Source organism: Martes martes (genome assembly GCF_963455335.1).
Source record: "Martes martes genome assembly, chromosome: 3".
NCBI classification, from domain to species: domain Eukaryota; kingdom Metazoa; phylum Chordata; class Mammalia; order Carnivora; family Mustelidae; genus Martes; species Martes martes.
In genome coordinates this window covers 177959704-178031792 of record NC_137890.1, presented here as the reverse complement: position 1 = coordinate 178031792, position 72089 = coordinate 177959704, and the positions used below count along the sequence as shown (strand labels likewise).

Genomic DNA, 72089 nt, shown 5'->3' with positions numbered 1-72089 from the left:
ATCCAGCTATCATATGACTGGGTATTTACCCCAAAACTACAAAAACACAAATGCTTATAGCAGCGTTATTTATAATAGTCACATTATGGAAACAGCCCAAGTATCCATTGATAGATGAAAGGATAAAGAAATGGTATGTATGTACAAGTGAATATTATTCAGTCATAAAAAGTATGAAATATTGCCATTTGCAACAACATGGATGGAGCCAGACAGTACAGTGTTAAGCCAAATAAGTCAGTCAGAGAAAGACAAATACCAAATGATTTCATTCATATATGGAATTTAAGAAACAAAACAAATGAAAAAGGAAGAAAGAGAGGGAGAGAGAGGGACACAGAGAAACCAAGAAACAGAACCTTAACTATAGAAAACAAACTGATGGTTACCAGAGTGAGGGATGGGTGAAATAGGTGATGGGGATTAAAGAGCACACTTACCATGATGAGCACTGAGTAATGTGTAGAACTGATGAATCTCTATATTGTACACCTGAAACTAATATAACACTGTATGTTAACTATACTGGAAGTAAAATTTAAAAGTTCATAAAAAATGATGAATGTCATGCTGTTTTCTTTTTTAAATAATATTTTCTCCCATTTTATTATTTATTTTCTTAGTATTTTCAGTGTTCCAAGATTCATTGTTTATGCACCACACCCAGTGCTCCATGAAATACATGCTCTCCTTGATACCTAACTTTTGTATCATATGTTTCTCCCCCTTTGTATTTTCTTTAATTTCTCTCAGCAATGTTTTGTAATTTACTATGTATAGTCTTGCATATCTCTCATTAGCTTAATTTTCAGATATTTGATTTTTTAGATAATATTACAAATAACATTTTAAACTTAATGTAATTTTCCAATTGTTTATGGCTAGAACGTAGAAATATGATGGATTTACAAATTGTGTATCATGCTAACTCTAGTTCTAGCAGTTTTTGGCAAATTTTGAAGAGTGTTGTAGTTGTAAATCATGCTTATAAACAGTGACAATTTTATTTTTTCCTCTTCAATATTTATGCTTTTTATTTCTTTTGTTTTCTTATTGCTCTAGACTAGACTTCAGTACAATGTTTAATAGAAGTGGTAACAGTATATATCCTTGCCTTGTTCTGGATCAGAGGGAAAAAAAGGTGTTTGTGGTTTCATGATATATGATATTACCTATAGGTTTTCCATATATAACCTTTGTCACATTGAAAAAGTTCACTTCATTCCTTTGTTGAGAATTTCTATTTTAAATAGGCATTGAATTTTGCAAATGTTTTTGTATTTATTAAGATAATTGTGTTTTTTATTCTTTTTTCTGTTAGTATCAATCATTGATTTTTCAAATAATAAACTACTTTATATTCCTGGAATAAAATCCACTTTGGCATGTTTTTATGTATTGCTAGATTGAATCTGCTAATATTTTCTTAAGTTTATTCAAATCTATGTTCATGAGAGATATTGGTCTGTAACTTTAAAAAACATTTTTATCAAATATTGTTGGGGTTATGTTAGCATCATAAAAATGGTAAGTGCTCACTTCTATTTTCTGAAAGAGTTTCTCTCTTAAAATCTTCAATAGAAAAACTGATAAAACTTGGAATTTCTTTGTGGAAACATTTCGGTTGTAACTTCTATTTATTAGATATGGAGTTATTTAATATTGTATGTCTTTTTGTATCAGTTTTTGCAAGTTGTAATTTTCAAGGACTTTTTCCAAGTTCATCTAGTTGGTGTTGGGAGATAATTCTCCATGGATTTGTCAAATTTCTGTATGTTTTGTGAGCTGAAGCACTGACAGCATTTGTCCCGGACTGTCTTTTGAAGATATTTGTATGGCAAGTCACCTTGGAAGATAGAAATGATTTCTCTGTCTGGAATAGAGGGCGGGTTTGTTGGTTGTCTGGTATAATAAAGATAATGTCTTTCTCTGGGGCAAATGTCCGGTGGGTTTGCTTGCAGTTCCTTTTCAAAGACTGGAGTTTTTCAACCTCAGGGTTCCTCAGCCATGACACAAAACAAATGCGTGTGCACCATGCTCGAGAATTACTGTGTCTCCTGATGGAACTTAGGATCGAGGGAGAATCTGCTCAAACATGAAGCTCATGAGACTTGCTGTGAGTAATAAAACCCTTTGTCTCTGATCCAGGAGTCTTGTGTCTTCTGCTGGCATACACAAAACTGGCAGGCTAGTTCATTAGCTTGCAAATATACTGATGTCTTTACAGTTCTTGACAATTCAGTATATTTTGTATTTCTTGAAAACTGGCATAAATTACTTATAGTACCCCTTCATTATCATTTGAGTGTAGATTAGTAAAAAAAAAACAAACTCTGCCTTTTTCATTTAATTTAATGTTCTTTCTCTCTGTGTGTGTGTGTGTGTGTGTGTGTGTGTGTGTGTGTATGGTGTTTAATCAATTTTGCTAGGGGTTTATCAATGTTATTAATTTTTAATGACAACTTCTGACTTCATTTATTTGCTCAATTTTGTCTTTTTTATATCATTAATTTCTGCTTTAATATATTACCTTTATTGTACTTATTTTGGGTTTAATTTTCTCTTCTTTTGTTAGTTTCTTATGAGGAAACTTAGATAATCAATTCTTATATCATTTTTATTTTCTAATAAAGGCATTTAATGTAACAAATTGCCTTCTAAGATTGCTTTAATGTACCTCACAAATTTTAATATGTGGTATTTTCATTACCATTCATTTTAAAGTACTTTCTAATTTCTCTTGTGATTTCTTCTTTGACCCATGGGTTATTTAGATGTGTGTAGCTAACTTTCCAAATATTTGAAGATTTTCTAGATATCTTATTATGATCAATTTCTAATTTAATATTATAGTGGTCAGAGAGCATACTCTGTATGTCTACCTTGGTGAATGCTCCATGTGCATTTGAAAAGAATATTGCAATTATTGGGTATTGTTCTAAAATATCAATTAGTTTTGGGACTGACGGCAGTTTTCACACTTCCTATATCATTACTGATTTTGTCTATTTGTTTTATCAATTGGATGTTAACATTTCCTATTTCTACCTTTTTATTTTTTATTATTTATTTTGTAAAGACTTTTAAATTTTATTTATTTGACAGAGATCACAAGTAAGCAGAGAGGCAGGCAGGGCGTGGGGGTGGGGGGAGCAGGCTCCCTGCTGAGCAGAAAACCCAATGCGGGGCTTGATCCCAGGACTCTGAGATCATGACCTGAGCTGAAGGCAGAGGCTTAACCCACTGAGCCACCCAGGCACCCCTATTTCTACCTTTTTGAAAAAAGGTAAATTTACACATTTTGCCTTTCATTCTCTTGGATTTTTGTCCATGCATTTTGAAATGTTTTTATTAGGAACACGAATATTTAGAGGATTATTATGTTTCCTTGATGACTTAACTTTTTAAAATCATTAAGTATTGTCCCTTTTAAACCCTGGTAATACCCTTGATCTTGACATTGACTTTGTCTGTATTATTATAGCTATTATTATAGCTATTATTATTATAGCTGCACAACCCCTCTTAGAGATGGTGCTTGTTTGTTTTGTCTTATAACACACATTTACTTTTCACCTATCTGTGTCTTTGTATTTAAAGTAGGTTTCTTGCATGGCACCTGGCTGGCTCAGTTGGTAAAGTATGCAACTGTTGATCTCTGGGTTGTGAGTTTGAGCCCCATGTTGGGTGTAGAGATTACTTAAGGAAATTTTTTTAAAAAAGTTATTAAAGTGGGTTTCTTATAAACAGCATAGAGTTGTGTCTTGTATTTTTAATCCAGTCTGACAATGTGGGAGTATTTAGTTAATTTAAAATTAATATAATATTTGGTATGGTTGGATCTGAGTCTATCATACTGCTATTTGTTCTGAAAGTTCCATTTACTTTTGGTTTCTCTGTCATTTTTTGATGACTTCTCTTGGGTAAATTGAATATGATTTTTTACTTATACAAATCTCCTCGATTGACTTTTTAGCTGTACTTTTTTTAGTGTTTGCTCTAGATATTAACACATGCATCTTTAACTAAACATAGTGTACCTTCAAAAAATATGTAATTATATCACGCAGTGGAAAGAATCCTACAATGGTATAAAGAAGCTTATCCCCTTCCTCAATCCTTTGTGTTCTTGTGGTTTTAAGTTTTACTTATACGAATGCTATAAATCAAAGTATACATTGCTATTATTTTTGTTTTAGACAATAAATAATTATCTCAACATACCATTTCTGCAGCTCCTCATTCCTCCTTGCAGATACTCAGAGGTGAATTCTCTCAATTCTCCTGCCATGCCTCTAGTCTTCTGAGTACTAGCCCCATGAACTTAGTGAAGGACTGTGGGAAAGAGCTGTTGAATACATACTTGCTCTGTGACTGGGGAAACTTGGGGTTCCCCAAGTTTGAAACCAACTTGGGGTTCAAATCTGCTGTGCCAGTATACATGTATGAAACCTCCACAAAACCCCAAAAGGACAGTGTTCAGAGAACTTCTGGGTTGATAAACATGTGAAGATGTGGAAAGGTGGCACATCTGGAGAGGGCATGTAAGCTCTGTGCCCTTTTCCCACACCTTGCCCTAGGCATTGCTTCCATCTGGTTGTTCCTGAGCTACATCTCATTGTATCCTTATGGTAATCTAGTAATTAAAATGTTCCTCTGAGTTCCATGAGCTGCTCTAGAAAATTAGCTGAACCCAAGGAGGGAGTTACTGAGACAGGAGCATAACATCTTGACATTGCAGCTTCTAAGACTTTGAGGATGACAGATCAAGAGCCCCAAGTGCAGGTGCAGAGCATGCACTCTCCTCTTCCCTCTCTGCCCCAGGGTATGCCCAGACTTATTATAATACTTTTGCATTGTGGGTACAGCCCTCCATGGAGAAAGGCTGCCAGGACTATTCAGGTACAAACCTTGTAGGGTCAAAAACTGCCCACCCAACCTGTGGGAGGAGTTCCCCAAATAATTGGAAGCAGCCTCCTTTAGAGACCACCCCACTGGGAGTCACAACACTTCCCAGCCCAGACTGCTGCCACAAATATCCAATCCCAAAACAATCAGGGCTTGTTCCATCTCATGAAACCTGCCTCTCCCCACCTTGAGCCCCTCCCCCACCTTGAGAGTGTACTTCTGCTATAATAAACTGCTTTGGACTTGCTACTTTCCTTCTGGCTATCTTCACTCTGAGAGTAGATCCTCATGTAAATCTTCTCATGGGAATCCAAGGACCAGCACCTCCCACACAGCACAGATTGTCCTACTGATAACAAGGTCTCCAATCTATATCCTATCAGTCAGAAGCACAGGTGGTCACCTGGGCTTGCAGTTGGCATCTGCAGTGGCAGAGGAGGCAGTCTTTTAGGATTGAACACTTAACCTGTAGAATTTGATTCCATCTCCAGGTAGAGAGTGTGAGAATTGAGTTGAATTGTAGGACACCCAGAGAGTGCGCAGAAAATTGTTGGATATATGGGGAAGAACACCATTCATTAGAAATTGGTCTCAGAACATCCCTTGTAGGCCAATAAACGTACATTTCGATTTTGCCTTTTTTTTTCCTTCACCCTATCAGATAATATATCAGATTTTCCACTCTGCCAGGGATAAAGGTGACCGTGGGTCTTTTCTCCCCAAGAATGTCTGGTCACTTTATGGAACGTAGTTCATTTAGATATCTTTGGGTTCTTATCTTTCTGACAGATGAAGACAAAAACGCCCACAGCTATGATTTAGTAACTTCTCTGGAGTGCCCTTGCTGCTAGAATGAAAGCAACAGTTTCTCGTGACTTTTTACATCCTTACAGGAAGTGGCAGTCACCCGCTGTCACTTCAAATTTATTTGTGGAACTCAATCCCTCAGTGAAAATTGGTATAAGTCTATGACTTCTGTGATCACTTTCAGTTAATAAAAAGGCCTTACTTACAGTCAGCAATTCAAACATTTAGTCCAAATAAATAATAAATACTTAAAATTTCATTTACATTTCCCCTTTCTTGGGTCCAGCTTACTGCAAGCTGGATATGAGTAGTGGAAGAGGGGACATCATTGGCTTTCTCTTACCTGCCCTGTGCTTCTGCCCTTCCTCCTGTCTTTCTAATCTGCTTTCAGACCCCTGCCAGGTGGAGTCAGTGGGAAGAGTGAAGAGTGAGGAAGCAGAAATGCCTCACTTTACCAGCACCAATTTCTGGCTGTAGTGGATTTTTTTTTTTAAACTCAGCTCTTCGTTGAGGTCTTTCATGGATTCTTGGAGCCCTGTGTCTGTCTTCCTCATTCTCAGGGAATCTCCCACCTGACTTATCCTCCATGAAGGCAGATCCTTCTCTATTGCAATGGGTCTTTAACACTTTTCCTCAGTGCTTAGCACTCTGGCTTCAGTTTGGCTGTGACTTTTGCTTCTGGGTGTTCCTGGTGAACAAAACTTGAGCTTTCCATGCTGTCCTTGCCCTGAGGAAACACATTCCTTGACCAGCTTTAGGAGAGCAGCTTCCCCTGTAGCTGTCTTTGTTTGTTTCCTAAGCAGCGAATCACACAACTCTTACCTTTAGGTTTTCTAGATGGACTGTATGGCCATGTATCAAACTCCCTCAGCAACCATCTTGAAACATCTTTCTTTGTCACAATGTGTAGTAAGGATCCCCAGCACTCCCCCCTTGGGGACTAGGATTCACAACCCAAGACTACAGTCTCCAAAATACTCGCTAATCTCCAAATCCCAACCTCTTTGTAACCTTTCTGTGGGTGAGAAGCTTAAGAGTTACAAGCCTGATTTTTCACCTCCCTTAGAAATTATATGATCTTCTAACTCACTTTGGGATTGTGAAAAACTAGATAATAAGCCAACATAGAGTTGCTTATGCTAAGCCCCTTGTTACCAAACCAAGACTTTACTTAATTACAGTCTTGGCTCTCCCACAAATGGAATCTTAAGCCAGCCAGTCAGGAATTGCCTGGTCAGCACTAGCTAGGTAATCTGCCTGATGGACACCAGCTATCCCCTAAAGGAAAGTAACCTTGTGATAACCAACCTACTTTTGTCTAGTATAACTTCCTTATTCCTGTTCCCTTCTGCCTATAAAAGTATTTCATTTTGTACAGCTTTTTGGAGCTTCTTTCTGTCTGCTAGATTAGAGGCTGCGTGATTCACAAATCATTAAATAAAGCCAATAAGATCTTCAAAATTTATTCCACTGGATTTTGTTTTTTAACAAAATATAATGTCGTGGTGCCTCAGTGGAAACTTGCATTTTTTAAAAAAGATCCTGTTCTACTTGAAGTCATGATAAATTGAAAACAACCACAGTCTGGCAATTAAAGGATAGTAGGGTATAACTATTCAAAATAATATTCTGTAGCACCCTCTAAAAAAGAATGAGGACATTCTTTATTTGTTGATTTGAAATGATCCCTAAAATATAGTGTTAAGCAAAAAAAAAAAAAAAGGAACAGTGTGTAGATACAGGATGCAATTGCTATTTTTAAAAAAGTGGAAATAGATATGTTTTTGCTTGTGTTTAATAAAATATCTCTGATAGGATACACAGGAAACTGGTTGCCTCTAGGGAGGGATATTTGGTAGCCAGGGATAGCTTTTTTTGTTGTTGTTCTTTTTGAAATTTAAGCCAAGTGAATATATAATTATGTTTAAAAAGAAGATAATGTTAAATTGAAAAAAATGCATGTACAATGAGGAAGTGAAGATTACAACTGATTTATTTCCAGAGCTTGGGTGTGAAGGAAAGAAAAGAGCAGGAGCCAGAACTGGGTGCAGGGTTAAGGAGTGATGTTTTATTTTTATTTATTTATTTTTAAAGATTTTATTTATTTACTTGAGAGAGAGAGAGAGAGAATGAGAGGGGGTGAAGGTCAGGGGGAGAAGCAGACTCCCCGTGGAGCTGGGAGCCCGATGCGGGACTCGATCCTGGACTCCAGGATCATGACCTGAGCCGAAGGCAGTCGCTTAACCAACTGAGCCACCCAGGTGCCCCGATGTTTTATTTTTTGTAGCAGAGTCATGGCTATTCCATGACTTGTGTAAGACTGTGACAAGATTTTGGAAACGACACTCTAAATTATGGCTTCTTGGAATATTGAATATTTTAGGCTAAAAGAGTTTGAGAAAACAGTAGAAGCAGGAAGGTCACTCTGACCTTCCCCCCACTGGTCTCCCCTGCTAGAGGTCATAAGATCCCATATGAGAGGTGCCCTCTCTATGCCTGGAGGGAGGGAACATCCTTATCTGCAAAGACAAAGAGATGCCAAGAAGAATCCTAACAAACAGGTCTTAGTAATTCTCCCCAGTTTATTGCACTTTCTTCAAACTCTCTGACCTATCATAGTTCTACATGACTGCCTACTCTTCAACCCAAGCATAAAAATAGTCAGATCCAACTGTTTCCTCAGGTTCTCATTTCCTTATGAAGGCTCCATGTCACATAAAACTTCTATGCAAGAAATTTGTATGGTTTTCTTTTGTTAACCTTTCTTTTTCTCAGTTTCATATTCACATTCAGCCAGGGACCCCAACAGGGTCAAGGAAAACTGGCTTATTCTCTACAGCGATTGTATTGACTCATGACATCCTTCTCCCACCCAGGCATTTATTGACACCCACTGATTTACGAGAGTCTTAGGGTCCTCCTGAGAAATCTTGAGCTGTATCCACAATGGGGATTCAGATGTATATCGATACGTCTCCCAAATGGTGTTTGATTGGAGAATTGAGAGCAGAGACTAGAATATTTGACAGGACTACCATCAAGAGAACTCTAAGAAGCTATGTTCTGAGTTTGTCATTCACAAAGAAAATGTGTGCAAGGAGTTGTACAAAGTTGTACAAAGCTTCAGGTCTGTTAGGGACATGCTTGCCATTAGGCTTCTTAAAAAACATTAGGGCAGAGGTTTGGGAGCCATAACTTTCTCTTCTGTCTGCACACACAGTTGTGCAGGCACCATGCAATGCACTGCTGCTAGTGTCCACACTGAAAACACTGGCAGGCAGAATGGTCAGCAGGACTCTGCACCCCAGCATGGAACCCTAGCTCAGCAGAGGTGAGGCCAGCAATTAGACATATTGCAGATTCAGCTGGAATCTTCAGAGGCTGCTGAGCTGAAGACAACAGTGCCAACAGCTCTCCAGCAGTGGATGATAGAACCTCAACACAGGGGTAGGGAGTGGGCTGGGAGAGGTAGGTCTCTGGCAAGACAGCAGCCACAAACACAGCTTTTTCATGAATATATGTAAGATCTCCCTTCCTTTTGGGGATCTCACACATACTGGAGACAGAGGTAGGTGGAGGTTGCGGTTAGACTACTTGGCAAGGTGCAGGAAAACATTTGTAAACTACTTTCTTTTTTTAACCTGGTGCAATTTGAGTTCAATCTGGAAGCTGATGAAACCTGAGAACATTTGGGTTGCATAACATTTTTATTTATTTATGATTTACTTTTTGTGTAATAGAGACTTGTGTATGTTCATTAGCTGTGCTTGAGTAATTAAGAGGAAGAGCTTGAACATAAAAGAATATAAGTGAGGGAGGAAATAAACCAATCTGTCAAGGTCCCTGGTCCTAGAATTGGGGGTAATGGTGGAGAGATAGGATCCAAAAAAGGACAACTTTTCTACAGAATCAAGAGGGGAAGTGAGGAGAGCTGCCGTGGAAATAGATTTTTAAACACGGATTGGATTTCCTCAGTGCAGTCAAGGGCTGCCTCATCTGCTGAGAGATGAGTAAGAGAGATGAGTGGACTGGGGGTCTTGAGGAGAGCCATGAAGTTTTAGCTACTCCTTTTGGGGAATTGTGGTTGACTAGACAACTATAAAATAAGTGTTGAGTGGTGCCAAGGGCCCCACTGGAGTTGAAGACCACGAATTTTAAGTGCGATAGCCTTCCCCGACCCCATAAGTCTCTAGGTTAGGTACATTCCTGTGGGCTTCCACAGGTGCTGAATTTCCATATGATAATTACTTATCACACTACCGTGTAGTTGTTGAGCTTCCCCCCTCAAGAAGAAGAAGATGCTCTCTTATTCACTGTTTTATTCTTTTCTGAGTCTAGTATAATTTCTTCTACTGTTTTTAGTGCATAGCAGGTGCTCAACAAATATTGGCTGAATAAACATCAGCAATATGGCAGTTGTGAGATTTCTCCCATTGCTCTCAGATGTCAGGGTAGAGAAGCAAAAGAAGTGGATGGTGTAAATGGTCCAGAGTGATTAGAAGACTTTCAGGTGGGTGTAGCAGGGGTTGAAGGAGCTGGCAAGAGCCTTGTTGACACATGCTCCATAAGGATTGGGTTGGACGGGATTTGAGAGGTGGTTCATGCCAAGGCGAGGGAAAGGTCTGGGGCAAGACCATGGGAGTGGTATGTTTATGGGAATCATTAGAGCTGGAGCAGGGCTGGGATGTGACCTTGGCAGGTCCAGATGTGCTCCTGGCCTTAACATTCTGCTTCTCAGTGCATTCCTCTCAACCTAGTAGGAACCTCCCACCACCAAGGATAAGGAGGAGGAAAAAGTTTAAACAACAAATAGATCCTACTTGAAAAACAGATTTGTGAGTGGGAGATGAAAACAGACATTGGAACTTGATTTTTAAATGACAATCTTGACATTAAATTCTTACAGAGAACTTTTCTTTCAAGTAGTTGACATGAGATTTGCAAAATCATGTCATTATACTTTGAAACTCTCCTAGCCTTGGGTCAGTATTATTACATTGGCTTTGAAAGCGGGGACCATACCCGAGTCATCCTTGTAGGCCCTGGGCCTAGCATATGGGGATGTCGTCCAGTAGGCTGGCATTGACCTAAAGTCTATCCCCGGGTCTTGCACCCAATTACTGTATTAATAATTATAACCTATTTCCACTGACATTCCAATCAGTTAAATTTACATGCCTGTTTTTTGAGCTATCCAAGAGTTTCCTCTCTAGCTTACAGATATTCTATTTAGGCAATACAAATCAGAGCAACGAGACAAGCTTTGTACAGATTTCAGAACTGTATGAGTGAAGAACCCTCACAGGTTCTGGAAGACTGCATTAAGAACATATGTCTGCTGGGATATGAAATGTCACATCACTCTAACAAATAGGTTTTGGACATCCTCTCTTGGAAAACCCTGAACAAAGGGGAAATATGTACTCTTCCCAGTCTCAAGTTTACAGTCAGGTGGAGAATGGTGAGAATGACACAAATAACTCTAAAGGGAGCAGAATTGTGAAGGAGACAGAAGGAAGAAAAAAGGCCATGGAAATTAACAAAGAGAAACAGCACTCTGTGGTACATAAAGGGCCTTCATTAATTATACTATTATAAATAAACAACTTTTATAAGTTGCATATTACTAATATATTTTATATTGATGAATAGTAAAATTGTAATAAAATTATGGTATTAAATTATAAAAAGAAAAGTTAGTTCATAGAATGCCATAGCAATTCCAAGGAATATAACTAATACATTATACGAAATTAATACTTGAAGATCAAGAAGCAATACAGCAGTTGAGAAAGGAGTTATTAAATGATAAAGGATGTCACAATTGAATATTAATGTGGAGGAAAATAATTTAAATCCATGCCTCATCACTAAAATTTCATTAAGTTCCAAATGAGTTAGTGGGTTAAATTATATCACAATCAGAAGAAAATAAAAAAGTCTATTTCTCCCACCTATGAAAAAGAGATATGTGTCTGTTAAGTTATAAATTTTATATCATTTAACAGAATAAATCTAGGAAATATGACACCTTTCTCTTAGAATGGGAAAATGATAAGACCAACATATAATACAAACTTACTATTGAAAGTAAAGAAATTTTACATATATATATATATATATATATATATCTCCAAAATGTAGCAGCTTAAAATGATAACCATTTATTTAGTGTCTGAGTCCATGGGTTGGTAACTTGGACAGACTCCCTGCTCCTTCTGCTGGTCTCTGCTGGCTTATTCAGGCATCTGGGGTCAGTTAGGTGATCTGGCCTCTATGGGTTGGCTAGCTGTCGGCTGACATGATGGGGCACCTGCTCTCATCATCTGACAGTCTCATCAAGGTTTGTTCATGTGTGGCAGATGGGTTCCAAGTGCAGCCAGAGGGCAAACCCCAATGCACAAATGCCTTACGTGTCTCTGCCTGCATCACATTTTCTATTGTTCAATGAGCTAAAACAATCACAAGGTCGGTCCCAGAGTCCATGTGGGAGGCCACTGCCAGAGCGTGTGAAATCGGCAAAGGGGCATATCTGTGGCCATTTTGTCATCTACCCGACATCATAATTGGCAAAGGAGTCTGGCAGCTGTACCAGAGAGAACAGCAGATCATGGTATGGAAACTTCATAACAGTACTAGTGATTAAAGAAATGCACATTAATAATGGCTTCTAGCCTTTTTTTGTAGAGCCGGAGACTGAGGCCCAAAGCTTTGTTAAGGTGGTGCAGAAGATGACTTCCCAGCCTGCTAACCAAGCAAGGTCTTTGATGCCAAGTCCAGCAATAAAGGGTAAACCTGGCTTCCAACTCAGCTCCAGCATTTTCTAGTGGTATCACTTGTATAATATCACTAAGCCTCAGTTTCTTTTCTATAAAATTGGAAAATAATACCTATTACATAGGTTATGAGGCTCAAATGAAATCATGTGATAATACTCTGCAAGTGTCCTGGTACCTGCTCAGTTCATGCCTCCTCCTTCCCTTTTCCATGATGTGATCTTATAAAACCAGCAACAAAGGAAAGTAAAACAAGAAAAACTCAAAAAAAAAAAAAAACACAGGAGCAAAATAAATAGATAAGCCATAGGGGCTAAGAAGAAACCAGTAACCCTTTATATAGTTATTAATTCATTAATTATCGAGTGCCCTTTCTGGGCCTGGCCCCATGCTAGACAATGGAAATATATCCCCTGCCCTCATGGATAGCCTAACAGCAGAGATGGACAATAACCAAAACATTACATCAGTAAGTATGAAATTGTGGCCTTAATTAGTGCTAGAAAGGACTCTTGATTAGTGCTAACAGGACAGCATATAAGAGGAAGAGATAACCCAATCAGGAGTGGGAGCGGGGCAGGGAACACGTCTCTGAGAAATGAATGGGATGGAGTATGAAGGGGACGGGGAAGGTTATCTAAACTAGGGTAGGGCCATCAGAAGGGTCAAACCACAGGGCCCTAGGAAATGACAAGTAATCGTCTTACTCCTTAAAGCAATGTGAAGTCAAGGAATGATATAGAGAAATTTGGGATTTGAAAAGCTTCTTCTGGAATCAGAGTAGAGAACAGATCAGAGGAGAGAATGAGTGGCTGTAGGCAGGTGAATTAGGAGACTATAGCCAGAGTCTTGTAATTTCTAATTTAGTTTAATTTTCCATAAAGTATTGTAAACCTATTCATTCTACTTTGATAAGTCCTAAGAAAATATACCCCAAATACTTGTACATTCATCAAAAATGATCAGTGACTAACATTAGACTAATAATGTCTAATGAATAAAGTCAAGTAAATGGGTTTAGGCAGCCAAGTCAGTGTTAAAATCCATATATATTTTTAACGACCAACAGGTCATAATTTTTTTTGTCACTATCAATTTTAAAAACTACCTTTCCTTCCTAGCTTGGCCAGCTTGATGATAACAACTTTCTACGCAATATTGCAAGTTTGAACTCCTTATTAGTAGTAAAATTTGTACAGACATCTCAAAAGTCTGGGTTACTTCAGATAAAGTTTGGATTTGGGCTTTACCTTGGCTGCAGTTATATGAAGACACCATGAGCCGAATTAATCTCACACAAATTCCTAATTAAGTGAAGCTTTTCTTCCTGATCTTCAACTAACCTTTCTAACTGCCCCCAAAAGGAATAGACCATAAAAATACGGAGCATTGTCAGGAAAAGTTGTGAAAAGCTATGTAATGGACCACAAAGATTATGGGGCATCTACAATGGTAAAACTAGACACTGTCTATAGAGAGCACTATTTGTGATTATTTGGTTTTCATTGTTTTTGATGTATTTTATGGTTCTGTACATCATACAAAGTAAATAACAATCCAAATGATTCTTGTTCATAGAAATACCATTGAATAGTGTTCAGTGAAAAGAAGTGATAAATTTTGCATCTTTCGTAAATTTATTTCAGCATTCCTGCTGCTAATTTATATTTGTCAGACTTTTCCTTTGAACAGGTTCTAACTTCTTATTGACCCTCTCATTAATTCATGCAATAAATAAAATCTTTGACTTGCATTCATTTTAAATGAAACTCTTGATTTTACATTTTTTTTAAAAATTATCCTTTTTCAGTGTCTAGTTTAGAGTGTCCTCAGCATTAAGCTGGGGGCCTGCGAGACACGCAATTTGACACATGAAATAGTTGCAAACTACACTGAACGGAGGAGGGGCAAGTAAGTAGATTTTATATTAGAGACATCAGGTTGCCACTGGATTTGAGAAAAGAGGGAGATTAGGTCTTGAGCTCACCGAAAAAAGATTTCAGAGAAAAGGTATGATTTCAGGGCTAGGACTTCAGAAAGCCCAGAAGAGATAGAAGATAGAACCTCCTATGATAAGACAGGGAGGAAATCAAGCATGATCAGTTCAGAGAGATTTGCTCTTTGGCAAGGGCCTGGGTATAAAAAATGCCAAGATGGCACAGTCGGTTAAGCATCCCACTCTTGATTTTGGCTCAGGTTGTGATTGGGGTCGTGAGATCGAGCCCTGTGTCAGGATCTATGCCTGGTTTGATTCTCTCTCTCCCTCTGCTCTTCCCCACCTGCTCCCACTTTCTGTCTGTCTTTCAAAAAAACAAAAAATAATCAAGGCTAAATTTTATTTGGCATCTACTATGTACAAGGCAATGGGTGCCAGAGATTCTCAAGCCTGACTACCCATTAGAATCACCCGTGGGAATGTAAAAATGCTGCTTCCCCGGGCCCCATTATCAGAAATCCGAATGTAATTGCTATGGGAAGGGAAGTGCCAGGGAAAATCCTCCAGGTGATTCTAAAATGAAACCAAGTTAATGAACTACTGTGCTATGCAATTTACAAGGGTCCTTTGATTTAATTTTAACCCTTCTAGTAACCCCTCAAGAGAGATATTTTCATCCTGGTTTTCTAGAGGGGGGAACGAAGGCTCAGAGAGACTTGGTGATTTGCCTCAAGGGGCTGCTAAGAGAATGAGGGAAATCTTGATTACTTGTGGTTGGTTTGTGGAGAACACTCCAGGTAGAGAGAAAAGCAAGTGCAGTAGTGGCATAACATTCCTCTAGGGTATTAAGGAAATGTTAACAGAAGCAAATAGATCCCACAATAAACAAATGAATACAAAGGAAACAAAATGTGACTCATTTGGGGAGTCTTACTAAAACGGAGAGTCTGGGATGGAGATTCTGCCTTTCTGATGATGCTGGTGATGCTGGTCCCTAGTGTGCATTCTGATTCTTTTTTTTAAAGATTTATATATTTATTTTAGAGAGAGAGTGCACAAGTGTACAAGTCGGGGAAGGGGCAGAGATAGATAGTCGTCAAGCAGACTACCCACTGAGCTTGGTACTGAGTTCAGGGCTCAATCTCATGACCCTGAGATCATGACTTGAGCTGAAACCAAGAGTCTGACGTTCAACCGACTAAGCCACCCAAGTGCCCCCACATTCTGATTTTTAATTGTAGGTTTTAGATAACATGGTCAATGCAGATTGACTCAGTTTCTTTTTCTGTAATTGGGGTCAATGGTTGATCCTACTGATGTAGATTTTGGGGTTCAGGGCAAATGATCAAGAAAGACATCTCTGGTTCAAAGAGGTGGTTTTATTAAAGCATAGGAACAGGACCCATGAGCAGAAAAAAGCTGCACTGGGGTTGTGATAAGTGTCTGATTATATACTTTCAAGTTGGGAGGGGTTAGGGACAGCACAAGCCTACAGGGAATCTAGAAACAAGATTTCCAGGACGCTGAAGGGGCTAGCTATTGTTAGGAAAATGTCATTTATTATTGTTTAGTAAAAACTCAGGTCATGAGACCCTAAATGTTTATCAGTGGGCCATATATCTTGGTGGGAGAGATAGAGATAAAGAAGTTTCCAAAGGAATTTTTATATGTATAAAGTAGACTCACAGGATCCTAGGGAATGGGGTAATGTTATGCTAAGATTGCCTTTTGCCTGTAACAGTGTCAACACTGAGGCAACTGAGTTCCTAGAGGAAGGTCACTCTAACTGTTTCAAGCACTTGTCGATGGGCTTAGGCAGTAAGGAAATGTAATTTTTCCTTTTGCCTCTGTTTCCCACATCACTACTACATGAAGGTTGTTTATGCATTAAAGCACAGTATCTGGGATGTAGTAATCACTCTATAAACTTTAGTGATAACTCTGTATTTTGTTTTAACTTTTAAAAGTCTTCCCATCAGAACAACATGGCATCTTTCTGGGGGTTAAGGAAATGCTAATAGAAACAAACAGGACATGGGAAAGTTAGGGTAAGAGATATGCAACCCCCCTTTGTTGGAAATAACAAGTACAAGTCTTGTGAAATTTGGTGCTCCCAGTTATACAAGTGGGAAGCTGAACTTTTTAAATGTATTTGGGTTGATTAAACCCCATTGTAATTTTGGTCACTACTTTTCTGTATAAACAAATCTCATATGAAATCAAGTAGGAGTCTCGCTTCTTTTAAAATAAAAAGACCTATAGTGAAATTTATGGGAATATGAATATAGGAATTATATTGAATTAGGGTTATTTTATATTGGAGGTCAACTATGCTGGAATATGTTCTTAGGTCATAAACAGCAAGCTAGGATTATATAGATTGTATAATTTGATTTTGGTAGCTAAGATACAGCTCATTTTCAACAGATGTTCATTTTCAAAAATCTGTTTTTCTGAAGTACGTAAAGCGGAGAAGACCCTCCATGCTTTGCTCCACCTTTAGAAAAATTCTCTAGAGAACTTCACGTCAAGAAATTTCATGATAAAGGAGAAAACAGTCTACATTTTACTGTTTGGCAGTTTGGTTTTTTCTTCTATATAGTACGGTTCTAGTACTGGAAGACTCTTGTGCAGAACTGTAATCTGGTTATAGATCCTTGTTATTAGTGTCAATGATAATTACACAATATATTTTTGATAGTTTTTACAATCTGCACAGGTTTTTCACATACATTATTTCATTTAATATGTTCCACAGCTCTGAGTAGGAGTGCAGGTGGTTACAACTGCTTGTGAAGGAAGATAGGTGAGATTTGCCCCCAGTCACATGGCTGACAAATGAGGGAACAAAAATTAGAACCCAAGGCTTCTGATTTTTAACCCAGTGTTCTGTACATGGCCCATCAAGTATTGCACTGAGATTCGGACAATGAATGTAATAATCCTTAATAATGATTTTGCTAAATATAGTCAATAGAAATGAAAAGATGTAAGACAATGAACCTTGGGAAAAACCAGAGAAGAGAAGAAAGTCTGCTCTAATTGTGTTGCCTTTCTTTTATATATACCTATATATAGGTATATATATATATATATATATATATATATATATGCACTTATATTTATAGTTTTATTGAGATAAGATGGACATACAATATTATTCAAGTTTAAGATGTACAATATGTTGACTTGATACACTTCCATATTGCAAACTGATAACCACCATAGCATTAGCTAACATTTTCATTATGTCACATAATTACCTTTTTTGTGTGATGAGAGCATGTAAGATTTACTCTCTTAGCAACTTTCAAGTATATAATACAGTATTATTAACTGTAATGACCATGCTGTATATGAGAACTCCAGAATTTATTCATCTTCTGACTGAAATGTATACCTTTTGACCAACGTCTCCCCATTTCTCCCACCTCCCTTCCTCTGATGACCATCCTTCTTTCTGTTTCTATGAGTTTGGCTTTTGTTTATATTTCATATATAAGTGATATCTTATAGTATTTATTTTTTTCTGACTTATTTCACTTAGCATTATGCTCTCATGGTCCATCCCTGTCGCTACAAGTGGCAGAACTTCCTTCTTTCTCATAGCTGAATAATACTATACATACCTACATATATGTATATTTATACATGTAGTATACACACACACACACACACCCCGCATCTTCTTTATCCATTCATCTGTTGATGGGTACTCATGTTGTTTCCATATCTTTGCCTTTTCTTTATATCTGAGAAATCAATGGAAGCAGATTGCAAAATGGTAATCCTCCTCACCAAGATTTCCAGAACAAGGATCCAGGGTGATGAATCAAAAGTGTTTTTGTCTTGGTTTTTTTAAATTAGTTGATAGTTAAGGCTGAATGAGATACTATCCAATTGGGAAAGAGATGGAGAAGTATCCAAAGATCTAATTCCCAAGGTAATTGTCCTTACAACGCCTTGGTTCTAAGTCCATCCCTCACCCAGGCGGGTATCTGGGGTTTCTGGACAAAATCCAGGCTCTTCTCTGGGATATCTTCTGTCTCCTCGCTCTACCATGTCCACTGTTGGCATTTGAGAGCACATATTTCTTCCGTTTTCCTCTTCTTCCCATAATGATCTAACTAGAAGATACTTCAGCATGAGGGAAAGAGCGAAGTTTATCATCTCCACAAAAAGGTTGAGGACCCTGCCATATAGTACTGCGAACACATTAGATAGAGCAAGCAAGCAGTGAGATAGAAAACACTTTTTTTCCCCCCAGGCCAGCTAGTATGGTGTGCTAAATAGTATGTGCTAATAGTATGGTATGATAAATAGCTAGCATGTGATTTTCTGTAGTTTCCTGGCTTTGATTTGGGAGCCTGCTAAGGACTGGTGTAGGATTGCCCCTATTCTTCTGAACTGCAGTTTGGTTTCTGTATCTAATTATCCACCCAATCCAGAAAGATCTCTATGACTCAAGGACTATCATATTCATTTATTTTCATTTGTCCTGGAGTCTGATTGATGTGTTGGCTGGATCATCTGAGAAGCAGGTGCCGAGATGAACTTAGAAGTGGAAGAGATTTACAGGGAGTAATCCTTGAAAGATAAAAGGAAGAGGAAGAAAGAGAAAGCAAGGAGAGCCTTCAGAGAATGATGCAGATCTGACACCTGTAAAAAGTGAAGGGGAAGAAAGGAGGATTGGGTACGGGGAGCCTCTGAGTGTGGCGCCACTCCAAGAAGATTGCTTCTAGAGGAATGTTGCACGGGTACCGTGGTGAGCCTTTGCACCACTTCTGTGCTCAGTCATTGGCTAGGGGATGTCTCTTAAATAGCATTTAGTCTCAGCTTGAATGCTGAGTCAGATTCTAAAAGTACTCACAGCCAGAGACTGGCAGCAGTTTTTCTCTTGAAAGTAGATTTCAACCATAGCTACCTCAGCTAGGTGAAGGGAAGCAGATGGTCACAGAAAACTCAGTGCCTTGCTGCATAGGTGAGAGACTAGGTCTAGCCAATGGACTTACGCCATCTGTCAATAATATGCATTTAAATTCATGTTTCCATCCATCCACTCATGCATGCATGCATCCATATATCCACCCATTCACCCATCCACTCATCCACTCCTTTGTTGTCCTAGAAGATAGCAGTAATCTCTCAAGCTTCTGTCAGAACAAGAATGTATCCTTGGTGCTGCCATAGAAACCAAATCTAGATTTTGCCTCTTCTGCTACTAAGGCCATAATCTCTGAGTGACAATTGGCTTGTGTCTCCACCTAATCTGCCTGCATCTGCTTGTGACTATAAATCAAACTATTATCCTTCCTGAGACCAAACCCTTAAACACACACCAATGTTTACCCAACAGACACACCTCTTTCTTAAGTCCTACTGATATTTTGTTCCCCTGGGTGGCCTATAATTTATGTTCTAGCCCTTTGACTCAGTCATAAAAGTCATATCACCAGGCATAAAAGGTACATGGCAAGTGAGGAGTTTCATTGTAGTGACCATGGGTTCAGGGTAAGTGAGAAAAAATTAGGAACAGTAGAAATGGTGAGCTGGCTTGGCTGTGTACATTTCAATTTTTAGGTCCCTGAAGTTGTTTACTTTTAAAATGACCCTGGCCTTTGTTAGTAGTATTCTGTAGAGCTTCTTTCCAACTCAAATGGCAACCAGCCATGAGAAATCAGGGGTTTCATTTTGAGAGCACATTATTTTGGAGGATGAAGATGGTGGAAATGTCCAGGGTTTGGCATGGAAGAAAAATGAAGTTGATTTTTTAAACAAACATTACTGCCAATTAGAGTGTAACCTTCCTCTAAATCAGTAGTCTCAAAGGTTCTGCCATTTCTTCTATTTTATTACTCATTCTATCAAAGATAGAATAGCAACCAATTCCCACATCTTTCCTAGAACAATGTCTATGTTTTGGCAGGTCTTCTCTCTTGTGGGCTTACAGAACTACATGTGTTTGTAGGCATGCTATCAAATACTTTAAAGGACATGAAGCTTGCAGTAATATTTTTGGGAGTAAATTTTATTTCTATGGTTTTAAACACAATCAAATAAAAACAAGAATTCCATTAGTAGTTGAATATTGTAATAATAGAGTTGAGGATAAATTTTACTGTTATAGGAACTATAAAACAGCAATAATAAAAAACACTATTATTGTGAATAAATTGTTTGAGATGACTAACTAGAAAGCTATAAAACACAACAATAAGGAAAGATGTGTTAATAATTCATTCTTGTTAGTGAGGAGTCCGTGGTTCCAGCTCATTGGCCTTCGGTACTCTAGCTTACAGCTTCATTACATAAGGTTGCAGAAAGATGATCTTTGGCCAGTGAGTTGGTAGGAAAACATATATTGCAGTGCAATTGGACATGGGGATTGAGGAAAATCTAATTATCAGTGACTTTAGGAAAACCCTGTGTAGCAATGTCAAATGTTCTCACAACATTAAGAAATTTTTTGCAGGTTTCTACTAACAATTTTTTTGCACTGTTTGTGCATTTCGGTGCATTTCTTTTTTTTAAGATTTTATTTATTTATTTGATAGACAGAGATTACAAGTAGTCAGAGAGGCAGGCAGAGAGAGAGGAGGAATCAGGTTCTCTGCTGAACAGAGAGCCCGATGTGGGGCTTGATCCCAGGACCCTGAGTCCATGACCTGAGCCGACCCACTGAGCCACCCAGGTGCCCCGCATTTCTTACTTTTATTTATGTTCTTTTGCTTCAGAATAACAGCATGGAATTATATATTTGTCAGAGGGGGAAGACTATTCTAATCTTGCCTTTTATTTGGATTACCATGCATCTTTCTGCCCTGAGTCCATCTTGGTCCAATTCCAAAGAGTAAGAGAATGGGAAAAAAAAAAAAAAAAAAACACCCACTGTCAGCTCCTTGGTTCCATTCTCCCTCTGTGGAACTCACAGCCCCATTAAAACCTTTGCTTCAGAGTTAGGACGACTGACCCGCACATGGGTGAGGGAAAGAATGTCACGGGGTTGCATTTTACCTCTCATTCTGAACATCAACAAAACTCAAATTCAAGATTTCTGAATCAACAATATCCTAAAGGGATGACAGAAGATCATAACGATGAAGTTGCTGTTATGGTGAGAGCCATGTTCTATGCTGATGGAGTTTTCTATACTCACTGCCTCCACTTTCTCACTTGGCTTTCCTTCTTTAACCAACTCCAGTCAGGCTTTTGTTTCTACCACATGTTGACTGAAATTGCTCTTTTCAAGGTCTCTGGGAACCTCTATTCTGCTGTATAAGATTGCTAGTTCTCAGTCCTCATCTGACTCCACTTCTGAACAACATTTGGCCCAGCTGGTAACTCCCACTTTCTTAAAATGCTTTTCTCACTTGGCTTCTAGGACACAACAGTCTCGCAGTTTTCCACCTACTTCGCTGGCTGTTCTTTCTCAATTTCCGTTGCTGGATTCCTCTCTTCTACCAAGACCTCTAAATGTTAGACCAGCCCAAGGCTCAGTCTTTGTTTTTGCCTTCTCACTCTGTATTCACACCCTACATGAACTCTTCATGTGGCTTCAAATACCATCTTTTACAAGCTGGAGTCACAAATTTGTGCACCTCACTCCAGCTTCCCTCAGCTCCCGCCTGCCATAGTTGCTACCCACTTGAAAATCCCCTGGATATCTAATAAGCATGTCAAATTTATCAAAGACAAATACAATTCTTAGGTTTTTTTCTCTTCAAATCTTGTCCTCTCTCAATTTTCCTCATCTCATAAAAACTAACCACTATTCACTCCATTTTGTGGCCTCGAAGTCTAGGAATTATTCTTGAGTTTTCTAATTCCTTCATACTTCACAATTATTCCATAAGCAAATTTGCTTCTAAAGTAAATTCCCAGTGTGGCCATATTGTACCATATCACTATGACTGACTGACCTGAGGCCCCATCATCTCTCCCTTGGAATGATATGGTATCCTTCCAGCTGGCTTTTCTGTTTCTATGCTGTCTGTCTCTTGCCTACATTCTATGCAGCAGCCAGACAAATTATTTAAAATACAAAACCAAAACCTTTTCAGTGATTTCTTAGAATAATATTCAAAGCCCTTACTATGGCCTATGGTCTCTGTAAGATCTGCCCTCTTACCTATCTCCTTGACTTCAACTTCCATCACTCTCTCAACACTACTTTACTCAAACCTTGGCTTTCTTCCAATTTCTTATTGGACCTTATTGGGACCAAATTCATGTCTTCTCTGGGACCCCTACACATGCTTCTCCCTTTACCTAGCACACTTTTCCTACAAGCTTTTTCATGAACCACATCATTTAGAACTTACCTCAAAAATCATCTTAAATAAATCAGGACAGTCCTCTCCATCTCAGTATAGTCGTGGCCTATGATCACCCCCTATCTCCTTAATTTGATTTCCTTTACTTGAAATTGTATTATTTGTTTGTACACTTGTTAATTATTCTCAATTCTGAGTTCCATAAAGCAGAAAGATGGTCTGTCTCTTTCATCTTTGTCTGTTTTCATCTTAGTACTAATACCTGGCATAAAGTGGGTACTCGTTACATTTTTGTAACATTTTGTAGAACATTTTGTACATTTTGTAGAATGAATGAGTGAATGAATAAATGAAAGAAGGAATGAATATAGATCAAAGGATTCAGACTGGGCCCCCAAATGCCAAGGACTCCATTTAAATCCTCTACTTCTCTGCACTAAATCTTGCCTTGCTCAGTCAGACTTTTAGCAATGATCTTAACTTGAGCTTTTACTTTTTAGTGGTCATGTTTGAGATTCAAACATATCTGGGTTTGTCTGAAAACACGGTGGGGTATCTGACATAGACCTTTTTGTGAGAGGGCTGTGTGAGAAAATCCACTTGAGAAAGGATTTAAAATGTTTTCACTGTTCAGATTTGGAGAGACCTAGATTTGTTTAAGAAGCTGGCGGTGTGATTTCTCAGAACGGGAGAAGGTATACAGCTTTAAGAGAGAAGTGGAAATCCAAATCATAACTACACCTACCAAACCCAGGGTGGAAAACATACAACCCATTAGGCCCAGAAACCTGTGTAAGGAATAGCAGGAATAATTAGCTCCTAAGTAAGTACAGGTGATGGGGATTCCTAGAAATGATGACCTCACATTGGGAAGAAACTTCTTTCTGGATCTAGAGCTTGTATCTGGATCTGGAGTCCAGAGCTTGTATAAATTTGGTTTTCAAGGAGAAATGAAAAATCAAATGGTAGTGTTTTCCACTATAAAGGAAAAAAGCTATTTGATGACATGATAGATTAAATAAAACAACTGCTCACTTAGAATTCTGCTGAGACATTCATTAACTGACTTACCTTATCTTGATTGTAAGACTCTCTGTCTTTATGCATTCTCAGAGATGTTTGATCCATTGACCTACGGGAGAAGTCCAGGATTTTCTAGTCCTCTGCAGAAGAATGAAGCCTCTGCTTGGGACCCTTTACCTCTTGGGGATCCTGGTTCCTGAGGGGCTGGGATATGATGGGTGAGTGTAAAGTGGGAAGAGGGGCTGATTATCTTGGCTTAGATTGTCTAAATGGAAAGCTTTTTTCAAGATCAATGTAGCTGGATTCTCCCCTCTTCCTACCCATACACACCACCATGAGATGAGAATAATAAAGTTTTATCATTCAGCATTACTTTATGTCTTTGAATAAATGAATAAATATCTAACATTTTCCAGCACAAAATATGATAAATACCAATAGATATGTCATGTTTTATGATTGAAAAAAGGAAATCATAATGAAAATTAATGAAATATAATTATTTATTATATTCATTATTATATTTTCATTATTATATTCATTATAATTAATGAAAAATAATGAAAATTCTTCATTTATAGTTTCACAACTGATAAATCATATTATTCCAATTTTTGAAAAAAATGTTTAAAGTGTTTAAAATTTCACCAAGATATAGTTACTCTTAATATTTTGGGATAGATAGATAATTATGTATTCAGTACTAGTGCCAGAAATTTTCAGTTAAATTGTGTTATAGAAATTTTCCTATGACATTAATAATACATACTGAAACCACAAATAATATTCCATCATTGCTACATTCCATCATTGCTACCCTACAGTTGATTTCTACTTGGTCACTTTTTTTCCATTTTATTTTATTTTTATTTTATTTCTTTTTTGTTTTCCAAAATTCATTGTTTATGCACCACACCCAGTGCTCCATGCAATACGTACCCTCCATAATACCCACCATCAGGCTCACCCATCCTTCCATCCCCCTCCCCTCTGAAACCCTCAGTTTGTTTCTCAAAGTCTACAGTCTCTCATGGTTTGTCTCCCCTTCTGATTTCCCCCATCTCACTTCTCCTCTCCAATCCTAATGTCCTCCATATTATTTTTACAAAAATGTCATGGTGAGCATCCAGCCACATGAAATTTTTTGCAAATCTTTGATTTTTTTTCTTAATATAAGTTGCAAGAAGTAGAATTCCTGGGTCAGAAGCTGAGAAAAATGTGAGAATCTTGCTATGCATTGCCAAATTGCCCTCTAGAAAATTGTATGTTTACATGTGAAAATACCTAGTTGGCTTACTTTGCATTTTGTTGATTTCTAAAAAGTTTAAGTGTTTTGTCTTGATCATTACTCATTTTATTAGTTTATAAATTGTCCATTCTTATCATTTGCTTATGTTTGTGTTGTTTCCTATTCATAATGAATTATTACTTCTCTAAATATTTAATATACATTAAGTTCTGTGTGTGTGTGTGTGTGTATGTGTGTGTATGGCATAATTTTCATATAAAGTGTATGTTTTCCTTTGTTTACACATGGTCCATCCTGCTCATTTGGTGTATCTCATCAATTGTGCATGGTTACAGTTAGTATTTTTTTCTTTTGCTTCATTATTAAAAGAACTTGCAACTAACTCACTTTCCCACAAAGGGAAATTCACTCTGATTTTTGACCTGGATGAAAGTTGCAATCTCAGCTTGTCCTTTAGTTTGATAGACAGTGTGATTTCAGATATATAGAGAGATCCCACAATCTCCATGGCACAAAAACCTGTTTGGACGTTGCCATCTCATGTTTTCTATCAGTTTACTTAGTTTCTTATAGATACTGAATTTATTTTTCTGAGATTCTTCATTCATAAATTAGAGACAAAGACTTATGTATATTACAGAGCTTTGCTTGGGAAAAAGAATCACCTTGCTTAGAAATATCAAAAGTCTTAAAACTTACACATTGTTTAAATGAAACTTACATATTGATCCCTGCCTCTGGAAACTTATTTTGAGGAAATAAAGTATGGGAAGAGTTTTATACACTGAGATGTAGCTTTATTTATAACAAAAATATTATAATACTTGGAAATAACTTAAATGTCCCACATTAGGTTATGTAAATGTTGATATGTGATATAGGAATGGAATATTATTTATCTATTAGAATAATGATGACAAAAAATTTCATAGCATGAGAAAAGACATGTTTTATGCTAAAAGCAAGACACAGAATAGAAAATGTAATAAAATACTTAGAAGAATAAAAGAAAAAATATGTACCAAAGTGGTCATTGTTATCTTTGGTTGGGTGATTTTTCCCTTTTTTTTTTAAGTTGCTTTTTTTTTTTTTTTTGTCAGAGAGCGAGCGAGCACAAGAAGGTGGTGCAGGCAGAGGGAGAAGCAAGTGCAGGGAGCCTGATGCTGGGCTCCATCCCAGGACTCTGGGATCACCAGCTGAGCCAAAGGCAGACACTTAATGACTGAGCCACTGAGGCGCCCTTCCTTCTTCATTTTGTGAATATTCTTTAATGAAGATTTGAACAAATGTTTTTCAAACCCAGGTTAAATTATGGAAGTGATGTGGCCCAGGCAGGGGGACTTAGGATGACTTCCATGGGATAACTCAAGTGCGGCTTCTGACTGCACTTGAGGAAAACATCTTAAATGTTCTAGTCCTGGTCCTTAGTGGTTGTTTGTATCTTCATTATTATTTACTAATAGAAAATAATGTCCACTCTTGTATGGCTCTCACCAATGCAAAACATAGTTTACCTGCCATTTTTGATACTCTATTCATTACCTATGGTGTAATAATAGTCTAGAAAATCTATGATTAACAAAGATTGCAAGCTTTGTAATCTTTTTTTGAGCATTTAGAGAGGTGGACTCTTCTATATACTGCACACTCCCAATAAAAGTGTAAATCTGCAGAATCATTTGAGATTTAGCAATATGAACCAAATGCCTTGAAAATACTCATATCTTTGACCTACTATTTCTTCTTCCTGGAATGTAGCTCAAGGAAATAACTAGAAATGAGCACAAAGATTTATGCAAAAAGTTGTTAACTCCAGAATTATTTACAAGAGCAAAAAACCAAAAGGGGAAATAGATTTAAGAGCCAGCATAGATGACAACATTTAAATAAATGATGTTATGTAATATATACCTACTGTCAAATATTATGCAGTCATTGAAAATGATGTTCATAAAAAGTTTTCATTGGTTGGAGGAAATGCTTCTGGTAGGATATCATGCAAAACAAAGGAGTTAATACAAAACTATATATAGATATAATCTGCACTGTGTGCAAGAAAAAAATATGCACAGATAAAAGATTGATGAGAAATATGCCAGAATATCAACAGGGGACTCAGGGAGGTGGGATTATTGAAGATTTTTCCCTCTTCTCTTTTCTGTTTTTCTCCTCTCCGTACTTTCTAAATTTTCCACGATAAGTGTATGCTAATTTTGTAAGAAGGAAAAAAAAAGTTTGAAAATACATTACTATCATGAAATATTCATATAACTGTATCCTTACGAAGTATTGAAAATACAAAATTTGCCTCAGTATTCATTAGATTCTTGCCTTTTTATACATTCCAATCAAAATTCCACTAGACAATCTTAGATCTACAATATTTATTAATAATGTACCCCAAAGGATCACTTTCTTTGTTAAACATTTTATGAATTCCTATTCAAAAAGAATACACAAAGTACAGTAATCTTTTCGTTTGATTGGTGAGATGAGACTGGTGATAATTTGGGGGATTAGCCAGCTTTTCCTCCCTCTCTATATGCATTATGCATTACCCAAGAAATTGCCTAGAAACAAGGAATTGCCTTTTCTAAGTATATGGTTTCAACATTGCTTGAACTAAGTATTTGGGTTTCTGAGGTTTAAGTATTGTGTTTAATCTCATGTAAAAATGATAAACTTTCTTAAGAACAGAAGTTTTCACTCAGATACCATACAGTTCTCCTCCCTCTCCTCCCTCTCCTCCTCTCCCTCCCCCCCTTTCTTCTTGTTCTTTTTCTTTTTTTCAGCATATTACATTGTCCCAGTCTTTCAGTGCTGACTGGGCCTAGGCAACAAGGTACTCACACATTTGGCAGATATTAGCTGGGGGAAAACCAAATGTTGGTTTTTTTTTTTTTTTTTTAAGATTTTATTTATTTATTTGACAGAGAGAGAGAGATCACAAGTAGGCAGGGAGGCAGGCAGAGAGGGGGGGTGGGGGGAAGCAGGCTCCCCACTGAGCAGAGAGCCCCATGCCGGATGCGGGGCTCGATTCCAGGACCCTGGGATCATGACCTGAGCCGAAGGCAGAGGCTTTAACCCACTGAGCCACCCAGGCGCTCCCAAATTTTGGTTCTTGATGGTATCCAGTTATCTTTAATTTCTTCCATTCTATATTGTGGAATTTCCAGGGAATACCAACCCTACTGAAACAGGAATTCAATGGGACCAGCCCTGCTTTGTGTGTACTCACTTTCCCCATTGAGTAGAAAACTATGATAACTATGATAAATAAAGACCCAAACATTTGCTGAACCGTATGAAGGATGGAACAGGGTCATTCTGAAAGTCACCATCTCTGTCCCAAAAGTGTTGTGAAAGCCTCTCTGATGATCTCATTTCTGGACCGGACTGGACAGGCAGGATAGCCAGGGCGACAACTGAAAAGATATCCTTCTCAGTTGCTTCATTTCTTCTCCTCTCTCCTTTTTTTTTTTTAATTCTTTCTTTCTTTCTTTTTTAAGATTTTATTTATTTATTTGACAGAGAGAGAGAGACCACAAGTAGGCAGAGAGGCAGGCAGAGAGAGAGGGGGAAGCAGGCTCCCTGCTGAGCAGGTCTCTGGGATCATGACCTGAGCTGAAGGCAGAGGCTTTAATCCACTGAGCCACCCAGGCATCCTGTCCTCCCTCCTTTCTGAAAAAGTACTGAAATTGTTTTCTAGTGACTTTATAATGCTGATACTTATTTTGCTTTCTTCATAGTCTGAATCAAAAACTAGGCAGTTTTTTAAATGGGCTAATAAATATTTTACGCCGATTCTCTAAGGTATAATAAAAGCGTAATTTAGCCTATGTAACAAAATCTTCAGAACAAATCAACAACCTGGGATAATTTACCGTAAGGTTTTTTGTCAGGGTTAAATAAGTGTATATATATCAAGTTCTTTGAACAGTGCTGGCATGCATAATTACTAGGACAACACTGGTTGTTATCACTGACTATGCTTGAGTTAGGAATTCTCCATCCCTTGTCGTCAATATACTTAGTGTACCATTTAATTAGTAGTCAGTCAGGCAATTTTCTTATCAGACTTCATGCCTTATTATTTAATGGCTGAGTTATTTTGCTTTTCATGTATTTGTTTCTAGTCCATTAAGTGGATTTTAAGGTCTGTAAGAAAGAAATCTACTTTTCTACTGCTATTATCTATTACTGATTTTTTATACAGTACCAAGAGTACCAACCTCTTGGGTTGCTGAATGGGTGAAACAAGATGATAATATAAATGCTTTTATCAGTGCCTAGTATATAGTGCTCAATAAAGGTTAACTGGTATCATAAAATACATATATTTTCTGATTATTTGATAAAGACATTGACTGTGCTTCTGAAAATTTATTTGTAGATTGAATTTTTATTAATTGAAACATACCAATGGTTGTACATATTTTCTTTATAAATGATAATGTGTTTTGTCAGTCAGCTCCAATGTATTGCTTCTACCAGTATATATATTTTATGTTAGAATTGCTCACTCTGAACGAATCACTCTTGCTTATTTAACAAAAAAATAAAATGAATGATAAGTATTAGAAACAAATCCCTGAATAACATGGAGAAGCATATTGCTCCTCAACTATTATAATTTTAATTACATTCGCTTCTTTTAATCTCCTTCTAAAATTCATTTCCATTATTTTAACTGATTATTTAGGCAATCTTATCTCATGAGATTTTCATTTGGACAAGGTAAATAAGGTAAAATTCATTCAACAGTGTAATAAAACATTTACAGTTTTGAGGGTAAAGAACTCATTGAGAATAACAATTCTTATTAATATTAGCTATACTTATATATATTAGTAACAATTAAAAATAATAAATGTAGTTCCAAGTTTAAAGTCATAGAATTGTGTAGGGAAATTGATTTCTATCACAGTGGGTAATTGTGGTCTATGGTGCTAAATGAACCAGATTAAAAAATTAAAATTCAGTCGATCCAGTTACTGGAGTTATGTAACTATGAATGGAACTTGAGTTTTAATTAATTCTATCAAAATATTTTATGGTTTGGTATTGTTTAAAGACAATACCAGGTAGGTGGATAAATTATTCTCCATACAATTTTCATTTTTAAAACTATTGCACCTAAATAGCATTTTGCTTTGCTTTGTTTTGAACTACTAGTGTGTCTTAACACTTATTAAACATTAAGTAGGTGTCAGAGTTGTGCTCACTGTAACATGGGTTACATTTAATTTATTAAATTTATTTATTAAATTTATTAATTAATCTTTATAAGAAACTTTTGGGAAGGTATTGTTATTCCCATTTTACAGATAAGGAAATGAAGTTTTAGGGGAAGAGCAGATATAATACCACAAATGTTCATGGAGAAAATGAGAAAATAGATAAAAGTCATTGAAGGGAGTTGGGGGAAATTGGAGGGGGAGATGAGCCATGAGAGACTGTGGACACTGAGAGCAATCTGAAGGTTTGGGAGGGGTGGGGCGTGGAAGGTTGGGTGAGCATGGTGGTGTGTACTAAGGAAGGCACGTATTGCATGGAGCACTGGGTGTGGTACCTAAACAATGAATTCTGGAACACTGAAAAGAAATTTTAAAAAAATAAAAATTTTAAAAAAGTAAATACACACTCACACACACACAAAAAAGTCATTGAAACATTAACTAATTCAATCTCTGACATATATCCTTGCAATGCGAGATCACTATCCAGAAGTTCACACTTCAGCTTCTCAAAGGCTCAGATCCTACTGCTATTAACATGGTAATCACTCCATACATATTTGTATGTATGTATGTATATGTATGTATACATACATACATACAAATATGTTGGGTAAATGAATTATCAGCTAAAATGTGTTCATAATGAGAATATATTCCTGTTTCTTGCCTAAATAAAGGCTTTTAGCTAGGAAACTAAAACATTCATCAAACGTTCTTGTGGCTTACAGAGAGGGTACTCGCTGTGTGACTTACTGACTCTGTGACTATTTGCAAGTTACTTAATTGCTCTTGGCCTCAGTTTCCTTATTTATAAAATATGGATGATGACACTTCACACGTTGTAATAAAAATAAATTATATAATGTGCATTAATGTGTTCTCTTAAGTACTGGCACAATATCTGCTATAGAGGAGAGGAACTGAATAGTTTTTTTAAACTGTTTGTCGGAGCACCTGGGTGACATAGTCAGTCGAAAGTCCAACTCTTGGTTTGGGCTCAGGTCTGTCTCAGGGTTGTGAGATCTCCACACTCAGTGCAGAGTCTGCTTAGGTTTCTCTCTCCCTCTCCCTCTACCCCTTCCCTCCACTCTAAATAAATAAATAGATAAATAAATAAAATAAACTGTAAAGATAAACAATAAGTAGACAATTTGAATAGACCTATATCTATTAAAGAAGCTGAACTAATAATAGATAAATAAATAAATAAAATAAACTGTAAAGATAAACAATAAGTAGACAATTTGAATAGACCTATATCTATTAAAGAAGCTGAACTAATAATAACTTTCCAAAAAAGAAAGCATCAGGCCCAGATGGGGTCTTTGATGAATTCTATCAAACACTTAAAGAAGAAATTATACTAATTCTCTACAATCTCTATCAGAAGACGGAAACAGAAGGAATATTTCCTGACTTATTCTATGAGGTCACCATTATCCTAATACCAAAATCAGAAAAAAAAGAAAAAACAAAACAAAATTACAGACCAATATATCTCACATGAACATAGATATAAAAACCCACAACAAAATATTAGCAAATTGAATCCAACAATACATAAAAATAATTATACAGCACAACCACCAACTGAAATTTATCCCAGATGTGCAAAGCTGGTTTCATATTTGATAATCAACTCATGTAACCCACAACATCAATAGGCAAAAAATTAAAAAATCACATGATACAGAATCAATAGATACAGCAAAAGCATTTGACAAATACCAACATCCATTTGTGATAAAAACTCCGTATATTAGGTATAGAAGGGAACTTCCCCAACATCATAAAGAGCAGCTTAGTGGTGAAAAATTAGAAAGTTTTCTGCTAAGACCAGAAACAAGGGAAGGATGTCCACTCTTCAAACTGCTTTTGAACATTGCACGGGAGGTTTAACCTAATACCATCAGACAAGTAATGGAGATAGTAGGTATACAGATTGGAAAGGAAGAAATAAAACTGTCTTATGTTCACTGATGACATGACCCTCTATGTAGAAAAATCTGAAAGAATGACAAAAAAACTCCTGGAATTAATAAGTAATTATAGCAAGGCTGTAGGATACAAGGTTAATGTACAAAAGTCAATTGTTTTTCTATATACCAGCAATGAGCAAGAGAAATTTTAAATTAAAAACATATTACATTTATATTATCAACCCCCCCAAATAAAATACTTGGGTATAAACCTAAGAAAATATGTACAAGATCTATATGAGAAAAGCTATAAAACTCTAATGAAAGACATCAGAGAACTAAACAAATGGAGAGATGTTCCATATAAATAGATAGGAAGACTCAATATTGTCAAAAGGTCAGTTCTTCCCAACTTGATCTATAGATTCAGTGCAATCCCAATCAGAATCCTAGCAAGTTATTTTGTGGATATTGACAAGCTGGTTCTGAAGTATATATGGAAAGGTAAATGACTCAGAATAGCCAACATAATATTGAAGAACAAAGTTGTAGGACTGACACTACCTGACTTCAAGACTTATTATAAAGCTACAGTAATCAAGACAATGTGGTATTGATGAAAGAAGAGAGAAATAGATCAATGGAACAGAATAGAACGCCCAGAAATAGACCCACATGAATATAATTAATTGATTTTGACAAAAGAACAAAGAACACAATGGAGCAAAATAGTCTTTTTAACAAATGATACAGGAACAACTGGACATCCACATGAAAAAAAAAAAGTGAATCTAGACACAGACCTTATACTCTTCATAGAAATTAACTTAAATTGGGTTGTAGACCTAAATGTAAAATGCAAAACTAAAAGACTCCTAGAAGATAATATGGGAGAAAACCAAGCAATGTGATGCTCCAGTTTCGTTTTTCTTTTCTTTTTTTTTAAGATTTTATTTATTTATTTGACTGACAGAGATCACAAGTAGGCAGAGAGGCAGGCAGAGAGAGAGGAAGGGAAGCAGGTTCCCTGCTGAGCAGAGAGCCCGATGTGGGACTCTCGATCCCAGGACCCTGGGATCATGACTGGAGCCGAAGGCAGAGGTTTTAACCCACTGAGCCACCCAGGTGCCCCTTGTTTTTCTTTTTCAACATTTCCTTATCAATTTGGGGTCTCTTCTGGTTCCCTATAAATTTTAAGATTGTTTGTTCCAGCTCTTTGAAAAGTGCCGGTGGAATTTTGACCAGGATGGCATTGAAAGCATAGATTGCTCTAGGCAGTATAGACATTTTAACAATGTTTATTCTTCTGATCCATGAGCATGGAATGCTCTTCCATCTTTTTGTATCTTCTTCAATTTCTTTCATGAGTGTTCTGTTGTTCCTCGAGTACAGATCCTTTACCTCTTTGGTTAGGTTTATTCCAAGGTATCTCATGGTTCTTGGTATTTTAGTAAGTGGAATCGATTCTCTAATTTCCCTTTCTATATTTTCATTGTTAATGTACAAGAAAGCAACTGATTTCTGTACATTGATTTTGTATCCTGCCATATTATTGAATTGCTGTATGGGTTCTAGTAGTTTGGGGGTGGAGTCTTTTGGGTTTTCCATGTAAAGTATCATATCATCTGTGAAGAGAGTGAGTTTGACTTCTTTGTTGCTAATTTGAATATATTTTATTTCTTTTTGTTGTCTGATTGCTGTTGCTAGGACTTCTAGTACTATGTTGAATACCAGTGGTGAGAGTGGATGTCCTTGTCGTGTCCCTGATCTCAAAGGGAAGGTGGTCAGCTTTTCCCCATTGAGGATGATATTCGCTGTGGATTTTTCATAGATTTTATGAAGTTGAGGAATGTTCCCTCTATCCGTATACTTTGAAGAGTTTTAATCAGGAACCGATGCTGTATCTTGTCAAATGCTTTTTCTGCATCAATTGAGAGGACCATGTGGTTCTTCTCTCTTCTCTTATTGATTTGTTCTATCACATTGATTGATTTGTGAATATTGAACCTCTACTGCATACCATGGTTAAATCCCACCTGGTCATGGTGGATAATCTTTTTAATGTACTGTTGGACCCTATTAGCTAGGATCTTGTTGAGAATCTTAGCATTCATATTCATCAGGGATATTGGTCTGAAATTCTCTTTTTTGGTGGGGTCTTTGCCTGGTTTGGGGATCAGGGTAATGCTGGCTTCATAAAAAGAGTCTGGAAGTTTTCCTTCTGTTTCTATTTTTTGAAACAGCTTCAGGAGAATAGGTATTATTTCTTTTGTGAGTGTTTGGTAGAATTTTCCAGGGAATCTGTCAGGTCCAAAGCTGTGACCACCATGACAGCATGGTACTGGCACAAAAACAGACACATAGACTAGTGGAACAGAGTAGAGAGCCCAGATATGGACCCTCAACCCTATGGTCAAATAATCTTTGACAAAGCAGGAAAAAATATACAGTGGAAAAAAAGACAGTCTCTTCAATAAATGGTGCTGGAAAAATTAGACAGCTATATATAGAAGAATGAAACTTGACCATTCTCTTACAGCATACACAAAGATAAACTCCAAATGGATAAAAGACCTCAATGTGAGGCAGGAATCTGTCAAAATCCTAGAGGAGAACATAAGCAGTAACCTCTTTGACATCGGCCACAGCAACTTCTTTTAAGATAATGTCTCCAAAGGCAAAGGAAACAAAAGCAAAAATGAACTTTTGGGACTTCATCAAGATAAAAAAACTTCTGTACAGCAAAGGAAACAGTCAACAAAACAAAGAGGCAACCCATGGAATGGGAGAAGATAATCACAAATGACACTACTGACAGAGGGCTGATATCCAAGATCTATAAAGAAGTCCTCAAACTCAACACATACAAAACAGATAATCACGTCAAAAAATGGGCAGAAGACATGAACAGACACTTCTCCAAAGAAGACATACAAACAGCTAACAGACACATGAAAAAATGTTCATCATCATTAGCCATCAGGTAGATTCAAATCAACATCACATTGAGATACCACCTTACACCAGTTAGAAAATTAACAAGACAGGAAACAACATGTGTTGGAGAGGATGTGGAGAAAGGGGAACCCTCTTACACTGTTGGTGGGAATGCAAGTTGGTGCAGCCACTTTGGAAAACAGTGTGGAGATTCCTTAAGATATTAAAAATAGAGCTACCCTATGACCATACAATTCCACCACTGGGTATTTACCCCAAAGGTACAGATTTAATTAAAAGAAGGGCCATCTGTACCCCAATGTTCATACCAGCAATGGCCGCAGTTGCCAAACTGTGGAAAGAACCAAGATGCCCTTCAACAGATGAATGGATAAAGAAGATATGGTCCATATGTACAATGGAGTACTATGCCTCCATCAGAAAGGATGAATACCCAACTTTTGTATCAACATGGACAGGACTGGAGGAGATTATGCTGAGTGAGATAAGTCAAACAGAGAGAGTCAATTATCATATGGTTTCATTTACTTGTGGAACATAAGGAATAACATGGAAGACACTGGGAGTTGGAGAGGAGAAGGGAGTTGGGGAAATTGGAGGGGGAGACAAATCACGAGACACTGTGGACTCTGAGAAACAAACTGAGAGTTTTGGAGGGGAGGGGAGTAGGGGGATGGGTTAGCCTTGTGGTGGGTATTAAGAAGGCCACATATTGCATGGAGCACTGAGTGGGGTGCATAAACAATGAATTTTGGAACACTGAAAATAAAATGAAATAAAATGATAATATAGGAGAAAACCCAGATGACCTTGGATATGGCAATGATTTTTAAATATAACACCACAAATGCAATCCACAAAAGGAATAATTAATAGCTTGGATTTCATTAAAATTAAAAACTGCTGCTCTGCAAAAGATGATATCAAGAGAATGAGAAGACAAGCCAAAAACTGGGAGAAAATATTTGGAAAAGAAGCATCTGATGAAGGACTGTTGTTTCAAATAAACAAAGAACTCTTAAAATTCAATAATAAGAAAATAAACAACTTGAGTCAAAAATGGGAAAACTGCCAGAACATACACCTCACCAACAAAGATATGCCAATGGCAAGTATGCCTACAAAAAGATGTTCAACATCATATGTTATTAGGGAACTGCAAGTGAAAACAATGAGACACCACTATACCCTATTAAATGGCCCAAATCCAAAACAGTGACAACATCAAATTCTGGTAAGGAAGTGGAGCAACAGGAACTCTCATACATTGCTGGTGGGAATACAGAATGGTCCAGCCACTTGGGAAGACAGTTTCTTGGAAGGTAGTTTCTTTTTTTTTTTTTTTTTAAGATTGTATTTATTTATTTGACAGAGAGATAGATCACAAGTAGGCAGAGAGGCAGGCAGAGAGAGAGGGAGAAGCAGGCTCCCCGCTGAGCAGAGAGCCCCATGTGGGGCTTGATCCCAGGACCCTGAGATCATGACCTGAGCCGAAGGCAGCGGCTTAATCCACTGAGCCACCCAGGTGCCCTTGGAAGGTAGTTTCTTATAAAACTAAACATACTTTTGGGGCACCTGGGTGGCTCAGTGGGTTAAGCCTCTGCCTTTGGCTCAGGTCTTGGTCTCAGGGTCCTGGGATCAAGTCCCACATTGGGCTCTCTGCTCAGCAGGGAGCCTGCTTCCTCCTTTCTCCCTGCCTGCCTCTCTGCCTACTTGTAATCTCTGTCTGTCAATTAAATAAATAAAATCTTTAAAAAAAAAAAAACTAAACATACTTTTACCACATGATCCAGTAGTCAAGTTTCTTGGTCTTTACCCAAATGAACTGGCTGGCGACTTATACCCACACAAAGCCCTGCGCACAGATGTTTGTAGTATCTTTACTTATAATTGGCAATTAAGCAATTAAGAAAGGTGCCCTTTAGTGAATGAATGGATAAATAAACTGTGGTACTTCCAGATAATGAAATATACAACTCTAAAAAGAAATGAGCTATTAAGCCATGAAAAGACATGGAGAGAAGTTAAATGCATGTTACTAAGAAAAGAAGCCAGTCTGAAAGGCTACGTACTGTATGATTCCAGCTACATGACATTCTGGAAAGGGCAAAAACAATGGAGAAAAAAAAAATTTCATTGGTTGCCAGTGGTTGGGCGGGGGCAAGGATAAATAGGAAGAGCATAGAGGATTTTTAGGACAGTGAGACTGTGCTCTATGATACTACAATGGTGGATAAATATCATTATACATTTGTTTAAATCCATAGAACATGCAACACCAAGAGTGAACCCTAATGTAAGGTTTGGACCTTGGGAAATAAAGATGTGTCTCTCAATGTCAGCTCATTGAATCTAACAAATGTTCGACCATGGTGTGGGATAGTAACAGTAGAAGAATATTCTCTCTATATATATACTCTCTCTATATATTCATATAGAATATTACTCAGCCACAATAAAGAATGGGATCTTGCGATTTGCAACAACATGAATGGACTTAGAGGGTATAATGTAAAGTGAAATAGATCAGATAGAGAAAGATGAATACCATGAGATTTCACTCATATGCAGAATTTAAGAAATAAACCAAATGAGCAAAGAAAAAAAGAGACAAACACAAAAACAGACTTAATTACAAAGAACAAAGTGATCCATTTGAATGGTGAAAGGGGAGATGTGTAAAATAGATAAAAGGAATTGAAAGTACACTTGTCATCATGAGCACTAAAAAATGCATAGCATTGTTGAATCTGTATTGTATATCTTTAACTGATATAACATTGTTTAACATACAACGTTATATATATTCATACTTCAATAATGTTTTTAAAAATAATTTTAAAAATATTGCAGGCTCTTCAATCAGGTTGTCCATTATTGTCAGTTATTGTCAATCCCAATAACATTTTCCCTGTGACTCGATTTCTTCATCTCTGTAATGGGGATAGTAAGAGTACCTATCTCAGAATTTTCAAGAGAAGTAAATGAGATTTAAATTGTGTGAGTGTCTTGTAACACATTTCAGTTCAATAAGTCTTAGCTATTATTTCTTTTACAAATTTAAAAGTATGTTTATCTACCACATCTTACTGAATTACCCAGCTTCCCTGCAAGATTGGAATGGCTGTCCTCACCTCACTCTATTGATGAAGAAACTACCATTTGGAGGGATGCAATTATTGCCCCAGTTCTCACAGTCAGTAAGTCACAACAAGAAGACTCTTAACATTGGCTTTTCTCCTCCAAAGCCTGTTCACAGTGCTTTCTACCACCTTTTCATCAGCTTTCCAATCCTCATTGTATTCTAGTTTCTTCACTGATTTGAGTCTGACTTTCTTCTGCAGATCCCTAGCACAACCCAGACGAGGGGTTTTGGAAGAGACAGTGAGCCCATGGAGGAGCCTGGACACCTATTCCTATACCAAATATCACCCCATGGAAGAGGTGAGAGCAAGGACACATGGAGTTTGGTGGTGGCCACAGCCTACTTTAGGATGGGCGAGGGGTGGTTCACTGTTAATATCCATAGGTTAGAGAATCTCAAAATATGAGGTAGAGAATAGCCTATGCACTGAGTTCAAAGGATTGCAGAAAATCATCTTTTGGTCACCACCATTGAAGATATAAATCCTTTCATATGAAATAAAAAGAGAAATAAATTGAAATGAAAGGAAAAGAACCATCTAGCCAGTTTTGCTCCTGTGAACATGGACTAAAATTAACCCTTATTCTTATTTGTCAGATTGTTAGCCAGTTTAAGCAGGGCAAGGCCAATATGTATATGGCTGTGGGACATGGAATGGAGAAGCCTCGTGAGTCAATCACATTTACCTGAAAATGTGGTATTTCTTGTAGGGTACAAAGGATGCAGGCAGTAGTTCTTAAAAGGGGAAAATTTCTTTTAAAGAAATACTCATATTGTTACTAAGATGAATTTGGTTATTTTTTAAACTGGATACTGTAAAAAATTAGCTACTATACATGTATATTTGTGAGGTGTGTGTGTGACTTCATGCAAAGCTTTTTTTGAAGTATAAATTTCTAAACATAGAATCTTTGGGTTAAAGGATAAGCACATCAAATTTTTATATAAATGTTCAAGTTGCTTTCCAAATAGGTTTACCGTTTATTCTCTCAGCATTTGGGAGTATATTGTTATTTTCCATAATTTTTTTAAAGAATGAAAGAATGAATTGACACATCCTTTTGTAGCTATCACCCCCAAGTGCTAAAGATTCTAAAAATTTGAACAAGATCTAGGAAGGCCCGTGGAAAGCTTAAGCTCTGATATGGGAGATAGATCACACCTGGCTTGACCAGGTGCCCTGTGACCTTGACCAAGACACTTAACCTCTTTGGTCTTTGGTTTCCTCACCTGTGAAACAGGAAGTCAGTATTGATCTTGCAGCTTTTCTGTGGCTGTAAATAGAATACACTACACTACTTCTGATTAAACAACAGATAAATAATTGCTACTGTTGCCCTGCTGTTTGTAGCTTTCCCAGGGCTTTTGACACCTTCATCTGAGTCAGCCCATCAAGAAGCATGCACAACACCCATGTGAGAAGTTGTTCTCCTCCTTTGACAGAACTGAATCAAAAATACTCCACTGACATATTATTACTGTTATAATAATGTGCTTAATCTGTTAAGATGAATGTCAATGGAGATACTATAATTTTCAAATAGAATATTTATTATCTCAAGTCAATTATGGTTATTTACCATAACTTATTGTATAGCTGTTTCAACTATACAGAAACTGCGTGTGAGACTATCCTGTCATGTGTTGATGACTATCTTATGTTTATGAATTCCCTCAGTCTGTTCGCCATTACAGAATCCCACATTATAGACTTCCAGGTGAAGGTATAAGACTCTTCCTTTCCAAGCATGGTGTAAGACTTTTAATTAATTCAACATCGATTCAGGTCTCCTCAAATGAATCAAAATGACTAATTTGGGATTGATTTAGACACTTCTATTGGCATGTTCTATGAAGGGCATATCCAACTCTTCTCTAATGTTGGATCCATGGACATTAGCAAAGGATACTGTTGGGATCCAAAAGGATCCACCCAGATCAGCGTGACCTGAAACTGCTGGCATGATTGGGTACCTATTATTGGGTCCAAGTCCAGAGGTGTGTGGCCATTTGAAGGATATGATGTTTCTGAAGTGTTATCAGTGGATTATTAAAACTATTAATGTTCAATAACTTATTTGTAAAGTTCAATAGGGTGTTCAATGATTGGGTGGCAGAGTTGATCTCTACAGAAAATGGGAGGAGGTGAGCATAGTTCATTGGTTTAGTCCTGTACTTTGTTTAGCACACAGTCGCAATGTAGAGCAAATAGTCCAGAGTTCAGTATCTTAATGAGAGAAGCAGTTATCTTAATTAGAGGCAAGCAAACGATTTTCTTATTGATAGCCACAGTCCTTCCTGGCTCTTTCAGATCTATCAGTGGATGGTCCAGATAACTGAGAAGTACACTGGAGTGGTGACACAACATTTCCTAGGAATGACCTATGAGACCCGGCCCATGTATTATTTAAAGGTGAGTGAGAAGGCTGGGAATTATCGTAATTGCTTAGTTCATTGCCCTCTTACTACTTACTGTGGACATGTTAATTTACAAAACATGTTCCCAAATTTGAGAGTTATCTAGAACTACAACTATTGGCTCTGAAATCGAATTTACCCAGGAGCTGAGTGAATGATTGGCTAATATGTTAAGCATGGGGTGCCTACCTACCTAATTTTCAATAGGCCATCAAACTCGGAGCTGAGTCAGCCAAAACAGATATCTAAACATCCTCTGCCTAGAGGCATATTTTAAAGAGTAGAATTGGTATATAATAAGGAAGAGTAGAATTGGTATATAATAAGGAAGCAATAAAGGTAGATATACAATCAAATACACATACTTATAAAAAGGGTAATCGTAAGAGGGAATGAAGGTAAAAGGTGGATTAGGAAATATGCTGACTGGATTAGGAAAATGGATCAGGCTCTAAGGAAAAATCTCCTTGAATATGATGGATCCAGTCTTGTCTTTATCCCAATTTGTAAATTTCTCACTGATAAATAGGTAGAGCCTTCATCAGCCCACCTCCCATTGGCTTTCAATGAATGGCTGGAGTCCAGGTCATTTACATTCAAAACAGATGTGACTGTGACAAACTTGGAAGTGTTCACGACCTTTTACCCATCAAAGAGAATCCATACTTGCCAGGTTGAAAGAGGAGTGGATCTTTCTCGCTGGAGAGAGGCTGAACTGCTGCACAAGAATGGCACAGGGAGAAAGGAAAGATTGGGTTGACCAGGAGTGGGTAGCGAAGGGTGTGTCTCCCACCATCCCTGCCTCATTCTTGGAATCACAGAGTAGAGGAAGAAAGGACCTGTAGGGGAATAAAAAAACTGAAAACTTTAAACAGCAGTTTATGATTATAAGCAATTATTTGGTAATAGAGCATGGATGTCTCCTCCAGATCAGTCAACCATCCACTAACCACAAGAAGATCATTTGGATGGACTGTGGAATTCATGCCAGGGAATGGATTGCCCCAGCTTTTTGTCAATGGTTTGTGAAAGAAGTAAGTGTCCTTAGCTTTCTTATAGTGGTTAACTGCCCAACAAAATACCTGTCAAATCTTAGCTATTTAGAAAGCACACTTTTTCTCAGGTAGGCAATGCAGCTCTCTACTGAGTTATTCCTTCACCCCAAGGGAAATGGAAGTTATAAGTAGCTTCACTGAAAGCTGAGTTAGGTATTATGATCTCTTTTTAGTGTATCCACAATAATTTGTACTAGAAGGTAAGTAACATATCCAAGTGTAGGAGACAATACATCATGGAAGTCAGAGATGAGTAAAGCCTGGTGCTGTGTTTTTCAGAGAGTCTTGGGCAAATTTTCTAACTTCAGGACCCCTAGTTTTTCACCTGCAGAAGGAGCTTGGAATGGCCTCTTTAGAGGGTCTGTAGTGTAGATGAAGAGACTTAGCATGTGGAAAATACCTAGTTCAGTGAATTGTTACGTATTAGCTATACCCTATAAGATACTTCTTGTGTTAGTCTTTTCAGAAACCACAACAGAAAGAAACCCACAAAGAGCTGTTCTCAAAGTTTGGTTCCTAGACCAATAGCATCGCCATAACAGGGAACTTGTTAGAAATGCAAATTCTGGGGCTTCACCTCACCCACCACATTAGACCCAGTGAATTGGGGCTGGGGGTGGGGGGCGGGGAGGAGAACCAGAATTTGCATTTTGGACAGCTGGTGCAGGATTGGAGGGCAAGAAGGTAAATGTTCCATGTGCAACTACCTCTTATAATTATGTTGAAATTATTAGAAAATTGAAAAAAGACCTCTCCCCAGGAGCATTTCAAATGTTTCTCTCTTAAATTTCCAGATTCTACAAAACTATAAAGACGACCCAAGGATAGGAAGGCTCCTTAGAAACCTGGACTTTTATGTGCTTCCCGTTCTTAACATCGATGGTTATATCTATACTTGGACAACTGTGAGTACATCAAGTGTTGTTGTGGGATGAGTCCATGAACTAGATCTTGACTCAGGTTCATTTTTCTGACCTTAGTCATTATAGAAACAGAAATGTTTTGTGGCCATGTAAAGAAAGAAACCCCATTTGGAATAAAAATCAACTCAGTATTGTTAAGCTAAAAATCTACATCAGGTTTACGATGGAGAAAGTGGAGGTCCTGTTAGAGTTGAAATCCAGCACATGTTTTTATGTTTGTTTGTTTTTGACATATTCCCAGTTTTGCAGCCAGCCTTAACTTTTCTCCAAGTCCACCTCCTTCAAGTTTGTGGACTGCCTCTCAGATTGATATAAAATTTATATACTACCTTGTAACCACCCAGTTTTAAAGCACGAGGGGCACAAATGGTGTATAAATTCCAACCCAACTTTCATTTTCCACTGTGATCATTTATACAGGGGAAAACATCTCTGCAGTTTTTTAGTTAATAGGAAACTGTCTCTTGGTTTACCTGGGTGGCTCAGTGATTTAAGTATCTGCCTTTGGCTCAGGTCATGATCCCAAGGTCCTGGGATGGAGCCCTGTGCATCTGACTCCCTGCTCAGAGGGTTTCCTGCTTCTCCTCAGATGTCCAATTTGTTATGGTAGTGGTTCTCAAGCTTTATTTGGCATCAGAATCACCTGGGGGGGCTTGTTAAAATACGGACTGCCTGGTTCTCCCCCTCCCGCCCCCGCCTCGTCCCTCCCCCACTAATGCTTGCTCTCTTTCTCTCTCTCTCTCTCAAATAAACAAACAAACAAAAATCTTAAAAAAAATAGAAAATTTCCTCTTTAAAAGTGTCTTAAAAACAGATCACTCCACAAACAAGAACCCCCGTTTCTAGAGAGTATCCATTCCTCCCTTTTCCTTTTTGCTCTCCCAAAAGTGGTTCCTGGGAACCCTTCTCCTGCAGCAGCCTTTTGGCTCAGGTGTGAATCAAATTCTTCCCTCCAAGCTTGTCTGGAGAAACTTGTCTTTAAGCTCATCTCTACTCATCAGTCTTCTGCTTCCAGAAATGTGCAGAGACCATCACTGATCCACCTGGAACGGCCTCTTTCCATCTGCCAAGCTATTTACCTTTCATCCTATATCACTTGGACATAAAAAATGACTCTCTGAAGCTTTCCCTGATTAAGCAGATCACGTCCACCATGCACTGCTAATCTGCTCATGAGGAAAAGACCATACTCCCTCCATTTGATGGCGTACATGTAGGTACAGTGGGGTTGGACAGATGTTCCTGTTTTGGGGTGTTGCTGGTCCATCTGTGAGACTAAAAAATATACACACGAGCTTTGTTATGTTAAAGGCAAGTTTTCCCAGACAATCCTACGGACTATTTTTTTATGTTCCGGGGCCACCCACTTATCACCAACACTGTGATTTATAAGACCCTAGAACAGCAGCATTTCTATGTTCCTCTGTTGCAGGATCGGCTTTGGAGGAAATCCCGTTCATCCCATAATAACGGCACATGTTTTGGGACAGATCTCAATCGAAATTTCAATGTGGCCTGGTGTAGTAAGTACACATTTAGTTGATGACTTGATGAGCAAAAAATGGAGAAGAGAAGCTAGGACAGAGATGAATTACTAGAGATATAACTTTCAAAAATAAACACCTAATTTTGCACAGCTCTCTGGACTTCTTGACCAGCGTTTTCACCCTAAGGGATGACATTATCTATGCAGTAAGAACCAGCAACACTCAAGTGCAGGACCCTTTTCAAGCGGAATTGTCTAAACAAGGGCAAAGAAGACCTAGATCAAAGGGAATATGTTTGAAATCTATCACTTTATTTTTAAATATATGAATTTTCATAAAGAAAAGAAAAAATCAGAGAATTATCCTTGCAGATTATTTTTATAGCAGGGAGGCAGGAGTAAATAAGGCAAACATTTCCTTCTCCTTAAGGCATGTTCTTCTTTCTGAATCTTAACATGCCCTGTGAATCAGAAGCAAATAAGGAGGTAGAAATGGTTAAGAGCAATCTGATTAAAAACCAGATGGTAAGGGTAAAAATTCAGACTTGGCGGCCGTGTGGTCTTGGAAAAATTGCTTCAGCTTTCTGCTTTAGGTTTCTCTTATTTAAAATGTGGGCCGTAGTCCTAGCATCCAATCAGAATTTGATGAGTTGCCACAGAGGAGGGGCTAACCACTGTGCCCAGGTGCCCAGGGGGTATGCGGTGCTCAGCTGGTAGTCCTTATTATCATCACTTAGAACAGACTACTGTGTCCTTGCAAAATAGCTCTAATGACAGAAGCCAGTAGGACAGTGAGAGAGACTTAGCCTGACCTCAGAACCCAAGAACTGATTCCCAAACATCTATTTCAGTAGTAAAAGATTACTGAAAATGCCATTTCATTTTGCTTCTTCCTTTGTGGGCCATGGAAGCATGGAGGTCGTCTCTAAATCTGAATGTCAGCCCTCCTGCCTTTCTGAGCTCGTCCTTGAATGACCATCCCCGTTCACTAATTTAGCCAGAACTAACTTAGACAAGCCAGGGCAAGCCTCAGTTCCATCCGCAGGTTGCTCTGAGCAAGGGTGACTCCTTGCCCTCAGTCCGTTCTAAACTGGTATCATGTTCACTTCTTTCTGGTTCTCTGTATATTCCAGGTATCGGTGCCTCGAAAGACTGCCATGATTTAACATTCTGTGGGACGGGACCAGTATCGGAACCGGAGACAAAGGCTGTTTCCAGCTTTGTAGAGAGCAAGAAGGAGAGCATTGTGTGTTTCCTGACCATGCACTCTTACGGGCAGCTCATTCTCACACCTTACGGCTACACTAAAAATAAGTCCAGTAACCATGAAGAGCTGGTAAGACCATAGCACCAGAGGCTTTACAAAAGCCTCCGTGGGACCCAGGCTTTCCTTTCCCTAGTTTCCATTTTCAAGACTTTGGCTCCAGCCCTGCTTTTGTTCTCTCTGCTCTTCCTTATTTTCTTTCTTCTGCTTTTTGCACCTTGCCAGACACCTGCTGGGAAGGCTTCAGGTTAAATGCTGCTTTACCTACATTAATTAACTACCTGTTTCGTAAAGTGTCAAGTTGGGAGACATCTTAGGTATTCGTCTATAATATAAATGAGACGATTATGTTAATAATCTGCAGGAATGTGCTTTCATTTCTGTAAATTCTCTTGAAGCTCCGTTCAGCAATTATAGCTTTTGAACCGTGCTTTAAAGAACTTGCCAGCTGTTAGTGGAATATGGCATATCTAAAATAACATGGCTAAATAATATCTGCTCTCTTCTCTGCTAAACACAATGCTTTATTTTCTTCTAAACTCTGCTTCTAGTATTTGCTTAGGGATATGTGTAAGGGGAAGTGCCAGCAAAGCCCAAGCCCAGGCAGGGAAAGTGCATTTTGTTACATCCAGGTCCTCTGAAGCTGTGCTTATGCAAGCACCGGGCACAGTTGCTGGAGAGGACTGGTCTCTTTGCCCTTTCTTGCACTTAAGGACAGCAGACACAAATCAAAGGAAGGGTAAATTTGGAACGGCTGGAATATTGTTATCTTTTTAAAAACAGGATTTTTTCCTGTGTTTAATTACTGCAAAATTCGCATAACCTAAATTTTATCATCTTCACCATTTTTAAGTGGACAGTTCAGTAGCGTTATGTATGTTCACATTATTGTGCAACTAATCCCCAAAACTGTTTCATCTTGCACAGTGGACACTCAATACCCACTAAAAGCAACTCTCTGTCCCTGTTGCTTCTGTAGACCACCATTCTACTTTCACTTTCTGTGAGTTTTATGCCTCGTACAAATGGAAACATACAGCATCTATCTTTTTGTGACTGGATTATTTCATTTAGCATAATGTCCTCAAGGTTTATTATATGTCAGAATTTCCTTCTTTTTTATGTCTTAATAATATTTCATCATATGTATGTCTCACATTTTCTTTATCCATTCGCCTGTCCATGTGTATTTGAATTGTTTCCACCTGTGAGCTACTGCAGATAATGTTTCTAAGAACACAGGTATACAAAGATCTCTTTGAGATCCCACTTTCAAATTTGGGAGGATATAACCAGAAGTAGAATTGATGAATCATATGACAGTTCTGTTTTTAATTTTTGGAGGAACAATCATACTGTTTTCTATAGTGGCTTCACCATTTTTTATTCTGACCAACAACGCACAATCATTCCAATTTCCCCCACTTGCTCTTCAACACTTGTTATTCTCTGCTCATCTTTTTTATTATTTAGAACAAGCCCCTCATTATCAACAAATGTTGGGATGGAGGGAGGCTAAGCTCACTCTGTTCTTGAGGTCATAGAGGCTTGTGGACCCTCCGATTCTTTAACCTGTCCTGTCCCTCTCCTGCTGGAACATGACCTGGAGAACACATGTCTGGGCACAAAAGGAAAAACCAGTATCTGTCTTTGCTGAAGGGACCCCATCCCCCAACAATCAGGTACCTCCAGTAGTACCCCAAGATCTTTCTTGCAGTGTTTTCAGACATTTGTACTATGTGATCATTTTGCAAGATGTGGCAAGAACATTTGCTTAGCACTTTGCAATTTATAAAGGGATTTTAGGGCCATTATCTCATCTGACCCAATGACAATACAATAAGCTCACTTTGGAGATGTGAAAATTGATACCTTGAGTTAACAATAGACAGTGATTGTGAGAGCCCAGGTTGGAACTCATATCTTGAACTCCAGAGGCTACATTCATTCAGTCTCCTCATACTGCCTCTCTGCTCAGAAAGGGGATACTACTTCTTGGAGCACCTATCAACTTTGATGACCAGATCACTATGTTCTATTTCCTCCTATTCCTAAGATCTAGAAATTTCGTTTCCTCAGTAAAGGAAACTGCAGAAACAGAAATCTCAGTTGAAAAGCCCAGAACCTGTTTTATTTCCCTGTTCCTATGGTATTGTAGATGTCCTACCTTCTGGTCAAAGGGATCTGCGACAAATACAAATGAACCACCATAGACAGGCCATTGTAGATCTTTAATGGACCAGGCCTTCGACCAACAGAAAAAAGCAGCCTGTAAACCCTGGTATTTTTTTTTTTTTTTTTAAGAATTCTGTTCTCTTCTTGGCTCAGGAAAACAGATACTATATGACCATTTTGCAAAGTTTGTATTCAAAGGTGAGAGGGTCTTGTGCTCTTGGTTTTCTGGTTAGAGCACTCTGACCACAACTAAAGGAGGCAAAAGGGTGGGAGAGACCTGTGGCACTAACATTGCCATGACTGGAACATAACTCAAAAGGTGGAAATTAATGAGAAACCTTTAGAATCGTATGCAGAAATGGGCACATTGAATTGAGAAAGGGTACTTCAGTTCTGTATTTCTTACAGTCTGAGGTGCTGAAGAGTTAGCATAAACATTCATCTCTAAGACTTTTCGATAAAAAAGACAGTGTGAGAATTTTGCCACCTTGTGTCAATCTCACTGAAGCTAGCTAGCAGTGGTTTTAGGTTCTTATGAGTAAGCTTTGATAGAGTGCACAAAAGACACAGAATCAAGCCAACTGTTGAAGGAGATCTCCATTTTTGGTATTATTTACAACTACTAGAGACTAGTAATTAATCTTTATATATTTACAAAACCAAAAATTTGTAGAAATCATGATAAATATTATACTGCATGATAGACAACTTGGCAATCACTATGTAGGGGAAACATAACTATATATAGCCCTGTTCTAAATTGCTCTGGAAATTAGAATAGCTATAAAAATTCTAATGTTTTAAATGCTGACATTCTTTCCATTTGAACTCTTCCCATATCAACTTCTAGATCCCATCCCAAGCTCCTTCCTCCTACACACATGCCAGGGTCCTCATCAACCTTTTTGTGTGCCTCCCTGTGAATATATGCCTATAGGAAACTCTCTGGGAGTTATTAAGGAGGCTCAAAGTCTTTAGAAATGTAAATTATGTACTACTGGCAAAGGGATTTTTATTATTTTGACTAACATTCCTTTGGGCTGAGAAGAAGGGCAGCAGAGAAATTGGCTTTCCATGGCCCTATGGTATAGTGTCAAAAGGAGAGGGAAGAATAATCAGGAGGTCCACCCTTAGGGATAGAAGTCAGAGTCTCTGGATTTTATTTCATCTTCTTGGAAAGGACCAAGCTAGGGTCACAACTGTATACTTCTTATATACCTGATACTTATATACCTGATACTTCCTACTCCTATCAACTTCCCCGTAGTAATTGTTAATGGAATCACTGAAAAACATCAAAATTTCTTATAACAATAAAGAAGAGGAAACTAGAAAGACTGTTTCCCAGCCAACAGGATGTGAGGGAAAGGAATTACATAGGATAAAATAAGTAAAGGCTGGCAATCAGAAGAAAGAAATAGTTGTCTGGGCTGAACTGCAGAAGAGAAAAAAAATGCAAGAGCCATTTGGAAGGAATATGCAGCCTGGAGCTGGTGCATATAACCCAAGTAAAAGTTAAGGTCCCACATGGACCAGTTAGCCTGGAGTTTCATTAAGAGAAATTGAGAAACATATGGGAATTAAAAATAATTAAAAGCAATTCATGTCTCTACCAGACTTTGAAGGAACTTCAAAGGGGAGTGTAGTTGGTAAATCCTAGCAACTCTTTCCCCCTCTCTGCCTCATGTTCTTCATTTCGCTCACAGATAGCAACTACCCCTGATCTTTTCTCTTCACTCTTCATTTTTATCTCCTTCGCAGAATTTATCTTTCCAGAAATCTTCTTTCTGATTCTCTTCTCCTTCTTATCATCATTTTCTCTTCTATCTACAAACAGCTGGTATACCTTTTTGTAGTGTAAAAGATTCAAACCAGCTTGATTTCATGCACTCTTCAAGCCCTTCCTACCCATGACATCATTCTGGACAACATGAGCCCAGAACTAAGCCAGACTTAGAACCCTTTTTTCAGGAAGAGAGAAGGAAGGTGAATGGCCCATGACAGAATTCTCAATAGTGAGTAAAGAGGAGGCAAAGCTCTTGAAAATATGTTCAGTTGAATGTTTTTTCTTTCATCTCCACCACACTCAAAAAGTCCCAAATGCCTTAAGGATATTGCTCACAGCTGCTGTATATGACCTACTACCACTTACACCCTTTTCTACTCTTTCTTTTGAACTTCATCATACCTATTCCTACTCCGCCCAAGCACCACTCTGTTATACCCCAAGATTCAGCTGGACAATGCAAGGCAATGCAGGACAATGCAGGACCAAGAAGCTTTAAAGTTGGACTCATCACTAGTCAGAAGTCAGGGGAACTGATGCACCTGCAAAAGCAGTCAGGCTGCTCTCAGCGGTGGAGAAAGCAAAGATGGATCACAGTCCAGGCAGGGAGTGGTCAAGGAGACTTTGGTGGTGTTTGTGTAAAATCGACGAGGAAGTAATAGGGAGTCTGGGGTTGGAAATATTTAGAGGAGACTATTGAATGACTGTTGGAAGGATATATGAAAAATTTTATCAGAAGGTTAATAAACACAGCAATACCCTTGGATCTCTCATTATTAGTGGCTCTGATCTCAGGAAGAGGTTTTCAGAGAGCAAGTCTGAGATATTAGAAATCATTCACTTCTGAGAAATTTCCAGTGTAGTCAGGTGACATGGTGGTAGATGTGGGGAAGGGTGTAGCTTCTGGCTCTAAAATTCTATAAGCCTATAAAAGATAAGTATTAAATACCTATAAGGAAAAATAAGAAGGGAGTTATGAGAGAAGTATGAGCAAAGGGCCAAGGTGGGAAGGGCAGGGAGAGAGGGGATTTAGTTGAGGTGATGGGGAAAGGCCCCATGGAAGAGTCAGCACTGGAAAAATTCTTTTGAGGTTGGATAGAATTTCAACATGCAGAGAAAAGAGGTAAGGTATGCCAGGTAGAGGGAATATCTGGAGAAAAGGTTGGAGTCTGAGGAAAGGGGCATGTCTGGGGAACAGTGGGAAAACTTGAGTGTGACTATCATCTAGGGTAGGATAGAAAGAATATGGTGTTGGAAAGGTAGGTTAAGGCCATATCGTAAAGGGTCTATAAATGTGAAACTGAGAGGCTTGTGATTAATTCAGTGAGCAATTAAGAATAAGGCTTTTCAGCAGGATCATGATCATAGTTCTACTCCACCCAAGTTCACCAGGAATCCAGAGATCGACTGGGATAAGAATTGATGAGAGGAAGGGAAACTTACTAGAAGATGACAATAGTCCATTTCAGAGGTAATGAGACTAAAATAGGATAATGCAACTTGGTAACCATTTGAAAGAAGGAGAGTCAAAGGTGACTTCAGGATTTTACGTGTGTTTGGGGGAGCATGATAAGTCAGAAATTTGGAAACCAGAATAGCTTTATTAGTGGGGAAATGATGAAAGTGGGTGTGAGCATGTTGAGTTTAAAGTACCAGAAGGCTATCTGGGTATAGAGGTCCAATGGGAAGTTAGAAAGATGGTCTGGAACTCCGGAGATGGATTTGGACAAAATACCCAACCCTCTGGATTGTTGGATTTATTTTTAACACCAGATATCTGTCTCTGCATTTCCCACCTACAGATCCAAGTTGGACAGAAGGCAGCAAATGCATTGAAAAAAAAGCATGGAACCAATTATAGAGTTGGATCGAGTGCAGATATTTTATGTAAGTAGGGTTTTTTTTTTTTTTTTTTTTTTTGCCTCTTCAATAGTATCTAAGGCACAAAAGAAGCCAGTGGACTTTGGGGAGTGGAGTGGGCTGGAGAGGGACGGAAGAGTTCCTGGGGTCAACAGGAAGTTATACAAATCAAAATGACCAAGGATAAAAGGGAGTCTGTACAAATCCAGAATTATGCTCTCTAGGGATAAGGTGTGAGCTAAAAGAAAAAATTGATACCCTGGCCCAGACTAGAACTCCCTCTGGCTTCAGTTAAAAAGAGCTGGCAAGTGAGAAGGTGCAGGAGTTAACAGGAAGGATGTTTTCCAGCGACCCTTGGTCAGTTGATTCAGTTCTCAGAGGACCCGTCAGGCTGAGAAAACAAAGCAGGTGGGGCCTGGAGAAAGGATCTAACACAGAAAAGTATTTAGTTAAAAGGATAGCGCACAGCCTTCCCCCATCCCCAGCCACCACCTCCTCCACCCACCTGAGGACCACCTGGATAATATTTGCATAATATTTTCCCTGTTGCTCATTTTCCTTCTGTTCCCTTATATGTCCGTTCACTTGCCTTGTCATACTAGGTTGTCTATAGTCTTTGATTCAGCAGGAAACTTTAACCAAACTTCTGCTATGTGCTAAGCATAATGCTAGATGTTCAAGGAGGTGGTGAGGGGAGACAGAGAGTCTAAACGAGATGTAATTCCTGCCCTGTGGGGCTTCAAATCAATGAGAGGGAGAAGACAGCTACCCGTGAATCCTTAATATGAAAAAGTTTACTCATGTTCTTGCATTGGAGCTTTATTCCCTGAAATAGCCATAGCAACTTGTCCTTTCCCAGTATAATTTCTACCTCTACCTTCATGCTTTGGTTTGTAGATACCACTTCAGGGTCTTCAAGAGACTGGGCTCGGGACATTGGGATCCCCTTCTCATACACGTTTGAGCTGAGGGACAATGGCACATACGGATTTGTTCTGCCAGCATCGCAGATACAGGCCACCTGCGAGGAGACCATGGAGGCTGTGCTCTCGGTCCTGGATGATGTCTATGAGAAATATTGGGACTCAGACAGTGCTGTAAAGATGACATCGACTGCTGTGGTGCTGGGCCTGCTGGTCTCCTTCCTGTCTGTTCTCTGAGTGTATCCTACCCAGGCCTGCTCAGCCCCGATCGTGAGCATGTAGCTGCAGGGGAGGTGTTTGTCTGAAGTTAAAGAGAAATCAGATAATTCAAATACATTTTCCATTTCAATAAAGATGAATCATGTTTGCATTTTCAGGTGTGTTTTGCTGGTAATTAATTTTTTTTACTTTCAAAGAGTGTACTATTAGCTATTGCTACAACAATGCCACACCAAACCACTCTAAAGTTCAGTGACTCGTGAATCTACAGATCAGCTGGGAAGTTCTGCCGATTTTGGCCCATCCATTTTTATGCATCTGTGGTCAGTTTCAGGGCAGCTATCCTAGGGTTTAGAGATGGTTTTTTCTTATCTAAATTTTTAAAAAATTTCCTCATTTTTTGGAACCAGGTTCACATTTAATTTTGTATTACTGAATTAGTAGCAGCATTCAGAAGATGTTACATAATCTTTCTATATAGCCATTCCTGGCTTTATTTATTTAATATTTAATTAATTAATTAATTTCAAAATCCTTTTTGAGAATCTGCTAGGTACATTTTGCTAGGCTCTAGTGTTACTGTGGTGAATAAGATAGACATGGTCCCTATCCCCTTGAAATTTCTATTCCAGTGGGTGAGATTGGGGATGATAGCTATAAATAGTTGGGATGGACACACTGTTGCATAGGCATATTATGGCTCAGGGGAGCCATAATAATCAAGAACACAAATAAATAAACTGAATATTGCGGCTTGTGACAGGTACTATGAGAGAAATAAAGAGTAAGTAAAGATGTAAGCAAGGGCCAGATTGTACATGTACAGGAATACAGGCATTTAATTGTGCTATCTTGTCTATTAAATTGCAAGTGCTCTTAAGGTAGTGTCTATGACTGTCATTTCCTATGTATCTCCATGTGACACCTTGAAATGGTGCTAAGCACTTGTCAGGCTTTGAACAAATGTTGTAGCTGTAACCAGCTGACAGAGCATCCTTGGGTGTTCAGTCACCCATTTCTAAATTTCCTTGTTAGTCACAGTCACAATACACTTCTTGGTTGTAACCCTGTTATTGCCTTTCTTTGTCCTCTTTATTTCTTCCTGTTTTGCCAGTGTGTGGTTGATAAGGGTCAGAAAGAAAAAAAATGTCAGGGGCAATAGGGCTTAATGAATCAGAGAACAGCTATTTCCATAAAAATGCCAACTCCACAATTGTGGCATTGTCAGGAGGAAATGGTAGGGTCTCATCAGTAATCAGCCTAAGAGGGAAGAAAACTAGTGTGACCACCAGTGCCATATTCAAGAGGAAAGTGAGGGAGCTGTGCCTTGGAACCTGGGTTATCAGCTTTCATCAAACTCGTATTTTAGTTTCTATCACTGTCTTTTAACAATATGGACTTGTAAGTATTATAGGAGCTCTGACCTACAAAGCTTAATTTATGTCCAAAGATTGATCCTATGGGCAAATAAAATTGGAAGGGAATAGATGGAGAGGCAAGCTATTAGCTGGCCTGAAACCTCTTACATGGATTCTTCCAAGAGTCTAGGACAAAATCATAGCTTCACATGGCTCTGAGGCCATGAAGAGGATCAGAAGTCCAGGACATGTTTTTTACTTCTTCTGAAAGTTTTATACTTCCTGTGACAGGATCCTAAGAGCAAGGGTGGAAAGGTGATAAACAACCACATAGATCTTTCTTAAGGAAGTTTTAACTTCCTGGTCATAAGTGGCAATAGATTGGGAAAACTTCACAACTGATGCAATTAATGAAATCCTGAGAGTGTCTTGTCCTGTGACTGTTGAATCTGGGATTTGATATTACCCTACTTTAAAGCTAAGAAGTTCCCTTATTACTGTTTCATGGATGTTGAAAGACATGAGAATCCAGAGTCAGGGACACAGGACAGCAGTACTCACAGCACAGTAAACAGCTTGAGCATCAACATATTCACATTGATTCCTCTTGCTCTCAAGTTTCCAAAGATCCCAGATGACACCTGCTAATGCAGTGAGTTGTGTTATAGGAGAGAAACACTAAGCTGGAGGATTTCACTGCTTTTATAGCAAACAGTAAGCAAGCCTGCTCTTTATTGTGGTAGGAGACGCTTCCTCAATACTCACAGTTGCTTGCTTGCTTCAAACACACCTCTGAGAAATGGGCCAGAGCCTCACATCCTTAGCATAGTTAGCAGGATGTGTAGGAGCAAGAGAAGCCCATTGATGACTGTCTTCCAATAGGCTTGATGTATTAGATCAAATCATGTGAAATTGCTGTTTTCCGAGGTCAAAAATGTCCAACTACTGGTGATTTTGTATGGTTTAACATAATTTTTCTGTATTAATAAAGGTGCCTCCATATGCCTTTTTAAAAATTTTTTAGAAAGTTTGAATATACTACATTTTATGTTACTATTTCTTTCCTTCCACTAAACTCTGTTGGTGTTTTTTTTCCATAAATGTTCCTACAAAGGATCTAAATCTTCTTGACTTATAGGTAAATTTAGAGTTTAAAATGATGCAAAATGGTAAATTCAGATGGTAACCAAGCCTCTAACTCCTATTTTTTTCTACATCAGTGTCAAAATGAGTTATATTTTTGTTTCGGCTATGTATGACCAAGCTCCTGTTTCCCTTCCTTTTCTTATGCAGTTTAGCCATCTTTTGATATGTTACTAAAAATATATTCTTCATATGACCCCAGTATTATTCTTATCTCATACATGTAATTTGAATCTGGCCTAAATGTATCATGGCACTAAGGGAAGCCCACTACCCCAAAATTACAATACTAACCATAAAGGAGTTAAAAAATTAAAATGAATAATTGTTAATTTCTGTTATACTATGAGGTGATTAAAATACTTCATGTATATCACCTTGTGTAATACTCATAAGAATCCTGAGTTAGGTACTTTTATTTATTTGACAAAGAAATCGAGACAAAGAGAAGTAGCATGCCAATTTTCACACTGTTCTTAGTAATAGTTGACTGATCAAATAATTATTGAGAGTTTCATATTTATAAGAATTTCCTGGCTCTGGAATATCAGAAGCACTGTCCAATGCTCACCGTCAATACTTCATCCTGATCCCTTTAGGCCCCTTCTCCTGTATCTCTCTCTGTCCTTGACATATTTTTTGTTTTTAACAGCTCACACATATGTGACTCTTCTTCTGATGGCTACCCTTGGGCTATTGCACATTCTTTGCCTGCAGCCACTGAGAGTGAGACATGTATGGGGTTTTTACCCACCACCAGAAACACCGGCACCTGCCCAGATGGGGACTGACAAATTCACAAGTATAACACTCTATCCCTTTGCAGAGGGTTGGGGAAAACTCATGTTGCAGAGATTTTGTGGGATGAGTTCGGAGTTACCCTCCAAAGAACTTTCTCTGAGAGTACAACTGTGCATGGCTTCTTCCCTTCTCCTGTCCTGCTGCCCCCACTTCCTTACCAGCTTCTCTTGGGAGCACCTCCTGAGTAAACCAATTGTATATGAATCTTCACTTTTGGGTCTCCATCTGGGGAACCCAACATAGGACAAACCTCTTTGAAATTATTACCAAAACAAAATATATTCTTAATTTCCTAAAATGACCTTTAATAAAAGTCATAGTAGGATTTCATAATCAGAATATGTCTGGGGATTATGAACATCATATGGACAGAAATATTCTTATTTTGAAGACTTATCATTCTAGAATGTGAGGAATCTTGTTTCAGATAAGACTTTTATTTCAGGAAAACATGCATTTCCCATTTTGTCTTTATTGAAAGCAAAGTAAAAAAAGATCAGCCTTTATGAACTTGTAAATTTTGAAGTATTTGGTGTTATGATAAAAGTTTATGAGAAAATAATGTCACTTACCACAGTTTCCCACTCTGTTGTAATCAAGACTGCACAGTCTTTTCTTAGCTTTCCTGAAAAGGAATTTTATTTCTTTCTAAGGAGTCATTAATTTAACATAATAATAAAAAAAAGCAAAGCTCCAAATAGCTTAAATGGTGAGTGTACTAACTCCTTCCCAAACTGCAAATACCTTTCTCATTGATCTCTTATTGTGTTTTTTTTTTCTGAGAACTTGTTCTTCTTTAAAAAAAACAAAAACAAAAACAAAAAAACATTTGAGCAAGTCATCCCCAAAATGATAGTGCAAATCAAAGGTGAACACTGTCTTTTCTCTTCACACAGATGATGTAAAAGCAGCCACAGAAACCCAGAGGAGGCATAGCATGGATTTGAACTCCCTGAAAACCCAGTTAATTAGGTAGAGGATCCTGAGAATGTGAGGTAGAAAGTCTAAGTGGAATCAGGTGGTTGAAGATCCTGAATGCCAAACAGTTTGGATATTATCCCTATAGGTTGCCTGGAGTCCTAATGTTTTTGCACAGGGAGGATAAATAAACACATATTGTTTAAAGATAAGTCTGGGAGGATGAATTAGAAAGAGACAGTTGGAGTGGAGAAGTCTGAGGCAAAGAGTTCAGAAAATATACTGTGCACATATAAACTGAATAAGATTCAAGTCAAGTTGGAGGCTGTAAAAATGGAAACTAGAGATAGAAATCAGAGATGTTGTTCAGAAAGATTCAATGTGGGGTCTATTAGAACACAGAGATGTGGGAAAGGAAGATGGAAGTTATTGTCAGTGAGTGATTAGAAAAATTATGGCATGATAAGATCATGAGAACTTAAGTCAAATTTGTTTCATCTCTACCTAAGAAGGTACGGCAGACCAATGCTGAAAGTGGACTTACAGATCCATGGAAGCCAGAAGGGAAGGGAAGCAGTAAGAAAAAAGAGGAACCACTGAGTTTCAGACAGGAAGCAGGAAATGCAAAGTTGCCATGTTAAGGTGTCAGTTGAAACTTGGGCTTACTTTCTAACTTTAAATCAGGTCTCTAGTCACAGACAACCTTCTTTTCAATCTCATGTTTCAAAAAATTTCCTTCAATATGGAAACTTGGTAAAAGCTTTAAAAAAAAAAAGTTTAAAAACATAATATCCACCAGCTTCCTCCAGCACATACGCTAATGTACCCTATGACATTTATTTTATAATTAGGTTTGCAAGTCTATCACTTTAAAGGTTGACTATTTTCTCTAACGCAGTTGCTCCAAAGATTTGTTTTACAGCAGAATTCCTATTTCAAATAAAAATGTACCTTAAAGTATGACATATCAATCAGGCAAAACCAGAATTGCTCTGCTGATCTGGAGAGAGGGGTAGTAGCGGGTCTAGAGATGCCCCTTGCCCCCCTCCCACAAATTCCCCAAAGTCCTGAAGCACTTTCTGTTTTCTCTGTAGGCCCTTGCTACTCAAATTGTGGTCCATGACCTGGTAGATCCAGTCTCACCTGGAAGCTTGTTAGAAATTCAGATCCTTAGGTATCAGAATATGGATTTAATGAGATCCCTAGGTAATTCGATGACCTTGAAAATTTAGGAAGCAGTGCTCTACAGTACACATATCACTCAGAAAGCATATTAAAACACAGATTCTTGGGCCACACCAATAGATCTGTGGCAGAGCATAAAATTTCCATGTTTAGCAGGCTCCCCAGTGATGCTATTGGGTGGCAATGTTAGAGCAGTAGTTCTCCAACATTAGCGTGTATCAGAATCATCTGGAAGGCTTGTTAAACATGGACTGATGGGTCCCGTCTCAGTTTCTGATTCAGCAAATGGGGCCTGAGAATTTGCATTCTGAAAGATTCCCTGGTGATGTTGGTGCTGCTGGTGCAGGGAACACAGTTTGGGAAACACTAAATTAGAGCCCTTGGCTCCTAATCAGGGTAAAGCTGTCACTAGGTAGACAGAGAGTACCTTGATTTATTTTTTGAGTAAAAGGAGGTAAAATGTGAAAGACAAAATCTCTTCCCTCAAAGATCCTTGACTCTAGTTCAAAATACAGAAAAGTAAACACTCACTTAAGGATAAGTACTGAAAAGGAGGCCAGGTACACCGAGCTAACTAAGAATAAAAGAGCCATTAACTCAGCCTCTGTGTGGGGCGGGGGTGGAGGGGCAAGGAAGACTTCACCTGGTTGTCTTCAATCTTGAACACAACTTGGAAACAGTCTGATTGTTTAAATGATCTGTAGTCCATGCAAGACACATTCTTTAATTTGAGGTCCTGATAATAGCCATGGATTTTCCATCCAATTATGCTTTTCTTAAAAATTTTTTAAATTATTATTATGTTATTTCTTTTCAGTGTAACAGTATTCATTGTTTTTGCACCACACCCAGTGCTCCATGCAATACGTGCCCTCCCTAATGCCCACCACCTGGTTCCCAGACAATTATGCTTTTGTAATTAAAAGTACTCTCCAAGTCTTTTATTAGGCAGAATGCAGTAGGGTAGGATAGGGTGGAGTAGTAGGGTTGGGAGTCAGGGGGCGTGCAGGGGAGCAGTGGAGATGGGGATAAGCCTGAACAAACCCTCTCTCAAGCAGGGAAGAAAAGGCTGGAATTAAATCTCAGTGAAGAAACATCTGATTGTTTCTGGGTCTTTGCCTCATAAAAAGTCAAGCATCTGATGTCAGCTGTTGTCTCTGATAACAGGAGGAAATTCCCAGGACCCTGCTTCTAAAGGAATGGAGTTCTTAAGCCCTAGGAACTAAGGGGTGCGCCTTCTTTCAACTGCCCGCAGGTGTCCTAGCCAGATTTTTTTCTTCTTTTTTTTCTTTGAACACAAGGGATTGGAACCTCAAACAATCTGGCTTCAAACTTAAAAAAGGGAATTTATTGATTTGTATAACAGAAATGTTTAGAGGGAATTCAGGAACAGAAGGATCTGGGAATTCCAAATATGTTTTCAGGATTAGTAATTTTTCATATTTTAATTTTGTATCAGCTTTTTTCCTGTTGATTGTCCTGAAGCAGGTTCTTCCCACTTGGGGCAAGTTACCCCTAACTGATCTAGGACTGTGTCCTAGCCTCTCTGTCACTAGGAAGATGCTTCTCTTTTCTAGTAGCTCCAGTAAGATGCCCAAATAAGGACTGAATGGGCCTCCTTGGGCCCAGAAGGGAGAATACACTGACGTCCAGGCCTCTCATAGATCAGCTGTCCTAAACCATGTAGACTGAGACAGAAAATGAAGTCAGGCACTTGTAGATGGAAGAAGAGTGAGTGGACACTGGTCAATCAAAAAGCAAAGCTGACCACTGTATCAGGGAGAGGGCTGAGCCCTGTACAATCTCAGAATTTATCCCAACAGATTCAGAGGATCATATTCTCAAGAAGCAAGTCAAACTTTTTCTTCAACTGTGGGCTGGGCATACATCCAAAAGTAGGTTCGAGGTTCCCCAAACCAAAGCCAAAGCCATTCTAATCATGATGTCTACTTACTTGTAGCAACAATGTCCCTGGGGCTCAAAGTCTGCATGTAACTATTTTCAGACTGTTCCCAGGTTTCATGTGTAGAAGACAATACAGGGCAGTGTTAATGGCAGAAATTCTAAAGCCTCTTGCCCAAGTGAAAAGCTCAGTTCAGTCACTTCTTGTCTGTATATCTTGGCGGGGAGGGGGTTGCTGATCCTGTTTGTGCTTCAACAGTCTTATTGATAAAATGGGAATAGTCAGAGGATCCACATTACAGAATTGTTGAGACAATTCAATAAGACAATGTTTGTAAAACACTTTGAAGGGTTCTGATTTTCCACAACAAAGTCACCTGTCCACCCTAGGCCACCTCACTAGTCACAGAGTGAAATGCCCAATAAACTCAAGGAGTGAAGACTATTATCTCTATCACCCCCAAACTCCAGCTCTCCTGGGAAATTCCAAGATACAGGAAGGGAACTCTTACCATAGAGTAACAATAAAAAAGAAAGTTCTTTTGAGTCTATCGAGCTGCAAACTGTCCTCCCCCATGATGACTTGCCTAGCGTAGGGTATGTCTGATGTGATTGTCAATGACTACATACTCCCAAGATTCCCTCTTTTATCTCCTGGTTCTCAGCATTCGGTTATTCTGAGATCAGTAAGATGTCTCACAGTGGCATCACTGAAGAGTTTTCCTTTTAGAATGGTATCTCTGGCATGGACGAGTGGGGTGGAGGAGGAAGGCAAAGTACATGAATGACTCCAGAATGCACCACAGAGGCCCCCCACATTTGGCTACCTGCTGGGCATCAGCACCTACTCTGAGACTTAAATCTTTCTGGTCACCAGGAGGAGAGAGCTTGTCTTCCTTCTCTTGTAAGAACCTTCTATTGTTCCTCTCCTTCTTACTGCCTTTTCCCTTGGCTGACCCCAGAGTCACTTCTAGTCCTCTGTGGGCTCTCTCGGCTCTCTTCTCCATGCCCTCTGTAAGATGGGTTTCTGTATCACAGCAATGAGGCATGCACATGTCCAGTGAGGAGCAAAGAGCAATTATTAATAGTTCCTTAAGTATGATTTCAAGTTAGGGGAATAAGGAGATGGAGAGTAGAATCATTGTCTAAGGTAATCCAAATAGATCTCTACCAAAAAGGAGAGGAAAGGGGAATGTCATAAACCCAGTGGGAAAGTGCTAGGTGGCTGAGGGGTCAGTCAGCTCTTTTTGCAATGACCTCTTTCCAGCCTTCACTGGTTTCTTGTTGGGGAGTGGCATTTGGATGCCTGGACCTGACAAAGGTTGATCTCCTGCGAGATTATCTGTAGTTGACATCAGCAATCTAGCTGAAGTTGAGGTTACAAAGTTAAAGAAACTAGGTCATCCATTCCCTGGCAGGCAGGGGTTTTTTTTAACTCTCTATCCATACTTTTATTTTGTTCCAACCTCATAAGTGTTCATAGGTCATTTTAAGCCATTGTCCCATGCCTTCCTACTTGTCTTCATCTGGTTCATCAATGTTGCTTTGCTTTCCTGCTGCTCCTCTTGAGGTCAGACCCTGATGTTTCTGGCCCTTGCAGCCTTTCCAGGAGAGCACAGCATTCCTGACTTATCTAAAGTTAAGCATGATACTACAACAGGGCACAGCTCTCAAATCACTACTTACAAGAGACTTTGAGTCTCAAAACTTTTGACACAAGCCAGTATAGACACTTGGAAGACAAAATGAGACATTCTCTTCATTTGCTCTGAAATGATGATTTAAAATACGAGCAAAGGGCCACCTGGGTGGTTCAGTGGGTTAAGCCTCTACCTTCGGCTCAGGTCATGGTCCCAGGGTCCTGGGATCGAGCCCCGCATCGGGCTCTCTGCTCAGCGGGGAGCCTGCTTCCCCCTCTCTCTCTGCCTGCCTCTCTGCCTACTTGTGATCTCTCTCTCTGTCAAATAAATAAATAAAATCTTTAAAAAAAATAAATAAATACGAGCAAAGTATCCTGTAAATAGTGGACAATGGGTAATGGATTATTGTTACAAATTTCTTCTCTGTCCCATTTCTTATTCTTCTATCATTGCTTCTTATTAATAGCTTTTCTTTCCCACTCTCATTTGTTTGTTTATAGTAATTCACTCAATCCATACAGGGGACAAATTGAGTTTTTAAGATAGCAACAGTGACCCTTTGTTAAGTCCTTGTGATGCAAATAGTGGTTAAGAACTTGGGTTTAAAGCCTTGTTCAAATTCCAACCCTGCCCCATAGCTAGCATGGGTTCCAGTTCTTCCTTTCCCTACATCTACTTTTGCCATAGTCTCATCTTGGGCAGAGTGTGCTTTCCCATTCTTTGAGTTTGGGCTGACCCATGTGACTTGCTTTGGCTAATTTTATGTTAAGAGGAATTAGCCCCATATAGTTCTGAGCCTACAATTTAAGTGGCCTCGTGTATTTCCATTTTGTTTCTTTCACCTCTACCATTGGAAGAATATGCCCCAGCAGTCCACTGGCCCAAGAGGATGAAAGACACAGGGAACAGAAGCACCCCAGCTGAATTCAGCTCAGCACAGCCAACATCCTGAAAATCCAGAAATGCATGATATCAGTAGCTACTTCCTGTCCTATGCCACTGAGAACATACAGATGTTTGTTATGCAGCATTATTGCAGCAACAGCTAACTGAACCTTCTCTCAGTTTCCTAACTTGAAAAAAAAAAAAAAAAGGAGCATCATTGTACCTTTGTTTAGGGTTGTTGGGGAAGGTAAATGAGACGGTGCATGTGAAATGCTAAACAAACTGCCCCACACCCAAAATCAGTTAGTGCTTCCTTGTTATTATCATTACTGGGTGCCAGGAGGTGATGTTCCTTACCTTCATCTAAGTGCGTTTCTGTTTTCCCACCCGTAACTGGGAAGAAAATAGGTTTAAATGGGAGAAATTTCAAAAAAGTTGAAAGTACAATGTAAATATCAAACGCCACCATTTCTTCAGAGGGAGAAACAACAGCGAGTTCCCAGCAACCTGCTGAAGTGGCCGAGGAAGAACAAAACTGGGGAGTGAAAACGTCTTTGAAGGCTCAATCAGAACCTGCTCACGTGATCACCTAACCTCTGCCAACAGATCAGGAAGGGAAGACACAAGGCTTCCTTCTAGAAATTGATGATAAAGATGAAAACAAGGAGCCAGAGACACAAGTCTTTGGTTAGAAGCCTGAACCCTGGCATAAATCCTGAATGTCAGGATAAAATAGTGCTAAAAAGCACTATTTTGGGGCGCCTGGGTGACTCAATGGGTTAAGCCTCTGTCTTTGGCTCGGGTCATGTTCCTAGGGTCCTGGGATCAAGCCCTGCATCGGGCTCTCTGCTCAGCAGGGAGCCTGCTTCCGCCTCTCTCTCTGCCTGCCTCTCTGCCTACTTGTGCTGTCTGTCAAATAAATAAATGAAATCTTTAAAAAAAAAATAAAAAAGCACTATTTTAATGTTGCTTTTACAATCCTTCTCACCCTTTTTGTCATGAGATCTGCTCCTTTCTTCATACATGAGAGTCCCCTGGAAAGGTTGTGGGGCTACTACCATGAGTTTGTCGGGAGAGGTGATATGTGATCTTCCCATCACATAGAAAGCTGTGTTCCCAAACTGTTCTCATTAGGGTTTCTCTCTGGGAGTTGGGGCAAAGGAGGGGGCCCAACCAGGTGCCATGGCAGATGCTTGCTTCCTCTTTGTTCCCGGAGACCGGCTGAAGCAAGGAGTTATCAGAGCTTTTCACATGGGTGCCTTTGCAAGTCCAGGATTTTCAAAAGGAACATTTAAACCTACTTTCAATATGAGGCCAGGGAATGGAAAGGACAGAGAAATATCCCTGGCCATTCCTTGTAGGTTCCAACCCAGAGGTCAGCTAGTTTGCAAATATTCCTGTAGCCCCTCCTTTCCCCCCTTAAATAACCATGAGACCCAAAACTTAAAACCAGGCTTGCAAAGGAGGTCTAGCTGCAAAAGGCATTTTAATTGAGTGCTGTTAAAATCACTTTGGCTTTGATGATGGTGGTAAGGAGCTTTATTAAATCATATGCAGAAAGCAAGTATGAATTTTTCTGGGGGAAAAGACACATTTTCAGATTTTTCAAAGGGTCTTCAGAAAGATAAGAACTACTGATTCAGAGGGTTGCTAGTTTAATTTAAGCAATTCAGTTAATTAACTGAAATCAATTAATTCAGCTAATGAGAATATTTTTGTATTTGTCTTTTTACAAATAATCATTTATTTCAAAAGAAAGCTGATAGTGGAGAAATCCATTACCCTAACTTGTTCATGACGAAGAGGCTGATATCTTCCCAAATGCATTTTGTTCTAGCCAAAATCTGACAACTAACCCGCTCTAATCATGAAAGCTGTGTCTTAGAAAAATCTACTGTTGTCTCTAAGATACCATTGTGTGCTGGCCTTCATAGGCTGGGAGTGTAAGTGGAAACTCATAGGTGCTTGTCTGTGTCTTTGGTGCTTTCTGAAAATATCTCATTAGTTATCCCAGTATGTCCGTAAGGTGGAATCTCAATAGGCAACTGTCACCGAACACAGGACTGAAGAACTCAGGGCTTCCTTGTCTCTGATGTTCTGCCTGAGCAGGTGACTTCTGCCCCGAGTCCTCAATACTGTCCTTAATGGTGTAAATAAGGTTGCTGCTTATTCTCAAGATCCCGAGGGCAGGATTGTACTGGTGCCAGGCACTCATTTACAGGAAGCAGCGTCTGTTACCAGCCTCAGGAGCAGAAGGCAGGAGGTGGTAATCACAGTCTGGGCACCCGTGGCCTCCCCAACCTAGTTACTTGTTTTTAATTAAGATGACAATCCAACACCTTTTCATTTCCTTCAGGAATTGGTGTGTTCCAATTTGAAGGGACAGAGGAAGAAGGCTCGGTGCACCCAGATCTTTGGTGCTAAAGGTAGAGGGCCACAACCGAGGTCTTGGTTTCCGATTCGTGGCATTGGAGGAGAGAGGACAGCAGGCCTCCCGTATAGAGGGTTTTCCAGGAGATGGCAGTGCACTCTAAGGCTGGATCCTGGCTCATGCCTTCTGCATCAACCACAGACTATTCTAATTGAGACATAGCATTATAATGCATTCCAGACCACACAGCTGCTGGAGTGTCACCTCAAAATGCTTCTTACTGGTCTCAAAGTCACTGTAAACAGGGGAGGGAGATGGAAGTGACACGGAGATGGAGGAGAAATGGGAGGGGGCTCTTGGAGGCACCAGACAGCAACAATTGGCATGGTTGTCAGTGGAGTTTCAATACCTCCAGGCCAGGAGCCCCCCTGATCCATATTTACAACTCTTCCTGGGTTCACATCTGAAGACCAATAAAAGGAAATTGAAGGGCATGTATTGTCTGCATTTTAATTTCCAGGTTTACAAGAAATATTTCATTATTCTAATTCAGGAGGAAATAAAACATCTTTCCTTTTTAAATGAAAGGTCTCCTTGTCCCGGGTGAAGAGCATAGCCAATCAGTCTCTCCCCTGAGAGGCAGAGCTGTTCTCAAGGCTGGCCCCAGATTCCACACAGCTAAGGAAATGCCATTGTGGGGGCGGGGGGGAGGAGAAGGAAGGAAGGAAAATACTGGCCATTGACCAAAGCTCCACGTGTTTTGCGCACATAAGAAATGTATTCACGCTGACTGCATTACTGGGGTGGCGGGCAGATACTATAATTCCCGAGACCTGACAATGACATCTGGGGACAGACGTGGGGATGGAGAATGAAGCGGAGGAGAGGCAAATATCTACCCCCGGAAAGAGCCTGTTGGCTGGGGTGCTGATTTACACAGGCACATCTATAGGAATGAATGAGCCTGATAAGGTCAGGGCCGGGAGGACTGCGATGACTCTTCAGTAATGTCACGTAATTTACTAGCTATGTTCATAGCTTGAGAGCTGAATCTCTATTTCCAGGGTTCTTATTTGTATTTTCTGTTGTTGTTGTTGTTGTTGTTCATAGCTCGTGGCCAGAGACCTCCGTATGGATGATAAAACAGTAAGGTCAGCCAGGCGGTTTGCTTGGGAAATCTGTGCAAAGGAAAATGATACTTAAAGAAGCAGCATCCAATCTTTAAATGTCTTTGAACTCCTCCGGAGTCTGTATGTGATTTCCTTTTAATTTTTGTAGGAAACCAGTTGCTGTCTGTCTTCCTCAACCCTCTTCCAGTAGAACTCTGTTCTATACTCCCCACAAATCCTTTTCTTCCATTGAAACTTTTTCTTTATTCCACCCTCTTACTTAATTCTAAGAATAATCCTCACTTAGAGCCTGTAAAGTGTAGACAATAAATGCACGGAAGTAGTGTTTCCATGCTCTGCCGATAGCACTTGAAATACGCCTGCTTTTGCCACAGCCAAGTGATACTTTAAAAGTTAGAAAACAAAGCAAACAAACAAATGAAAATTCACAGAGAAAAGTCAATTTTGAGTGCTGGGTTGGTGTCGTTTCAAGAGGCCAGCTCTTCCTAGGAGAAACCAAGCTGCTTTCTGGGCAAGTAAGAAAAAGTGCGCATTTTGCAGAGAGGGAGAAAAAATTCACAGCGTGCAGAACTGAGCTGTTCAGAATGGGTGGTGGCCGTTCAAAGGACACGTGTGAATAATCAAGGGAGGGAGGCTGGGAGGACTACAAAATGGGCAGACATTCAGGGCGGAGACTCAGCCGAGAACAGGAGTAAAATGAAGACTCCACCGGGCAGTTCAGGATGGAATGAATGTTCAGGACACCACAAAAGAATACTTTATGAGAGAAATACCGTGGAGACCGTGAAGGTGATGAAAAAGATCAGGGAAATCTATGCACATTTATAATGAGGCAACAAGGTCCTCTAACCAAAATAAGTGAACACTGGGCAGATCACAGAGGAAGCCCAAGAACTCTCTGCAACCTGTGTGATAACAGAAAGAACAGGGGCGCCTGGGTGGCTCAGTGGGTTGAGCCACTGCCTTCGGCTCGGGTCATGATCTCGGGGTCCTGGAATCAAGTCCCACATCGGGCTCTCTGCTCAGCGGGGAGCCTGCTTCCCTCTCTCTCTTAGCCTGCCTCTCCGCCTACTTGTGATCTCTCTCTGTCAAATAAATAAATAAAATCTAAAAAAAAAAAAAAAAAAGAGACTGACCTGAGGAATGGCTCATGGTCATTTCTTTAAAAAAAAAAAAGAAAGAACATGCACTTAGTCCTTAGACATGGACCAGCCCCAATGAGACACCAATTACCAATCCTGCTGAGAGGAATGAGTGGTCTGTGCTAAGCTCATTCTTATCTGAACTGGTTGCTTTTGTTTACTTCTTACCGTGTCTATGAATCCTCAGAATTGAATTATTTTCCAAAAATGGCTTTACGATTGAGTCTTAGTCAAAGGAATCAAGCTTTTGCCTGATGCTCAAATATCTGAATCCGTGTAGTCCCTATTGACCATCTGGTAGGATTGTTGTATCATTAGCCATATTTAAACTCGTAAATATCAGCCAGGAAGATTGAGGAGGTAGTGCCAGGATTGTACAAATTATTCACCAAAAATGGTGTCTCTATTGTACAGAAATGGTGCAACCCTAAAAAAGCACTTCATTCAAAGTCAGCAAGTGCACGGGACAATGGTCTCTCTCCTCCGTTACAGAGAGAAGTATGGGGTGAGGTTCACAAAGGAAACCCAGATCACACAGCTCCAGAATGTGCAAGCCTGCAGGTTTTGAATGTTTGGACACTGGAAGAGCTAAATTTCACAGTGCCAGTGCAGGAAGATTGGTGGGAAAGATACTGAGGCATCATTTATGCAAGAATATTTTTGACGTAGGTTTCTTTGTGGTTCCCGTTGGTGGTAATGTTTGTATTGAGTCAGCTGCCTGATCTGCAATAAACATTATTTTTTTCTGGTGTTGTTTTTTAAACTTAAACACATAGGACTAGGAATCACATCTAAAATTATCTGGCCCAAATTCTAATATTTTAGCAGTGGAACTCTTATGTAAAAAACAAACACACACAAGCAAAAACTCAATCTTAATGGAACTTTATCCACTTAGGGTTATTTGGTCGTAGAGCTAACTAAAGCATAAGGGAGTTTACTGGAAATATATTAGTGCTTTCATATGACCGAAGGAAGGATGGAAGCGTAAGACTGGGGATATACATAGTAGCAGGAACTGAAGTGGTCTTGAATGAACTCTGACCATTTCCTTTGCCCTTGTAGTCACTGGTCTAAGGGTCAAAATCTAAGGAGCATCTGATTAAGCTTTAGTCACATGCTTGGCTGTCTCTGGATGATGAGAACTACAAGTAAAAGGAGGCAGTAGTCTCTGGCTCGTGGCTAGGACGTCTTAAGGCTGTATGCAATATGGAGGAAGTAACTCTCCAAATGGAAATTAAGGTGTTGGTAGAAAGAAAGAATGGACGCTGAGAAGCAAAATGAATCAAACATACACATACCCCAAATAAAACAGATGAAAATAGTTGAGGAGAGAAAAGGAGGGGAATCCAGAATCCTGTCCCTAACTTTCATAGAGGTTTCTGAGGCACAGAATGAAAATGACCAATTTGGTTCATCTTTTAGCGGTTTGGTATGATGAGAAAATTTATGGTTTCCCAAATTTTCGGAGGATGAATTTCACACTATCTTTTCATAATTTCCTCTAGGAATTCTTGATTATCACGATTACCTAATGTCAGTTCTTAATATTTGTTGTTATCAAAACCCCAATGTGGAAGTCATTAGCACAATCCTAAATCTATGTCTTTCTATCACCAGTCCTGTGATACAATTACACTTTCTCACCTCCTTTGAAGTTAGCTGTGACCAGGTGTTGGCCAAAGAAGTGTCAGTGGAAGGGATGCCTGTCACTTCCAGGCAGAAGTTTCAAGAGCCAATGCACAGTTCACCATGGTTTTTGCCTGCTGCTGCACTGATGCAGGAGTCAGCCTGGGTCCCTGACTGGCGTAGGAAGAGCTCCCCAACCCACCCCTCCTGGAGTTCCTGGGATAACCCACGGAGATTTTGGAATTGTTCAATATTGCAGCCAATTTATACTGATAGGTCAGTTATCTTTTATTCTGACCTCACTGAAGTAAAATATTTGTTCTCTTTTCACAGAAGGTCCTACTTAGAATCATGGTACACTTTCTTTGGTAAAGGCTTCAGAGATCATGGACTTTACTGGGCAGAAACTGAGCTCCAGTAAATTCATAAAATTAGTATGCTAATCCTTCATAGTTGTTTAATCTAACCTTCCTCTAAGGGAGGAATCTACTTGGCAACATCTCTACTTTGGAATTGAACAGACATGGGTTCAAATCCAGGCTCTCCCACTTAGAAGACACAATCTTCAACAAATCACTTAACCCTCTAGCCCTCAAACTACCCACTTCTAAAATGGACTGTTTTTCTGCCTTGCAAGATTATTGTGAGGATTTGAGACAGTGTGTATAAAACACACTGACATGTGGTGGGTATTCAGTAAATGGTGGTTAGTATTATCATTGTTAACCTTCAGTCTTTTCCAGGACATTTGCAGGGACTTGTAGACTCTTGGCAATAAAACCTATTCCCTCACGCAGGACATCCCTAATCTCTAGCAAGCTCCTTTTTATTCTGCACAAATCTGCCTCTGCCTTTCTCTACTTACCGCTTCATATACATCTTTTACCCTCTTGAACAACAGAAACCAGCCTTATTTCTTTTTCTACATGACAACTTATTGAGTATCTGAATATAGCTATCATGCTATTTCTATTGGTCTTGTCTCCTCTGATTAAATCATTCTTGGTTCCATTTCTCATAAGATTGTGTTTCCAGATAAACCTTCTTTTTTTTTTAAAGATTTTATTTATTTATTTGACAGAGAGAGACACAGTGAGAGAGGGAACACAAGCAAGGGGAGTAGGAAAGGGAGAAGTAGGCTTCCTGCTGAGCAGAGAGCCCGATGTGGGGCTCCATCCCAGGTCCCTGGGACCATGACCTGAGCTGAAGGCAGATGCTTAATGGCTGAGCCACCCAGGCACCCCTCCATTTAAACCTTCTAACCTGGGAACTGAGTTTTTGAATCTCTTTGTCTGTAGTGTCTATTAAGTAGTCATTGCTAAATAACTTTGCTCCCTGACTACACTTGCTTGGTTCAGGGTTGCCTTGATACAAGTCAGGCAATGTTCCTTCTCTTGGAAACAAACACTGGAATAATGGAGTCCAGTCCAGTCTCCTCGGTGTAAGAGAAATATTCATAGCTCTGGTATGACTCTGTTTCCCACCCCCACCCTCCTAAGACCCGGGGGGTAGAGAAGAAAGCAAAGAGCAGGTACAGAGGTGAGAGAGGGGAGGAAAGAAGCAACAGCTGTTGCTGCCCATACTGTGAACAGCCTTCCACTGAGGCTTGCTTGCAGCCCTTAGGTCCTCTGAAGCACCTAGTTCTTTGTAATACTTCCTCCCTTTTACATTTAAGTTACTTTGAGGGTGAGGGCTCCTGCTCCTTGGTAACAGTAAGGTCCAATTTATTCAAGTACCTTACGATTCTTGAAACACTTTAGCTCATGGAAGCTCTCTTGAACCAGGGTCCTGGCTCCCATTTGCTTGTTAGTTTGTATTTTGATTTTCCTCCTTCTATACCAAGTGGCCTCTGTTTTAAGTCAGGTTCTCTAGAACCAGAGTCTGAGGCAGAGATTCAGGGGTTGTATTTACTGAGGGGCTGCTCTTCAGGAAGAAGTAGTGAGGAAATCAAAAGGAAGGAGAAAGAGCTGACCCAGGAGCCTAGATCTAGTGTTGGCCTAAGACACAGGGAACTCAGGAAATGAACCAGCCACAGAGGTGCCTTAGCTTGAGGAAAGGGGGTGGGACTTTTGTATCTCATCAGTCGGTGTTTGACTGGGAGTCAAGGAGGGAGACAGTGGTTAACGTTCATCAGCCAATCACAGTTCACCTCTAGAGAACCCAACAACTTTAAGGGGTCAGGGGCCCACACTCGTAACAGCTGGAGAAGGGTGCCTGTAACCTGGTGAAAGAGATATAGGTAGGGCACCAATTGTGTCTAAGACAGCCTTGTTTGATTCTAATTATTAAATCCACCTTCCTGTTTGGGCTTGCTCTTTCAAGGATAGTTCCTATGAGACCCCTCAGAACAAAAAGTACCTCACCTGATGAATAACAGCTCTCCTTTTCTGCCTTTTGTTTTTATACTAGTTCTTTCATTATTCTGCAAAACATGCAGAAATTACCATCAAGAGTAGCAACTGTCAGTGAAAGGGGTCCACCTAGGGAAAGTTCCGGATGTGGTACTTGTCATGGCTCTGAACGTTGTAGTGGGTACCTGGGATTTTGCTGCCTGTATCCATTTCCCTCCTTTCATGATGATAGTATTCCAGATTTTCCTTGGTTAAAAAAAAAAAAAAAAAAAAAAAAAAGCCCCACTTTCAACAGGAATGACTCCACTCTCTTCCAGAAATGAGCTCTGATAAACTTAAGCCAATCTATAAAGCTGACTTACCCCTTCCCAGGCAAAAGCCTTAGCGCTGAGAACCAGTTTGAGCCAATAAGATGAAAGGAGACTTTCTCTTGGGGTGTCAGGTGAAAATGCTCCTTTGGTCTTATTAAAGACTAGCAAAGATGCAGTCTTATCTTTTGACTGGCGTGGGAAAAGGATGTGATGTTCTAAGCTGTGAAACCATTTTTGGAACTTGAACCTGGGACCAACCTGAAGAAAGGATCTGACCTAAAATGTGCACAAAAGGCTTTTGAATCAACAGAGCCCATGATTCATACCATGAATCTCTGTTTCCAACCACATGGGAAGACGTATACCCCTAAATCTGTCCGTATGTGACTATTCCATTAGTTGCTTATGCCAGTTTCAAATGGATTTTTGTTGTTTGAAACATAAACTATCCTAAGTGATAGACTGCAGGGGGTGGGAGGAGAGATGGATCATAGTCGGGGAATGTCACCACCTACTCATTTTTGGCAAACTTTCACGTGTAAACCCTCCCCTCCAGTGCTCTCATTTGTTTAGATTTAGAAGCAGAAACAGTTGATTCAGCATCTCTGATAACGTCTCCTACAGCATTCTAACCTGGAAGCTGAGTGCCTACCTGTCCACTGCAGGCATTCAGTTTTAGAATTTGGTTTCTGATATGCTAAACCATTGACATAATATCAGTTTCATTTGGAACGCCTCCAAGTGCTAGCAGAGTTTTGCAGAAACATCCCCGGAAGTGAGAAGAAAATGACCTCTCTCATGGAGTTCTCTTCTAAAATTTATTACTAATACATGTGATTGAAACTGTGTGTTAATGAACTGTTGAAACTACTTTGGAAATAGTAAAAATGCTCAAGATAGGTTAGGAGTTACACGTGTCATGTCACACTGTGGCCCACATTGTCCTAGAACTAGTTTCAGGGGTGGGGTGGGTGTAAGAG

General features: G+C 39.1%; 1 protein-coding gene across 1 annotated transcript; it reads left to right on the top strand.

Moving 5' to 3' along the window:
* Positions 1-23873: 23873 nt before the first annotated feature.
* CPO (carboxypeptidase O) lies at positions 23874-52361 on the top strand (the record flags this gene model as incomplete). Its single annotated transcript, XM_080799450.1, has 9 exons — positions 23874-23941; positions 38434-38533; positions 40546-40647; positions 41582-41686; positions 42502-42612; positions 44063-44153; positions 45250-45452; positions 51144-51228; positions 52099-52361. The coding sequence occupies 9 exons, from the start codon at positions 23874-23876 to the stop codon at positions 52359-52361; spliced, it is 1128 nt and encodes a 375-aa protein (XP_080655576.1).
* Between the last annotated feature and the right edge of the window lie 19728 nt (positions 52362-72089).